The sequence below is a fragment of the Pituophis catenifer genome, unplaced genomic scaffold (assembly GCF_029215685.1).
Source record: "Pituophis catenifer annectens isolate HBS135680 unplaced genomic scaffold, rPitCat1.0.hap2 SCAF_1, whole genome shotgun sequence".
Taxonomy (NCBI): Eukaryota; Metazoa; Chordata; class Lepidosauria; order Squamata; family Colubridae; genus Pituophis; species Pituophis catenifer.
The window spans coordinates 86,158,640-86,230,728 of record NW_027256881.1 but is presented as its reverse complement, the minus strand read 5'-3'; positions in this window follow the sequence as shown (position 1 = coordinate 86,230,728).

Genomic DNA, 72,089 nt, shown 5'->3' with positions numbered 1-72,089 from the left:
CATTTCAAAGTATATTAGCAGTTTGTCAACATTTGGGTATTTGCATCATTGAATATGATAATTCCCTGTCATGGCAAGTAAAATAGATTCGGAACTTCAGAACAGAACAAGAAGAAAAAAAGTAGCCTACTTTGTGTATTGCAGAGCAAGAGTTTTGACTTTTAAGCAATGACATTTATAGCTGTGTCAAATATCAGTTTCCTTGTACTGTTTTGTAAAAGATACGGACAACTTTAATGCTGCAGTTCTATGCACATTTTCTTCATAGAAATGGCCCATAAGTGACTCACATACAAATATTGCCTATAAATTCCTTCATCCTTTAAACAATTTAGCACTGCAAGCTATTGTCTAGGTCAGGGCTGTCAAACAACTGGCCCACAGGCCGGATACATCACATGTTGACCACGCCCACGCCCAATTTAGCAAAGGAAAAAAAGTCCCAATACGCCACATGACACCACCGTGACAACGTGAGTTTCACATCCCTGGTCTAGGACATATCCTTTCTTTCTTGGGAGTAAGTCTCATAAATTCAGCAGAGCTTACTTTACAAATAGGATGGCATACTAACAGCATAAACAAATCTTGTGTGCTAGAATCTCAGCTAATTTAATATTTAAGACTAAACTTAGCATTAGTACCACTCATACATGAATAAGTGTATTGCACTATATGAGAGCTGAGGGATCATCTTTTAATTCCTATGTGTCATACTGTGATTATACGATAGCTAATCCTAAATGGAATTGAAAGACAAAAAGGACAAGTACAAAAAGTGGAAAGCGGGGCACATAACTAAGGCAGAATATCAGCAAATAGCCGGAGCCTGCAAAGATGAAGTGAGGAAAGCTAAGGATCACAATGAACAAAGGCTTGCGACAAAAGTAAAAAATAACAAAGAAAGCTTCTTCCAACATGTTAAAAACAAGAAAAAAGTCAAGGAAACAATTGGTCCATTGCTGGGAGAAAGTGGCAAGAAGGTGACAAGCAACAGGGAGAAGGCAGAACTACTTAACTCGTTTTTTGCAACTATTTTTACACAAAGGGAAAAAATAGTCCAACCTATCAAAAACAGCACCACAAAAAACAGATTAGGAACACAAGTTAAAACAGGGAAGAAAATGGTAAGTAAACACCTGTCTACCCTAGATGAGTTCAAATCACCAGGACCAAATGGGTTACACCCCAAGGTTTTGAAGGAACTGGCAGATGAGATCTTAGAACCACTGAACTATATCTTTTAAAGATCCTGGAGCACTGCGGGACTGGAAGTTCCAGTCCTCTGGAACTACCAGAGGACTGGAAAAGAGCTGTTCCCAACTTCAAAAAAGGAGGAAAAAAATCCAAGAAACTACAGACCTATCAGCCTGACCTCAATACAAGGGAAGATTCTGGAAAAGATAATCAAGGAACAAATCAGTGAACACCTAGAAGCAGACAAAGTAATAACCAAAAGCCAACATGGGTTTGTCAAAAACAGATCATCCCTGACTCATCTTGTTGCTTTCTTTGACAAAGTGACAAAATTAGTGGACCAGAGGAATGCTGTCGATATACTTGGACTTCAGTAAGGCATTTGAGAAAGTAGACCATAACCTACTACTAGATAAAATAGAACAATGTGGGTTAGACAGCATCACCACCAGATGGATTCGTAACTGGCTGACCAACCATACTCAACATGTAGTCCTCAATGAAACTGCATCTGCATGGAGGGAAGTATGCAGTGGGGTACCCCAAGGCTCTGTTTTAGGCCCAGTACTCTTCAACATCTTCATCAATGATTTGGATGAGGGGATAGATGAGGAACTCATCAAATTTGCAGATGACACCAGGAATAGCCAACACTCCAGAAGATAGCTAAAGATACAGAAGGCTCTTAACAGACTTGAACATTGGTGCTATCTAACATGAAATTCAATGATGAAAAAAGTAAGGTTCTACATTTTCCTGACAGTTAGAACAATTAATCAGTGGAACAACTTGCCTCCAGAAGTTGTAAATACTCCAATACTGGAAGTGTTTAAGAAGATATTGGATAACCATTTGTCTGAAGTCATGTAGGATATCGTGCCTAAGCAGGGGGTTGGACTAGAAGACCTCCAAGGTCCCTTCCAACTCTGTTATTCTGTTTTCTGGAGTTAGGATAAGTATATCACTAATACATAATGGAAAAGATAAATACTGGATAGGCTATACATTCTTCCACTTATAAGGTCGGAAACTGGTCATGTGAGAAGCACTGATGATCATTCAGAAGCTACCATTATATAAACATTAACTAAATGTCTCTAACTTTCAAGGCCAGGAAGAGTAAATGTCTATTGAGTGAAAAAGGAAAGGCCAACAATTTAAAACCTGGAATAGTCAAATATATCAGACTTGTTTTGCAATATATATTCATTACTCCATTTTCATATGCAGTGAAAAAAAACTTATTTAGTTATATCATGTTTGTGGTTTTCTACCATAATCAAATTCCTCTCAGTCTTCTCTTAGACCGGAAAGCAATTAGAACACAAAAGAAAAAGAACATTCATAATTTAGTGACTTTCCAACTGGATTACTGCAATCTTTCCTCTTTCAGTCTGCCTTTGAAGATCATCCAGAAGTTGAAAGTCAGAATGCAGTTACACAGATGTTTCTTAATATGCCCAGGTAACACAGCTATTCTACAAGGTGCAATGGCTCCATATAGGTTTCTAGGTGCAATTCAAGATGCACCTACCATCTTGCTATTACCTATAAAGCCTCCCATGGCACTGGGCTAGATTATGGATGCAGATAAGTATTTGGCCATCACATATGCTCCTTCAGGGAAGGCACACTCCAGGTTTCTTCTCTAAAACCTTGAAAAACCCAGAAGGCTTACATCCTTGGCTTACATTCACCCCTGCCCTTTGGAACAATCTCCACCCATCCCCCAATACATGGTTAGCTCCAATTCCGCAGTCCTTTGGATAAGTAGCAAAATAGATTTCCCAAATGTTGAGATGTACACTGCTCAAAAAAATAAAGGGAACACAAGCAGAAGACATCTGAGATCTGAATGAATGAAATAGCCTTATTAAATACTTTGTTCGTTACATACAGTAGTTTTGTGTTCCCTTTAGTTGTTTGAGCAGTGTATAAACTGTATGTAAAGAAGAAAGTATTTAACAAGGCTATTTCATTCATTCAGATCTCGGATGTCTTCTGCTTGTGTTCCCTTTATTTTCTTGAGCAGTATATTTTATTCTCAATGATGATTTAATTGTTTGAAATGGTGTTTAGTAGTTTATTTGCATTTTTGTTTGATTTTGTACACTTGCCCAGAAGCATATTGCTTAATTGGGTGGCCATATAAATGTTCTAAATAATTAATAAACAGATAAGGATCTAAGAATTCTGATTAATAGTATTTATTAAATAATTCTGATTATAACCTTTTAATAAATAATAATAAATAAATAAATATAACTTTTGCTTAAGTCTCTCTCTCTCTCTCTCTCTCTCTCTCTCTCTCTCTCTCTCTCTCTCTGTGTGTGTGTGTGTGTGTGTGTGTGTGTGTGTGTGTGTGTGTGTGTCTTCAAATCACTCTTGACTTTTGGTGCCCACAGTGCTTGTTGTTGTTGTTGTTGTTCAAGATTTTGTCTTTGCCTGCTTCATAGGATTGAGAGAGAGTGACTGGCCCAAAGTCACCCAGATGGCTTTGTTGTTAAAGTAGGACTAGAACTCACACCCTCCTAGTTTCTATCCTAATGCCTTAACCACTGCACCAAAATGCTATTTTGGTGAATGCTATTTTTTTAAAAAAAATTGATTTATATGCCGCCCTTCTCCGGAGACTCAGGGCAGCTTACAATGCGTTAAGCAATAGCCTTCATACTTTTGTATATTTATACAAAGTCAGCTTATTGCCCCCACAAACTGGGTCCTCAATTTACCTACCTTAGAAAGGATGGAAGGCTGAGTCAACCTTGAGCCTGGTGAGAGTCAAACTTATAGTAATTGCAGACAGCTGGTGTTAATCACAATGCTATCAGTCTGCTGAGCCACCAGGCTCTGTTAAATAAATGCTATTAAGAAAATAAATAATTTACTTCCAAAGAAAGCATCTATTTTACATCAGTTTCTTTCCATTTTTTTTTCTGGCTTACTAGGCAGGACGCTTGTCGATTATGAACCTAGAGCTGTCTGAATATTCTTAATTCTTTTTATTAATGTGCTAAGTAATTCAGCCTCTCGAGATCTATTGCTGTGCCAGGTGTAAAGTCTGAAATAATAACATCAGAGCTATAAGTGGCATGATTAGGCAAACTGTGGAGTCCTTACTGCAGGTGATACCTGAAAATCTACCTAAATCTACCAGGTAAAAATGAACCAAGCCAAATTCTGAACCACTAGCTGAATTCACCAGATTTACCCAGTATGGAAAGGGTTATCTTGTGTATGAAATATAGTTATATCATATAAACATTAAACATACATAACCTAATTATCCAAGCCAATCTAGCCTGCTCCTGAATTTTTAGTTCCTCTTCTCCTCCATTACAAAACAGAAGTGAAATGTGGAAGGATCAGTTAGAGGAAAAAGGAAGAATATTTGTCAAAGATCTACTCAGTCATTTTTCCCTGAATAATCCTTCTATTCTTTTCTTTTTCTTTTGAAAAAAAAAATATCCATTGCTAAATGGCTGGAGAGACATAGAACACATTGTCCAAAATAGTTACCAGATATCAGATTAGGAAAGCCTATGTTATGGCAACTGGCAAAGGGTGCAAATTGAATAATGCTTTGCATGCAAACTGCCCTTCCCTTCAAAACTTCTCTGATTGGCAATAATAATTTAACCTTGACAGTCTCTATTTAAGATGATTTCACATCATTCTGGCAGCCTCTGCAATTAAGGATTGTCATTCCTTTAAAGTTTTTCATTTTTCTTTTCATATAAATATAATAATATACTGGGCTGTAACTTACCATAAGCCTATTAATTTTCTTCAGTTGGAACATAGCAAGAATAATTGGTCCCTGTCCCTTTTTAACACCCCATGGCATATTTAGTTATGAATTCTCTCTCCCTGTGGCATTATTTTTTTTTCCTAGATTATTTCTCATGTGCCTTGTTTTCTAAATGTTTAATCATTCTTATTCTCTGAACTCTTCCCAATTTGCTTGCTATTTTTCAGATTTGTTGTCTAAACTAGAACACTATAAAACAGCCAAGTTTTAAAAAGCTCGTCGTATTAAGATAAATAGATTTGTTTAAGATTTATTGTGCTCAATGCAATATAATGAATTACAGCTTCTATATTTTCTTGCTCGGTTACATTACATCATTCATAGAATTTTCTCTCCTTTCTTGATTCAGTAGTATATTTTAAATATTTCCTTTTATATTCTCCTGTGTATTAATAATAGGATATAACAACGGCAACAACTAAATGTTTATTCTATCCTTTGTTCAGCTGAGTTTGCACAGCTAGATTTTTTTAAAATGTGAGTTCATCCATTTCTTTCTTGATATTTTAAAAAATTCTAACAGCAATTGGGGGAGTCCTAGTCATAATTTGTCCACTTGGTAGGATGAATCCATATTCCTATAGCCTATTCCCATATTATATCTAAAACTGTAAGTAAATGTATACCCAATATACAAACATCTCTTCACTATATTTTCATCCCCACTGTTTTTGTTCTAACTGAGAATTCTTGAACCTAAACACTTGCAATATGACATTGATGGCCTTATTGACCTATTAAAATTCTTGATCCAATGTGAATTTTTGGATCTTTTCCTACAGGGAAAGCCTTGGCAATTTTACCCTTTTGTATATTGCTATAGGTTACAGGTATGGAAAAGAGAATTACCGTAACAAGATGGAAAGAAACCAGCATTGCTGACGTTCAAGAATGAATTCAAGCAACATATTCTCTGTCAATTTTTGAAATGTTTTAATATTGTAAAAATAGAAATGGGGGCAGTCATGATTCTATATGCCTTAAATGTAATATGTTAAAGGATTGTGCTACTGCCATATTAATATTACATGGATCTTTTTGCATCTATTTATCTATCTATCTATCTATCTATCTATCTATCTATCTATCTATCTATCATCAATTATCTTCTTTCCTTCAAAGGAACTGTTTGTAATAAAAGAAAGAGCAAAATATTGGAAAATGAGAGAACTACATCCTCATTTCTTCTAGTACTCCATGGATATTTTTATTGTCTTGAGACTAAAGGCTAACACACAGTTCTGCATAAATAATAGGTTTATACTCTAATAACAGTTTCTAAAGGGAAAAATTAAAAATTTAATTGAGTATATCCGATAGACCTGTATGTAGGTTTGATTTGGAAATTCAATTAGAAGGTGATTTAATCTAATTTTGGATGCAATCAACTTTGTGAATTAGATTGTCAAATTAGAATTGAGTCACTGGATCAAATGAATTACTGAATAAAATCAGTTGCCTCTAAACCTATTTAGTAATTCAATGGCTTTTTGTATAAGAACAGAAAGCATTTTTCTGAAAATTAAGTTGATTGCTTGAATTTCAAAATCAAATCGAGATCTGATTCATTCTGAATACAGATCAGTATTATGGCATAATGGGGGATTCAAACCTTAGAATAATCTCATAACTATACCCCTAAAGTAAAGACACAGAGAAAGATAGTTATCTCATTTGATCAGAGTGAGTCTATCCAATTTGGAAAAGCAACTTGGAAAATAATACTTCTGTTCATTTATAAAATGCTATCAAAACACTGCATCAGTTCAGAGGCAATCAACTAGCAAAGGTGATTTCAACTAAATTGATCAATTTGAAAAATTGATTTGATTTAGCTAACTGAATTTTCTGACATCAGGCATATAAGCGATCAATCTCTTATTCTACAGCATACACAGGGGATTTGCTAGACAAAGTGAGAAAAAGTAGTTGCCCCTTGTGCCATATCTTTCAAAAATAACCATCTAAGAGTAAAAATATGTCTGTTAAATATGAAAAGATGTGATTTGTGTTTTCAGGGCAGGCATTGGAGCTTGCCCAGCTGAAGTGTCTGGTGTGAGTGACAGTTTCCTTGTGATGAATGAAGCAGAAGCCTTCACTTTATGAAAAGTTAGAAATTCAATTTCTCCACCACAGCAACAAATTAGAAAGCTTGAAATTGTTTACTTCCCAAGGATATATAGTTGAATATGAAGAAATATAAAATATAAAATACGAAGTGATATATATGGAATGCAGCAAAGTGTTTTAGGCTGAATCTGCCGACTTACCCAGCCACTTCAGTACCATTGTCACTATTACCTCAATATTATTATTATGGTTTGTCACATAATCAACCAGATGTTGGCTGTATTTGCATTTCTATCCACCTATTGCATCCGTCCAATATGCAGATGCTGATGTTTAATGGTGTTAGAGGTATCATCACAGAATGCAAGCTATTCCTAGTAAATTTTGCAATTGATTGATGCAGTGGTGAAATCCAAATATTTTTACTACCAGTTCTGTGGGCGTGGTTTAGTGGATGTGGTGTGGCTTGATGGGTATGGTGTGGCTTGGTGGGCATGGCAGGAGAAGGATATTGCAAAATCTCCATTCCCACCCCACTCCAGGGGAAGGATACTGCAAAATCCCCATTCCCTCCCCACTCCTGGGGGAAGAATATTGCAAAATCTCCAATCCCACCCCACTCTGGGCCAGCCAGAGGTGGTATTTGCCAGTTCTCCAAACTACTCAAAATTTCTGCTACCGGTTCTCCAGAACCTGTCAGAACCTGCTGGATTTCACCCCTGGATTGATGCCGAATTTGTCAATGCTGATGGTGTTCAAGTGATACTCTAGTTACTTTGGAATTGCACACAATGCATCTATTACTATTGGTACGACCTTTGCTATTATCGAATATATTATCAAGTATTAGTATGCCACAGTTGCCATGATTTCAGAAAAGGACCTTTTCCAACCTTCCTAATAGACTTGATTTAGAGAACCTTTGCATGTAAATCATCTCCTCTTACAGCCTTTCCTGATAAAACCTGGGAAAAAACCAACTTGGACTTTCAGTCCAAGAGAATTGGTCTTTTCCACATGTCACTTTAACCAAAAGAGCCATGGTCAAGGCACTGGGCTAGAAAACTATGGAAAACCATGAGTTCATGCCTTCGACACAAACCAACTGGATGACCTTAGGGCAGTCACTTTCTCTCTCAGCTCCAGGAAGAAGGCAAGGAGAAACCACTTCTGAAATCTTGCCAAGAAATCTTCCTAAAGTGAAACTTGCCAACAGTGAGAACAATCAACCAGTGGAACAACTTGCCGTCAGAAGTTGTGAGTTCTTCATCACTGGAGGTTTTTAAGAAGAGATTGGACAGTCACTCAACTGAAATGGTGTAGGGTCTCCTGTTTGAGCAGGGGGTTGGACTAGAAGATCTCCAAGGTACCTTCAAGCCAGTGGTGGAATTCAAATTTTTTTACTACCAGGTTCTGTGGGTGTGGCTTGGTGGGCATGGCAGGGAAAGGATACTGCAAAATCTCCATTCCCACCCAGCTCCAGGGGAAGGATACTGCAAAATCCCCATTCCCTCCCCACTCCTGGGGGAAGGATAATGCAAAATCTCCATTCCCACCCCACTTTGGGGCCAGCCAGAGGTGGTATTTGCCGGTTCTCCAAACTACTCAAAATTTCCGCTACTGGTTCTCCAGAACCTCTCAGAACCTGCTGAATTTCACCCTTGCTTCAAGCTCTATTCTAACTGAGCGCTGATTAAGCTGCAGGGACTAATCCATGTGACTCAGGCATCCACATGTATGCAAACCATTTAACCAGTACATTATCTTGGCTCTCTTTTTAAATTGAACTGTATGTCGTGAGAAGAAGCATTTTCTTTTCTCAAATTTCTTCAATTTCTTCCATTTAGAATTAGTGGATGATCCCAGCATCCTACACTGTGGTATATCTATCTGTTCCTTTTTTGACATCGTTTTTGTGATTCTCTGTTATTAATTCCCTTATTTGATCAAAAAGCCCCCAATGTTGTAGTCTTTTCTGGCTCCCTAATTATTTTGACCATTTTTTTGAACCATACAGAGAATCTTTCCCCACCCATGACGGACTTGAAATTCCCCACCCATGACGGACTTGAAATTTAATTCACCCTTAAAATATCAGAAGACACTAAGATGAAATTTGCTGTCCTCATTCTCAATCTATCCTAACTTTCTTTTGAGGGAATGGCTGAAAAGCCTTGCAGATTTTTTTAATATCTTGAAGCCTCCCTTGGATACTTTTGGAATAAATTGAGAAATACTATTTTCTCAGGGGTACATCTAAGGAAAAATTAGGTTTGTTTCACTCATGAGTTGGGAATGAGATGAAGGCAATATCAGGGGAACATGACAGAAAGATATTATGGTACCAGGGCATGTTTGTATTATAGGTAGGTTCAGTGGGAGTTGTTCTGGTGAGAATTTGTACAATGTATCTAAAACATAATAGCCCTCTAATATCCAAAGTCTGGTCAGATATATTTCTCTGTAAGGGACTCTTTTTCCCACTATTGGTTGCTAAGTTTAATTGCAAACCTTACCTAATGAATAAGTGAGCATTTCATTGTTATAGAGCATCTACATTCATGTAGCATTTAATTAGATTTATTTACAGCCCTAAGAGGTTTACAGAGTAATCATCATCATCATCATCATCATCATCATCATCATCATCATCATCATCTTTATTGTCAATGAAATTCACTTAACACCCAAAGACCAGGTCCAACATACATAATCCGCAAACACACTCCCACCCACCACAATTCCCCACTCCTAAACCACCCAAACATCCACACAACAGACCAAGGAAAACTGTAATCATATTGCCCCCAACAATTTGTGTCCTCATTTTACCAACCTCAGAAGGATGGAAGGCTGAGTCAACCTTGAGCCTGGTGAGATTCAAACTGTCAAATTGCAGACAGCCGGCAGTCAGCAGAAGTAGCCTGCGTACTGCATTCTAACCAATGCGCCACCATGGCTCTTACATTCAAGTTAGGGTGTACAAGTACTCAAGATAAATGTGCAGAAAATGTCTATATTAAAAAAAGGTTTTTTTTTCTTCATAGGAAACACACTGCCTTTTACATACCTACTGAACAATTATGAGATATGACCAGAATTAACTGAGCAGGGGGGGAGCAAAGAGAGGAATTGTAAAATAAAGCATTAAATATAAGTTGGTATTCATGTGAAGGCAAAAGGGCATGGAAGTGTTGTTGGTAATGAGAAATGTTTTAGGCAGGCTGACAAAATTTTACAAGTATAAGTACTGTAAATTTGAATGTCAGCACCTCTCCCTCTGTGAAATTCCTCCATGCTTGTTATCATAACAGAAATGCTTCGTGTTTCATTCTGACAAAAGGGAAATTGGTAGTTAATCTTTTGCAGAATCTATTTAATACTTTAAGTGCATTGCTGTAAAGCTTATTTTAACTGCCCCTGCCCCAAGTCACACAATTCCAGATTTACATCTTAATTACCAGCATGAGTTGTTCCAATGGAATTAATTCAGACTTTTAAAAAATGAAGAAATATCAGTAGGCAACAGAAGGACATCACATGGAAATGATGATGGTAGAAAATCAGTTGGAACTACTTTCAGTAGCATATTTAATGCAATTTATTGTGAATATCTTCCGATTGGGAATATGTAGATTGTGTCTCATAGCTAATAATAACTGTTCTAGGGCAGATCTGGTTACAGCACATGTATTCACGGGACAAAAAACATTCTTTGCTATGGAAGAAGCTTCATGCAGTAGATTCCATTTGATATAATGGGTGATGCAATAACACCATCATCTCTCATGTCCATAGTGACTTTATGGTTTATAGAAATTGTGGAAAAATTGAACTTCACTGTTACCTGGAAAATGATAGTAAATTATGACCTTAAAAACCCTAAGGCTTGGTGCTATATGGTAATTAAAAAGAAGCAGAACTAAAGAATAATGCTCATATTTTTCAGGATGGGTGGGTGGGAATATATGATGATAACCATTTGAAAGTGCTTTCAAAGCATTTTCATAATCCATTTTATAATGTGTAGGGGGAAATATTGTAAATTGAATGCCCATTTATTTGTGTTAATGTCAATAATGAGCAGATAATTATGTTGTCTTCCTTCCTGTGTGGAACATAATGATCCCATTCATAAACCAACCTAACCAAACTCACTTATGCTTAGCTTCAGCAAAATAGAGAGATCCTCATGTATCCTTAAGAGCTATTTTTACATGTCAAATTATTACTTGGTGCTTCATGGTGAGAGATATCAAAGTATCAATATATAAGTACTTATGCAGAATTAGGTAATGCTTTATTGAAGGTGTTGTAAATAATAATGAGGCCACTCATTTTGCTGAGTGTTTTGATCCACAATTTATTATCTCATTCATTGATTTCATGAGGGTTCATATGTTATTTTTTTGTTTGTAATGTTCCTTTGGTTTTCTACACTACTTTTATCATTTTTCTCACTATATCTATCTATTAGGGAACAGTTAAGTCATGCCTTTTCATCAAAAAAATCTGCATGGAAGCATCTCCAAAGGGATATATAGAATTCTCAAATGCCATATCAGGAAGAAAGGAAAAAAAATATGAATAACAATAATAAGCAAAGGGGAAAAATGAAATCATGAAGAAAAAAAGGTAATAAGCATATGAAGTCTTGGGATTTCAACAGATTTTAGAGACGCTTACAGTAAGAGATGCTTACAGATAAACAAAGATAGTCTTTCTGTTAATACAACAGTAAAAAGAAAATGTTACAAGTTAAGAATCGATATTAAGATGGCTGGGTGTCTTTTGGCATTTTTCTCTCTTAAAAAATAAGTGTCAGGGTTCCAACTAATAGATCCATTGCAAGCAAAAACTCAGAGGCAGGTGAATTCCTCAAAGAATAGTGTCAACGTCCCAGCACTGATATATATAAGGAGAAGAGAAGCTTGAACTTTTGCCTACTTAATCCCTTTGAAGATTCTGTCTCCTTGGAGGTGGGAGGAGGGAGACAATCCTGTGATCTGATGGAGAAGGGATGAGGAAAGTGGCTCGGAAGATAGCCAATGAGACGCAGAGAATTGGGGATCGGGAAGGGAGGGATTGGGGGGCAAAGGTCAGTACTGACCGCGAAAGAGCCAGGGACAGATCACTATGCTCAATAAAGAGAAAATTTCCTCAAAGATCGGCAGTTTGGAAATTCATTTATTTTGAGATAGCATCGAAACCTGACAAATAGCTTTATCGGAAATATCAAATTGGCACATATCTGATAAAAATCAACTCTTAGAGGCCCCTTGGTTTTTCACCTTATTAAAAGTAACAGTTTTCCTCTCAAACCCAAACAATCAGTCACATGGTCCAATCATGGCAGCATCCGCAGGTCTGGTGACATCACTATTCCTTCCTCCGGCCAGGTATAAGAACATCCTTGGTTCCTAGGGGAAAGTACACAACACCAGCTATCTCAAATCCCCCCTTCCTATCCCTCGCTCCAGCGTGGCAATATTGAAGCTCCAAGATGGCTTCAGCCAGGTCAGCTTCAGGGTTGACAATATGATATTTTTAAATTTAAAAATGTCTCTGGAGAGTTTCAAAGTTTAGGCAGGTATCATTTTGCATGCCTGCATGTAACTCTTTAAGTATTCTCAGGCATTCTGCCTTGAATTTTCCCACAAGTGAGAGTAGAAAACAGATTTATGCAGTATAGACAAACAGAATTATTCTATAGTTTATAGAATAAACTATAATCTATGAGATCTCACCAGGCAAACAACAGAAAAGAAATTGAATGATTGGTTTGAACATTATATGACTAAAGTTTTGCAGTGGCAAACAGCGATGATAGCAGAATAATAATTGAAGAAATGCCAAGTCCAAAATGCCTAAGTGTCATTGTAATATATTAACATGTGAGAGAAATTAATTTGAGCTATTACATTCTAGTAGAGCAAATTCCAAGGACGGTGAATCTTCAATTAATTTTCCTATCATGCCCCAGGGGATTCTCATGTCCAATTCAGAAGCATTTATTTAGAAGCACAGGAATGAAAGAGGACATTTTTCCATGTAATCCAAGATAAAACCGGTGATAAACTCAGACCAGAGATAAATATTTACATCTAGAGGTCACTCAAAATTCTGCAAGAATCAACAGATTTAAACAAATGCATTCTCAAAGTGACAAAGGAAATATGCTCATCTGTAGAACTTCAAATGTAAGTATTTAGTGTGTTACGTAGAATAAAAGTCTGATTTTAAATAATCTGGAATGAATAATATGATTTCATAGTATACTATACAATGGGGAATTGCAAAAGTCCAGAAAGCTCTGAGAAAATGTCAGGAAGTGATAGAAGAAAGGCAAGGAATTGAGATCAGGAATTGGAGTGTAAGATGGGGAGAAAGTTTTAAGTCAAAGAAGCCTTTTTACATCTATACTGCCACTTTGATGAAAAGTTCTGGTGTCCTTGAACACCAGAGAACTCTATAGTTGGGAATCACTGATCTTCAATTACCTGCTTGTTAGATGTCCATGGAAGCAGGAAATGGTGCCAGGAGATAGATGGAGTAATGTACAGACCATTAGTACATTTCAATTCTTCACCATTCTATCATTTAAATAAACATACTAGAAAAACTTTTTTATTATATATAGTCCCAGGAATGAAGACATTGTTTTTCTCATTGTTGGGAATGTAACTGTGCCCTGGCTGTGGGCCATTATGGAAAGAAGATGGTAGACTTTAATCTAATCTAGCGAAAGTTTTTAAAAAATCTTTTCAATGTACATCCTCAATAAGTATACGTTCATATACTCATATACTGTGAGTTATGTAACTCAAAAAGTCTAACAAAGAATTGAATAGATGTGAAAGGACACTGTTTTAATTAACTGAACATGTATTAATGATTTTATTCTGTTTATTGCCAAAGAGTTCCTTTTGGTAATTGGACAGCTATAAAAGCCTGTTTCATTTGTTTGTTTGTTTGTTTAATAAACTGCTTAGGGTCATTTATATGAGATGGGCAGCTATAGAAATCAAATAAGAAAATACAAGTGTCCATACAGACATACATATATCCTCCCTGATTTAGCTTTACTGAAACCAGAATGAATACATATTCAGAATCAATGCATATTTTCTCCAAATCTTTACAAATTGTCACTATTGATTGTTTAAGCAAAGCTTTCCTTGAGCTCTTGGGTAGTAGTTTTTCATCACACTGCAGAACTAAGCATAAGAGAAATAGAAGAAAAGTTCAAAAGTTATGGCTTACTTAGGAAATAGCTGTGTTGAAACTGCAAAACAGTAAATTTTCCATACAAGAAAGAGGAAATTGTATGTTCACTCGAAGCAGTGGAAACAACCTAACTCTTGGTATTCCCCCACAAAAATATCAAATTACAATCTCAAAATCCACTTGCTGAACAGTTACTTAGATTGGACTTGTTTTCTGTGGATATTCGTACCATAATATTTTTGCTCCTAAAGGTCATAGTTAAATCCCTGAGATTAAGAAGAATGGGAAAATAGATCCAAGGTTAATAGAGGCATTTTCTTTTCTTAGAGATTATGAGAAATAGATATAGTATTTTAAATATTTGCAAAAAATGTTCTTAATGGAAACAGCTCAGTTATATTATTTTAAAAATAATTAATAAACACTCCATTCCCAAAGGCTGTTTTGTTTTTGTTGTTGTTTTTTTCTTTTGATAGAAAAAAAAAACATGGTTTTATCCAGTGGTGAAATCCAATTTTTTTTACCACCGATTCTGTGAGCGTGGCTTGGTGGATGTTGCTTGGTGGTGTGGCAGGGGAAGGATACTGCAGAATCCCCATTCCCACCCCACTCTGGGGCCAGCCAGAGGTGGTATTTGCTGGTTCTCCAAACTACTCAAAATTTCCACTACCAGTTCTCCAGAACTTGCTGGATTTCACCCCGGTTTTATCTTGAAACAAGCTGATGAAAATGCACTTCATTTTCAAAATCTCTAGCAAATATAAGAAATCACTGATTTTGTCTCTGATAGAATTGGTTTACTTTTTTCTAAAACCATTTGGGTTAAAGTGGTGTGGCATTCCTAGAAATAGGCAGTTTACAAACATTGTAATCAGGATTGGCTTGGGTAAATAAAAACATATTATTAGAATTACAATAATGAATAATGTAGAACTATGTAATGAAAATTATATTAAAAATCAATCAATGAAATAACACACCTGTTGGCATGTTGGTTTGTTTATTTGTTTCATGTGTCTTTCTGTCACCTAAAGGAGTATATGCCTGTCCATGAATAAAGGAGAGGTTGACAGCATTGACAACAAAGTCAATTGATCCTCAACCGAAAAGTAACAAGGAGCAAAAGTGGATATCCATAGTCCATCACAGTCCCACAAATTGAATCAACAACTACATCTTGCATATATTAGGGGAACAATCTTGGATTCCAGGTTAGGACAGTAGAATGCAGTATGCCAGGCTACTTCTGCTGCCTTCTGGCTGCTAGCAATTGAGCAGTTTGATTCTCACTGGCTCAAGGTTGACTCAGCCTTCCATTCTTCCGATGTGGGTAAAATGAGGACCCAGATTGTTAGGGGCAATATGGTGACTCTGTAAACCACTTAGAAAAGGTTATAAAGCACTGTGAAATGGTATATAAGTCTAAGTGCTATTGCTATTTATTTCCATTGTAATTTGTAAAATTGAGGTCATTATATAGGAAGTTTTAAAAAATACATTTTGAAAAAGTTTATATCAATTGTTTTCAAAAGGTATTATTTATTATACCATCATCTATAATTATAATCCAACATTATCCTTTGTCTCACTCCCATCGTTTCTGGATCCAATCATACCACATGTTCCAACTACTATAAAAATCTGAGTCTACCCTTGATCAGTTTTGTAAGTCTATGGTATAATTATGTAATCAATAAGTATTGGAAGTGTAATTTTGTATATAAGAATCTGTAAATATTTTCTATTTTTACTTTCTGATTATTGGTGTATATATACATGGATATTTTGGTGATGTTACACTGTGACAGAAAATCTATTATACATTTGTCTTTGTTTTTTTGAACTATAATAAAAAAACTTTTTTTAAAAAAAGGTATTATTTAATGCTAGCAAAAATAATTCCAGTTCACGTATGAATTATTTGAATACACATGTTAATAGAGATTTTAATGAATCAATGCAACCAAAAGCATATCAATTCATATTCATAAATGAAAAACATCAAATCTCTAAGACGTTTTATCAGGTTCGCCTGATTCGCCAGTTGCGTCCCTTTCTGGATTGGGACTTGTTAAATACGGTCACTCATGCCCTCGTCACTTCCCGCCTGGACTACTGCAATGCTCTCTACATGGGGCTCCCCTCGAGGAGCACCCGGAGGCTCCAGCTGGTTCAGAATGCGGCCGTGCGGGTGGTTATGGGAGCGATGGGGTGCTCCCATGTGACCCCCCCTCCTGTGTGAGCTGCACTGGCTCCCAGTGGTCTTCCGGGTGCGCTTCAAGGTTTTGGTTACCACCTTTAGAGCGCTCCATGGCTTAGGACCGGGGTATCTACAAGACCGCCTTCTGCCACCAGTGGCCTCTCACCGACCAGTACGCTCCCATAGAGAGGGGCTCCTCAGGGTGCCGTCGGCCAAACAATGTTGACTGGCGGCCCCCAGGGGGAGAGCCTTCTGTGTGGGAGCACCCACCATCTGGAACGAGCTCCCCCCGGAGATACGGAGGATCCCGGATTTATGCACTTTCCGCCGTGTCATCAAAACATTTCTTTTCCAGCAGGCCGGCCTGGCCTAACCTCTCTTTTAAACTTTTTAAAAATTTTAAAAAATTTTAAATTTAAAATTTGTCTTATGAATTGGGGTGTTTTAAATTTCGTTTTTTGGGCCAATTATTTAATTGTATTTTAATGGTTTTTTAAGATTTGTATTATATGTATTTTAATTGGCTGTTCACCGCCCTGAGTCCTTCGGGAGTAGGGCGGTATACAAATTAATTAAATAAATAAATAAATAAATAAATAAATTAATAATAATAATAATAATAATAATAATAATAATAATAATAATAATAATACTGTATCAGGGGAGGGAACAAGGGAGGGGAGTAACAGAATGACTGGCACTCTTTAGAGCCAAGAGGGATTCAATAGATATATGAAGTAAAGCTGCAGGTGTTTTATAGCTTGTCTTTCAGGTTTATAAAAATGCAGGTGATAATAGCTGAATTAATTGAAAAGTTGCCAGATGTGATCATAAGGAGTTTGGTCTTTATTATGTTCAAGCTGTTTTATCAGATGTTGGGTAAAAGAGCTCATACAGACCACAGTGCATTAAGGTGACCAATAACCAAACTACCTGTAAATTACTATTATTTAGAATATGTACTCTCTAGCTATAAGATTACTGTATTGTTACTATAATAATTAAATACACATACCTATGCACATATTGAGGGAGAGAGAGAAGGTAGGCAGGGATGGAGTGGGGAGACTGCTTATATCTTAATAGTTTTCAGCAGTGACATAAGTGATGGGATGATTATTTCTCTGCCATACAACCTAAAACAGGGGTGGGCAATTGTGGCTCTTTTACAACCTGTGGACTTCAACTCCCAGAATTCCTGAGGCAGCCAAGCTGGCTCAGGAATTCTGGGAGTTGAAGTCCACAGGTCATAAAGGGGCCATATTTGTCCACCCTGACCTAAAATAATGTGAAAACTACAGAGCTATTAAGTAACTGTACTGTAGCATTCACAACCTTCCTTGTGCAAAATACCAGCTTCTATCATTTATACAAGTAATCCTAAACTTACAACAGTTTGTTTAGTGACTGTTCGAAGTTACAACAGCACTGAAAAAAGTGACTTATGGTCACACTTAATGACCATTACAGCATCCACATGGTCCACTTCATCAAAATTTAGATGCTTGGCAAATGACTCGTGTTTTGACGACTGCAATGTCCCGGGGTTATGTGATCACCATTTGCGACCTTCTGACAAGCAAAGTCAATGGGGAAGCCAGATTCACTTAACAACCATATTGCTAACTTAACAACTGTGGTGATTAATTTAACAACTGTGGCAAGTAAAATGGAGCAAAATTAACTTCACTGTCTCACTTTTAGGCGCAATTGGAGGCATAAATCAAGGATTACCTGCAGTTGGCCTGTCTTTTACTTCTAAGCTTCTCGATATTGTGTGGAAGGAAATCTGCCACAAATTCATTTTAGAACAAAAGAGTGATGCCCCCCACAAAAATCAGTACTATAATAGTCCATTGTTGACATCTCAAAAATGAGGAATAAAATGAAATATACATGCACAAAAAAAAAAAAAAAAAACAGGAGTCTGGTAGCAGTTTTTCTGACTAACAAATTGTATGAAAAGGCATACATTTTGGTGAGCTGCAGCCCACTTCATCGGATGCAGACAGACATAGTCCTTCTAAATTTTTGTCATCATAGATTGACAATGGCAGTCCTCCCACAATGTCTGCATGTACACAAGTGTATATTTTGAAAGCTGTAAACAAAAGAATGTCAGAGGAAGTGGAATAAAAACAGCATCAGGAAAAAAAATGAATGTGGTAACAAAGGTGTTTCTCTTTTTTCAAATTACAGAAAATGTTATGGAATAGAAATGTCTGAATGCATGTGATAGGTATTCATTTACTTTATTTATAACCCACCACAATCCTTGGCTGTTTACAGTAATAAAACATAAGAATAAACATTTATGGTAAAAAAAAATTAAATTACACAGGTACAAAGTCATAAAATCTCCAGCCATGATATATTCATTGTTCCTAGTGATCGTGCATCACTGTAGATTCTCCAGTGCTTTATTTTTAGTAGCTGCTGGAAAAGCAAAAATGAAGGGGCCAACCTCCTTCAAGTGAGATGGCCTATCGTCTAAAGGATAGCTGTTGCCAGTGAAAAGCAGAACCGAAAAGGTTCCATTGTGTGCATCTCATGGAAATGGAGGACTATCATTAGTTGCTATGGAACAAACAAGTCAGTACTGACCCAGACCAGAATTAGGCCACATCACATGGACGTCAACAAAGATTGTCAGTCAATCAGGAAGATTATTTATTAATTAATTTATTCATTCATTCATTCATTTGCTGCCTTTCTCATATCCAATGACTCTGGGCAGCTTACAACATAAAAGCATTAAAAAAACATTAAAATCATCAATTATAAAATAACACAGCAGATAAAAATCATTAACATAAGATGGCAAAAGAGGGAGCTGGATTCACCAGAAGTAAGGGTGGTAGGTTTAGGTTTTCATTAGTCAACCACTTCCAGTGTGAAGCTGCCCCATCAAGCCATTTGCCCCATCTTAAGGCTTTTATGAAAAATCAGGAGGGTAGGAGCCAATCTCACCTCAGGGGTTCACATGTTCCAAAGAACAGGAATCACAGTACAGGAGACTCTTTTGCTGGATCCCGCTAGCCAAACTTCCTTGGCTAACCAGATCTGCAGTATGCGGTGCATACACTTTTGCTGGTGCAGGTGGGGCAGACCAGTTCCATCACATAGCGTGGACCCATGCCATGCAGGGCTTTAAAGGTGAAGATCAACACCCTGAATTGTGCCCAGAAGCAAACTGGCAACCAGTGGAGCAGTGGTATAACATGGGCCATTCTAGGTGCTTCAAGAACAGCCCGTACAGCTGCATTCTGCTTGGATAAGCTGTGAAACATTTTGAACCAGCAAGAAAAGAAGTTCAGTTGCCATGATTCAGCCTCCAGATCACACGAACACAGTTTTCCCCTTTCGTCTTGTCCTCAGACCCCAAGTGACACAGGTTTAAGACAGTGGTGAGATGCTGCCAGTTTAATAACCAGTTCGGTGAGTGCACATTTTGTGTTCGCACTCATACTTTGCGCACGTGCTTGCCTAAGTACACATCCTTCTAGACTTGGGTTCTTTTATCAGTTCAAGAGAACTGCTTACTTTGGGTCACAGTAAGGCTTCTTTTCAAATGTTTTCCTTGCAGAAAACTCTGGTATACATTATTGGAGAGCTTGGAAACTAGAAAGGCTGTTCCTTAGTATCTTGTAAAAAGATATTTCACTATATGCAGTAATCAAACAAAGAACATCTTCCCAAATTATTCAAGCAGCCAAATCTTTTCTTCAAGACTCTATGGTTGTTTCAGAGGCTGCTCTGATAAACTTGTATGCACTTCCTTCGTGGAGAGAACAGGAGAGCTTCTAAGGTAAGAAGAAGTACTTCATATATGCTTTCTTGTGTTGCAAGAGTGCACAACACTGAAAATGGAGCATTTAGAAGGTCAGCTGCTTACCTTTCAAGTCCTTCCAAGTCAGCAACAGTAAGTAGAACAGGGAGCGGGGGTGGGGGATCAGCTGTGCCATGCGAGTGAGATGAGCTACAAAGCAGGAAATAAAGGACAGGATAGAACGGGGGTGAGTGGGCAGGGCCAACTTATTGTCGGCGCTACCAGTTCACCTGAACTGGTCCGAACCGGCTGACTACCACCTCTGGTTTAAGTCAGGCTTAGTTCATTGCTGTGAAAACTTTTTATTCCTCTTTCTTCTGACTCTATCTTGGCAGCAGCCTTAAGAGAAGCTGAATCTATTATGCTGTCACCCTTTTCCTCAGAAAGAAGTCAGGGTAGTAGCAGTGACTGAAAATGAAGTCAACAGACCCAGAAAACGTTTTGCACTTGGACCAGATGCAAATGCCAAGAACAGCTGGAGCACCCTTCAGTTCTTCAGTGGAGAAGAGCTTACAGATTTTTATCCACCTTATGTTCTGCCCTCAAGTGTTCAGCAGACAGGTGGTCACCACTAGAGAAGTTTTTCAATCTTACCAACGTTAAGATGTGTGGACTTCCAACTCCCCAAATTCCCCAGTCTACACGCTGTAAAATAGAGCCCTGAAATTAAAGTCAGCCTATAGAAATGATGACCTCCACAACTTGTTCACTGCAGCACAGGGCTCACCAGCCACATGAGCAGAGCAGGAGGCAAAAAAATACATATTGCAAAGGACACGTGAAACTGTATAGGCTGAAGGAAAAGCAATGACACGAACTGGATATAAATTTTGCTTCAAGGTGCCAGCTCCAATGCTTAGCTTTCCATAACTGATCCAGTAGGAATAAAAAAAGAAACAGAAGTTTAATTTGGCAGACATTTTAATAAAGCAGGTCATACAATATACATTTTGTGTCCTTTGAAAAAAGCTTCAGCTCAGGCAAAGGAATGAGGCAGCGTTTAGAGCTGAATTTAGAGGGGTTTTTTTTCAAATAAACTATAGAATTACTGCACATATGCATAAATATGGCAATACAGGTATTTAGATTAAAAAAAGAAGTAATTGTAAGTAGTACAATTATTAGAAGTAATAAGCCCTTCATTATTCAACCTAAGGTGGGTACTTAAACATTGTGAAGTCACTCATTTTTGGACTGTACAAATAATCCTCAGATACTTGTTTTTCTCCCCATCCCCTCCGCCCATAATTCCAATAGAAGAGGGGAGAAGGTAACCTATGCTTCCTTGAGGCTGCCTTGTTCACATTTCCATGTTTGGCTCACTACAAAAGGAAGATTCAATTGGATAGCCTGACTTGAAGGGGAGTATTTGCAAAGATCAGATTGGGAGGCACAAGCAGCCACTATAGCAGCGACATACAGTATATTTAGTGAAGTGGGGAGGAGCCATTTTGAAGGCCAGAGACCCAAAAGTTCCATCATATTCTCCCCTGCCATCCATTTTTTGCTCTAATAGCTCAAGGCTACTGTATGGATGTGCAAAAAATCTCCAGTCGCTAGATGGTAGAAAAGTAGTAGAATTTTCTGTATCTCTTTGTTGCTGTAGTGGTTACTGGGATTGTTGAAGCCCAGGAGGGCAGGAGATAAAAAGGACTGAGTTGGTGGCCACTTTTGTCACCATCTCCACCAGATGCTCCCTGAATCAGCTTACATCCTAAGAGCAGCACAATGAAGGGAAAGTAATCATTCTTGCAAGACCTGGTAGATTCCCTGACAATTGTTAAAGGCCCTTCTCTTTCTCTTTTCAGACTCCTCTTTTGGGTTTACAAAAGAATAAGTAGTGAAGAGAATGTAGGGTTGAAGTTTCTATACTGCAAAAATCTGATCATGACTTGATCATCAGATGGCAGCAAAAAGATCTCAGTTTTCATTATCAATTATCTGAGTTCATGCAACCCATATCTAGAAGTCTAAGAAAGTCTTTCTGAGAGATTCTGATGGGATTAAGGGCTGTTTGAAGCAGTGGCAGTAATGGAGAAGTAGTGGAACTTAAGTTTTGCCCCTGCCTATGATGATAGTGGGTGAAAAGTATGGAGAAAAAGCATAAGACAAGTATGGAGGATAAAGACAAAGCAAGCACATCCAGCTTTCTTCTCCTTGGGTAAACGTAATTCCCAATAGTCCTAATTTTTGATGATGATCTGGACTAAAACATAAGAGTATGATTCTGGCTACATTTAATTCAATAGTGATGTTTCTATTGGCTTTAACAGATCTGTACTTTAATTCACATCTCATATAGTTTTCTTACATTTCTGCTTTTCCATTTGTTAGTGCACACACAATTTCACAACAGCATGAAATTAGCCCAAAATGAATAAGTGTTTAAGGCTCAGGTTAAGAAAACATGAGCAAGCCTCTAATTGGGCATGTTTTAGATGTTATGCAAGCAGTAAGGAAACTAATGGAAATTATGCTGTTGAAGTATCCTTAGAAGTGCTATAATATATATATATAATATATATATATATATATAATATATGTACATGCTCCCCACATGGGTTTGTCTTATTTGCACGGATGTGGATGGGCAATATGTGCCAAGTCTTTTTAAGTTACGGGCCTGGTAGCTCAGCAGACTAATAGCCTGTTATTATCATTCAGCTGCCTGCAATTACTGCTAGTTCGAATCTCCCAGGCTCAAGGTTGACTCAGCCTTCCATCCTTTCTAAGGTAGGTAAATTGAGGACCCAGTTTGGGGGGGCAATAAGCTGACTTTGTATAAATATACAAAAGTATGAAGGCTATTGCTTAACGCATTGTAAGCCACCCTGAGTCTCCGGAGAAGGGCGGCATATAAATCAAATTTTAAAAAAAGAAAGAAAGTTGTGTGCTACTTGAATGCATGCAAACAGAGCAATTGAAATAAATTAAGTTTTCATTGCATGTTCACTACATACCGGTAACTTTTGTGCCTCATATACCTCATGTCTACATAACCGAACGTGTCAGAAATATTAAAGCTAGTTTTTTTTTTTTTCATTTGTGAAGCTTTCACAGGCAACTGTATAAAATCCTTTGCTAAAAGTAAATATACTTACATATGCTGAATTCCCTTTATCCACTAAGCCAAGAATGAGATTAGATTGTTTAAGAATACGTAATTGGAAAATCTGACTCTAGCTCCTGGCAATCAATCCAGTTTCATCTATGCAATTGATCTCCCATTTGTCATAATAATTCCCTGGGTGCAGTATACTTCACTAAATTGGTTCCTGGCTTAAAATGACACCCGTTAAAGAGGGCTTAGAATTAGAATTAATTTTCCAGCCAGATAACAAGGGGCACTCAGGGCCAAATTAGATGAGGCATGAATAAAGACCCTGTGATTCTTGACTTTAGTTTTAATCATTTCAATAGCAGCATCCACATAGAGAAGAAATAATATCCTCACAATACATCTTTAATAAAAACTGTTCCCTCTCATAGATGCTATTGTCCTGGGAGGAGAACCTATAGTGACTGCAAATCATCTGAAAAGTGTGTGTGTGTGTGTGTGTGTGTGTGTGTGTGTGTGTGTGTGTGTAAAACAAAAATGGAAGTTTTAATCAGTTTTTGCAATATCTTGTTTAATGTGATCATTTAGTAAAACTGGTACAATATTTTGCTATCATTTACCCAGTGATTTTTTTTCTATCACCTTTTTTTTATGTTACTCTGTCAATGATATTGCATATTTAATTCACAGTTTTAAAATGTTGTATGAAAAGACTGGTATACACGGTATTCATAAATCAATAGTGTATATACCTAAATTTTACTTTGCCCTGCTTAATTCTGATCTGCACCATGCTTTATGATAAACAGTTAAAGGATCTAAACATGTTTACTGCCTACAGAGAGATGACTGAAGAGTGATATTGTAGCAATCTTCAAATGTCTGAAAGGTTATCACACAGAAAATGGATTAGACAAATTGGACCAATGGATTAACATTACAAAGAAGCAGATTTAAGCTACATGTCAGAAGGAACTTCCTGACAACAAATTGCCACCCAGCGGAACAGTCAGACAGATGAAGTGATCAGCGATAATTCACTGGGGGAGTGGGGTTCGTTTCTTTTTCTTTAATACAATATTTATTAAAAGAAAATTTCACACGAGGTTAAAAAAATTACAGCAGCGTAAAAGGAAAAGAAGAGAAGGAAATGTGGAAGAATAAAAGTAAAAAGTGAAAGAGATCAAAAGAGAGAGAGAGAAATATCTTAAAAAATGACTTTTGATCTTTTATTTTTTGCAGCATTTTGTAGTAATTACCATCTCCACCCTCCCAAATTACTTTACATATCGTGGTTCCCCTTTTCCCCCATAAACAAACCTTTTTAATTAATAAATCCAGAAATCACCAGTTCGTTTTTATTCATTTTCAACAAAGAGTTCAAAAAGGATCTTTAATGTCTTTCTAAAGCAAATTGTTGTCCCCCCCATAATCAAACAAGTCAATCCATTGGAGGGTTTCAAACAAAGGCTGGCTCATCATCTATCAAAGATCTTCTCAGTGACCTCAAAGGTACTTAATGACTGCAACTTAATGACTCTATTATTTCATTTCCCTTTGGCTGTACATTTCTAGTTGACTGCGTCAGTTCTAGATGATATGAAATAACTAGGTGATTTCTGCCTAACCACATGACCAACACTAACTAAAGGATCCAGATTATTGTATCATTAGCAGCAAACCAAGATTTGTTATCATACCGTAGATCTTTGTCATGGCTTCATTATAATGCACTCCTTCCGTTCTTGAATGAGCAGAAAAGTACAGTATGTCAACATAAACTGTGCTGTCCTTTCCTTCAAGCTTTACGATGGTTCAGTAATAAGGCCAGCAAGTGATTCTGTCTTTACAGATCTAATTTAAATCTGTTTCAGGGAATCAACTGGTGGATTTCTTAGCTTCCTTCACCCTCCCACCCGGCATCATCTCTCAGTGGAAAAAACAACCACAACCACATTCCCTAATATGTAAGACAACTTTGGGGAAATTTGCCAGAAGCTGAAGGTTTATCTCTACCAACTTGCCCAAGTGAATCCAGCACTATCAATCTTTCAAAAGAGACAGAGAGATCTTCACCTATTTGTTCATTCTAGTTGACAAGTCAGTGTGATGAAGTAATATGCTGGATGGACCATATAAGCACATGAAAAGAACTTTCTTCCACTTCATTTTACATTCTCCTATAACCAGGGGTGAAATGCTCCCAGTTTGAATCGGATCGCCCAATCCAGTAGCGATGGTGGCGGGTGGTTCGGAGAACCAGTAGCAAAAATCCCTGCGCCCCCCCTCCATGCCCAGCTGAGCTGCGTGATCATCAGAGGCTGTTTTTTTTACTTTTAAAAGCATTTTTTCTACAACCTCTTCGGCCAAAAAAATGCTTTTAAAAGTTAAAAAAAAAGCCTCTGATGATTGCACGGCTCAGCTGGGATCGTCAGAGGCTTCTAAAAGCATTTTTTTCTGCAACATCTTTGGCCGAAGAGGTTGTAGAAAAAAAAATGCCTTTAAAAGCCTCTGGCAATCCCAGCTGAGTTGCCTGATCGTTAGAGGCTTCTAAAAGCATTTTTTTCTGCAACCTCTTAAGGTTGTAGAAAAAATGCTTTTAAAAGTAAAAAAAAAAAAAAGGTGGCCACGCCCACCCAGTCACATTACCCCATCACCACCAAGCCACACCCACAGAACCAGTAGTAACAAATTTTAGATTTCACCCCTGCCTATAACCCATCAAATTCTTTTGAAACGATAATGCTAGTTTTCCTAAGGATGGTGTCAGGGTTCCAAGTAACACCCCCAATGAAAGAAAACTCCGAGGCTTGAGTTTCCTCAAAGTCCACACCATCATTCCCCCATCACAATCAGCAGCACAAGTCACCACCAGGGGCCAAGCCAAAAGTCAACCCGACTTCAGCTGGGACAAGCTGATGGCAGCACTGAAGGCAGCGCTCCCAGCCAACCAGTGGTTCATAGATAATAGGGACATCTTGACCATAAGGGATGAACTGGCTTGGAAGGGTCCAAAAATATATGTTGCCACCCGTTTGAGGCTGGAAGTATTACAACACAGCCACGACTCCCGGTTGGCTGGCCATTTCGGATTCTTAAAAACCCTACATTTGGCCAGGAGGCAATTTTGGTGGCCAAAAATGAAAGCTGATGTAGAGGACTACGTAAAAAGCTGTGTCACTTGTGCAGCCAGGAAAATGAGGCCTGGAAAACGTCCTGGGCTCCTCCAGCAAGTGGCAAGCCCCAGCAGACCTTGGGAAGAAATTGTGATGGAGTAGTAAACATGGCAGGTCTGAAGGCCTAATACAAAAGATGGCTTCCAGGCCTGACAGATGATTAGTCCTGTGGGATACAGGATGGGTGCAGGTGGGAAGCAATCTGCCTGGGAGTTCTCTCCCACTCCACTCCATACTTCCAATACCCCATTGACCAGCCGGCTAGGATATATAGGTTTGCATTTATTTCTTCTTTTTTGTAAAATCTAAATCATGGGAATTTCTATTCTGGTCATGTCCAATAATACCCAGAAGGATCCCACCAAGTATGAATATTCTTGTTGGAATGTCCCAGCACAGATAAATGACAGTGCAAAGCTAAGAGCCTTGGTAGTACAGGGGTTTAAGGCACCCTGTTATTAAACTGGTTATTAAGACCAGCTGCCTGCAATTACTGCAGGGTTCGAATCTCGCCAAGGCTCAAGGTTGACTCAGCCTTCCATTCTTTCTAAGGTAGGTAAATTGAGGACCCAGTTGTGGGGGCAATAAGCTGACTTTGTATAAATATACAAAAGGATGAAGGCTATTGCTGAGCACATTGTAAGCCACCCTGAGTCTTCGGAGAAGGGTGGCATATAAATCAAATTAAAAAAAAAAAAGTGAGACCAATTCTGGTCAGGTTCAGGAAAAAAGCTGTAATACAGTAATAGCCCACAACATATCATTTTCCTTTTAAAAATTGACTGGAATTATTTCCCCCCAAAGGGGTAGGTCTAGTAGTATTTTGAAAGATATGTGTTTAAAAGCAGCTCTAGCTGTTTTCTACAAGACGGGTAGACCTATGTGTAATGTGAAATGCCTAAATAGCAATTTTGTGCCATATAGCAGGGGTGGGCAACTGTGGCCCTTTTATAACCTGTGGACTTCAACTCCCAGAATTCCAGAGCCAGCTTGGCTGTCTCAGGAATTCTGGAAGTTGAAATCCACAGGTTGTAAAAGGGCCACAGTTGCCCACCCCTGCCATATAGTATGACATTGCAAAGGATAAGGGAGATGAGCTTGACAGAAATATGCAAGAATCCATCACCTGTGGAAAGAGAGCTAAAACATTTTTAAGTCCTGGGAGTCGTGATAATATTCAGAAGAAGTGATCTCAGTCATCTGATTCACTGGGTTGTAAGAAGGAGGGGAGGGATAGTAAATCAGATTTGCAAGATTCTATATTGTAAGATATCTACATCAGCCTATACCAATAAAGTGCCATTCTAGTCTTCATATACCATTGGTTTTCTGATCTGGTCTACCTGGGGGGGGGGTGACCTACATGGGCAGATGTCTCAGGTCTGGTCTACTTGGGTGGGCTGACATACATGGACGTCATCTGCCCTAAGCACATGTCCCTTCCTCCCTGCAGTCTAACCCACTATAACCAACAGTACTCTCATTGCAGCCTTTAAAGTTTATCAGAATCATCACCAAGAAGTCTTGATTGTTTGTAGGGCAAGATTTGTGTCAGGAGAACAGGGAAAATTTCACTAAAGTGGAGCAAAACAACTAAGGATGAATTCGGGCTACTTTCCAAGTGGTTTGGGGATTAGAAGGAGGATCATGGGGACGTGTCCCTTAAAAATAATGCAGCATCTTTTTGCCATGATAAGCAGGATATGAGGAGGAACACAATATAAAGAATTGTTATAGAATGAGAGGCTGCCAAAGTACGAGGCAATTAAAGAATAAGATGTTGTGACTACTTCTCACCATGCCTCACTCATGAATTGAACCTATATGCTTAAAGAATTGGAAGAAAATAAACATTATTGAGTCATTACACTTGACTGTAGCTCTTTGGTACAAGATAAAATGAAAAATATTCATCATAATTGAATGTTCTAAACCTCTAAATATCACAACACTGTGAATAAAAGACATTGAAGAATGATCTGTATTAATTTTATAGTGTGGGTTGAGAAATAAACATATTAGCAAAGTTAATAAGAGTATATCTCATGAGCTTTGCAAATGGAACCATTTTACCATGAGTGCAAGAATAAAATGTTTAAAGTGATTTTTCAGGGCAGGCTATATGACAACTATGTTGTTTCTTTTTTGAGTGCATATATTCTTAAAGGAAATCTTAAGCATCTCACTTTTGTAACAAACGCTTTTGACATGCATTTTACAGAAGTGTCTGCATATCAGGGATACTTCTTAATGTCTAGAGCAGTCTTACCTAACTTCAAGACCTCCACAAGTGGTGAACTACAGATCCCATAATCCCACCTGCCCCTCCATTATACTGGAAATAGCATTCAGAGTGCATTCAGAAACTATGATTATCATATAACATTTCTTCTAAAAGGTTGATCACTTCCCTTTTCCCCCAATCATCTGTGAGTCACTGCTAATCTATTTTCCCTGTTTGAGTAAGCATGAAAGTAAGCATGAAAGTGGGACATGGTGGCTCAGTGGCTAAGATACTGAGCTTGTCGATCAAAAGGTCGGCAGTTCAGCGGCTCAAATACCTAGTGCCACGTAACGGGGTGAGCTCCCGTTACTTGTCCCAGCTTCTGCCAACCTAGCAGTTCGAAAGCACGTAAAAAATGCAAGTAGAAAAATAGGGACCACCTTTGGTGGGAGGGTAACAGCGTTCTGTGTGCCTTTGGCATTTAGTCATGCTGGCCACATGACCACAGAGACATCTTCGGTCAGTGCTGGCTCTTCAGCTTTGAAATGGAGATGAGCACTGCCTCCTAGAGTCAGGAAGAACTAGCACATATGTGCGAAGGGAATCTTTACCTTTATCTTTAAGTATGAAAGTGGCACTTTCAGGCTTCAAGTCAACCTACTAAACTGTTATTTTGTTTTACAAAATGGCTTAGCATGCTCTTAGATTGAAATAGCTTGTATTTTATTAATGACTTCCTATTTTATGGCCCAAATGGATAATTTTGGAGCATAGTTGTAGACAATAAACGAAGTCCCAATAAAATCACTGCATGACAAGAAGCTGTAGAGTGAAGAGTTATTGGCCTTGGAAGTGGTAATAGTCACCAGTAAATATTCCTATAACAGCACGGTTACTTGACTCCAAAAGACATTTCTTCTTCTCTTTGAAAGAATTGCTAAGCATTGCTAAGTAATAAGTGGGATGGCAGTCAAACGGTGCCTTGGTGACTTTCAGCTGCCTTGTGACATCTCAAATGCTACTGATAAAGTTGTTGCCTCTGCTGGTGAGAATTACAGGCCAACATCACTGGAAGACATCAAATTGTCCAAAATTGCCATATAAGAAGTGCTAGGCGCTATCATTACAAGGATCTCTCTCACCATAGTGAATCATTATTTTGGGTGTCTGTAGAATCAATGTTGGGCCAAAAAAAAAAAAAGATACAAATATGTTGCCTTCAGTTAAATGCAGACTTCAACATCCATCTTTTTTAATGAATCAGAGTAGTATAACAAAGGATGATATTGTCCATTTTACTAGCATATTAAATGTAAGCACTGGGCAACTGATCCATAATAAGGCAAAAATCTTGATGGTATTGATAAGCCAGAAATTTACTGTCTCTCTTGGAGGTGATAACAATAGGATTACAACTCTCACTGATTCTTGAATTAGCATGTCCAAATAAGTGAAAAATATCCAGGTATTAAGAATTTCCTAAAATCACTGGGCTTCCCAGGATGGGCATCTTTATCATCATCAGATCTCCACTTTGCATGTTTTATCAAAGTGTGCCATATTTATTTGCTAGGTTTATCACATATCAGACATTTTTTAAAAAAATCCATTACTTTTTTATCCACCTAATCAGCGTTTCCCAAGGATCTGGGATAGGGAGCTGGGTCTATGACAATTCGCCACAGTCAGCTCGCCATTACAAACCTGCCACAGCCAACTTGCTGCAGGACAACTCATTGCGGGACAAGAGTTATACCAATGTCAAAAAAATGGTGGAATAGAATCATTAAAGAAAAGATGCAAAAGGAGAGTGAAATGTGAATGGCGAAAATTAAAATATTATTTATTTATTTAAAATAATTAAATAGAATTGTTAAATTGTCCCGCAATGAGTTCTCTTGCAGTGAGTTGGCCATGTCTAGTTTGCCCACTGCAAGTTGGCCATAGGGAGTTGACCATGGAGAGTTGAGTTGACCACAGCAAGTTAGCTGTGGCAAGTTGCCCCATTCCCTAGGGACACATTGTCTGACAGTGTTAAAGGTATCTCGGGATGTAAGCTTTCAAAATAAGGCTGCCTTTGCAATTGATGATGATTTTATTAGTAGTAGTAGTCTCTGAAGACAAAAATTAAGCCATCTGAAGTCAGTAAGGGATTTAATCACTGATTTGTTTTTCAAATGGTTAACTGGATTTGAAATAAAGTCAAAGGAATATTTTACAAACACTTTTAGATTCATTTCCTTTTCTTTTCTTTTTGAAAGCAAATAATGTATTCATCTGAACAGCTGGATAACATCTATTCATCCTGTAAGCAAACCTCTGGCTTTCTTTTTTCTTTTAACCTTACAAGTAGTGCTAACTGGAAGGAGACTTCCAGTACTTGAAAGTGCAGCTCTAGCAAAATCCTCTTGCTGTTCAGAAAATTGTGCGCATTTTTCTCTATTTCTCAAACATAAAAAGTGTGTTCTTTTCCTTTATGTAAAGTGTGGGAGTTTCTTTAAAATCTCATTGCAATGGTAACAAAGAATGTGCCACGAACACAACGGGACAAAGTTCATTTCATGTATCTGCCAAAGTCTCAAAAATGCTAAAATAAAACTAATAAATTATTTGAAATTGAGATTCCATGCCTGGGATACATGTTAATCTAGTCTAATTGGGAGTAAGTGCAACACATATTACTATAAAAAATTCTCCTTTGCTTGACTTTTTTATTTTATTCTTCACCCTAACATCATACCAGCTTTTAATATTATGAACTATGGTACTCTTTTATTAGTATTTGGTGCAGGATTTAACCCATATTAAACCTAATGAAGAAACTGTTCCCTGATATTTGTTCTGTTCTAGAAAATGAATCCAGATTAATTCTAGATTATTCCCACACACACACACATTTCCTTGATTATCAAATCATCTGTGAGAAGTGAAGTACACTCTTCTTTAATACCTGTTCCTTAGGTGAGAAATTCATATTATGGTGTATTTAACCAAGAGCACAATCACATTTCATTAAGAAATGTAGAGCAGATAAATTGTCATCTTCTGTTTCTTTATGAAAACAGTTATAAAAGCATCCAAGTCGGAGGATAATATTAAAGCATCATTCTGAAGTAGATAGGAATCATTTTCACTATGACCACTATAAAAGTTACTAAGGAAGAAAACTACGGACTGTCAAGTGCCAGGGAAATCAATAGATCAATAGATTCAATAGGTTCGAATGAGTATAAAGATTTATTGCTAGCTTAAGCTCTCTACAAGAATCTGACCAACTAACGGTCAAAGGAAAGGAGCGGGAGATAAGAAAGGCATTCATGGTAGGCTGGACTTAGATCCCTTGCAGGCATACAGGGACTCATGACTTATGATGCATTTGACCGCTCCCTCAGGCTCAGTTTGATCATTTCCTACATGGACTTGTCTTAGAAATAATTATTTATTTATTTATTTATTTTTAATTAGATTTATATGCCGCCCTTCTCCGGAGACTCAGGGAGGCTTACAATGTGTTAAGGAATAGCCTTCATACTTTTGTATATTTTATACAAAGTCAGCTTATTGCCCCCCCAAACTGGGTCCTCAATTTACCTACCTTAGAAAGGATGGAAGGCTGAGTCAACCTTGAGCCTGGGGAGATTCGAACTTGCAATAATTGCAGACAGCTGAATGTTAATAACAGGCTTTTAGTCTGTTGAGCTATCCTTTTTGGGATAGAACTATAATCTTATATTCAAAAGATTCAGGACATTATGTCCATTGTGTGCCATGTACGCAGATGTTAATGTTTGGGTCACGGATAGCTACCTTAACATATATGTTGCAATATTTTCAGGATCAGACTCAATAAAGATAATAGAAGTTAGAGATTTAAATATATTTCTCTTTAATCATAATAGGCATTCTATATTCGCTGAATATTCAAGATAGAAGCAAGGAAAATGGGGAGGATGGCTCCTTATATATACAAGGGGTGGAGCCAGGAATGGGAGTGGTAAATTATGAATACATTAAAGTCCAAAGAATAAGTTAACCCCTGATGTTCCATATATACATTATTTACACATTAGAGAATAAGGCATTTACATTTGACAAATCCCCCTCTAAATGCCGGTTCGTTATACAACACCAGTTACATTCAGATTCAGGACAATATAATACATATAATTTAGAAGTTAAATATTTGTGTTGTTTAGAAGGTAAGGGTTTTGTTAATATATCAGCTAATTGTTCAGAAGTATCACAATGTATTGCTTTGATGAATCCGTCTTGAGATAGTTGTCTCACGTGCTTAAATTTTATATCAATATGCCTGGACCTTTGTCCAATTGCATCGGATCTAGATATTTCAATGGCCGCTTTATTGTCTTCATGCATAATAAATGGTAAAGTAGGTTTCTTCCAAACATCTGTGATCAAATCATTGAACCATACAAGGTTATTTGCAGCTTTAGACAAGCAAACATATTCCGCTTCTGTGGTAGAAGTGGCTACCAGTTCTTGTTTACCAGTATACCAGTAAACTGGACAATCGTTCAATAGAAAAACATAACCAGAGGTACTCTTTCTGCATGATGTATCACCAGCCCAATCTGCATCAGCATAACAAGTAATTTTTGGTTCTTTGTCATTATTTGGTTCCAATATTAAACAAAAATCTAATGTACTTTTCAGATACCTTAAAATTCTTTTGACAGCTTCCCAATGATACAAGGTTGGTTTGCTAACATATCTTGACAATAAATTGAGAGGTAATGCAATATCTGGCCTAGTCCAATTAGATATATAAAGGAGTGAACCTATAACTGATCTGTAAAATGTGTTGTCTTTAAACTCAGGGGAAGATTCATCAGTGTTTCTAAGAAAATCAGTTTGCATAGGTGTGTCACATGTTTTGGCATTATTTAAGTTACATTTGTTTAGGAGTTCAATAATTTTATCTTTCTGAGTAAGTTTGAATCCCCTTTTAGTTTTGTTAATTTGTACACCAAGGTATTTATTCACTCTACCTAGTGATTTCAATGAGAAATGTTCGTTTAACTTATTTACAAAGATTTCCCTGCTCTCTTTATGCTTTCCAATATATAAAATATCATCCACATAAATTAATACAAATTCAATATGATCATTACTCTTTTTTACAAAGAAACAGTTATCAGCAGTGGTGGCGTTGAAATCCATGGTCTTAAGTACTTTTACCAAACAATCGTACCATCTTTTGCCAGATTGCTTCAATCCGTACAGACTCTTATTTAATAACCAAATTTCGTTCTTATTAGTGTATTGACTGTGTGGTGCTCTTACATATATTTCCTTATCTAATTTTGCGTGTAAGTATGCAGTCTGTATGTCATATTGAAACACGTCCAGATTGAGTGCAGATGCTACTACAAGAGCTGTTTTGACACTCTCTGTTCTCACTGTTGGTGAATAAGTGTCAGTATAGTCTTCTGGATATTTTTGTGCATAACCTTGTGCAACTAGTCTGGCCTTGTATAAGGTATTACCTCCTTCCAAATTCTTAATTTTATAAATCCACCTGGTACCTATAATTGTTTTATCCTTAGGTGCGATCGCAGGTGTGAATACATTTAATCCTTGTAAACTTTCCATCTCTTTTTCCATAGCTAGTTCCCATTTTTCTCTTTCTTCACGGGGAAGTTTCAATACTTCCTCATATGTATTAGGTGTTATTTGTTCTCCATCCATATGCATTATGTAATCTTTGTATTTATTTGGTATTTGGTTTCTATTGTTTCTAATATTTCTTTCAGGTTTGCTATGGTTGTCATGCAAATATCTGGCTTCCTTTTTTGTTAATGTGTCTGTCTTTATTTTATGCTGACTATTTGTCCAAGTTTTGGTTTTGTTCTTACTTTTGTTAATATTTTGATTTTCTGTTGTTCCTTCCTCGCAAGATATATTATCTTTGCTTTTATTAGGAAATATTTCATTAAGGTGCAATTTAGACCAATTGGCCTGCTCATGGAACACAGCTGTTCTGGATACTATAAATTTGTTATTATTATCAATGAATCTGTACCCTTTTGTTCCAGTTTCGTATCCCATGAATCTTAATCTCCTGGATACGTTTTCTCCCTTTCTTCTCAACTGTTTAGGTATGTGTACGTCTGCAGTAACTCCAAATATGTGCATGTGTGCTAATTTGGGTTTTCTATTGTACATCACCTCATATGGTGTCTTATTCACAATACTGGACCATGTTCTATTTTGAGTGTAATTTGAATAATGTAAGGCTTCTGACCAAAATTGTTTGCCTAAACCAGCATCCTCTAATGTGCATCTAATCATGGTTTGTAGTGTGGAATTCTTTCTCTCTGCAATCCCATTTTGAAATGCAGAAAATGGATTGGACGTGAAATGTAGCATCCCTCTATCCTTTAACCATTGGGAGAATTCTTTAGACATGAATTCACATCCCCTATCTGTCATAATTTGTTTTATTCTGATATTATGCTGTGTTTCTATGCGTTTGTAGAATTCCTTAAATTTCTGAAAGGTTTCATCCTTGTGCTTTAATGTGTAAACAAAACCATAGCGACTGTAATCATCCACTATTGTTAGGAAGTAACGTTTTCTATAGGTAATTGATGGAGTTAATGGACCAACTAAGTCCATATGTACCAAATCAAAAATATTGTTAGTTGATCTGTTAGATTTTTTTGGTCTGGGACTGGTTTTTAGTTTGGTGGATTTACATACTGAGCATTCCAAATAATTTTCACAATTTTTTATTTTGACACCTTCTGCGTGTTCAGTCATTTTTTGTACTACGGGAAAGCTTGCATGTCCTAACTTCCTATGTAAGATGTGAGCACACTCATCATGAATTGGTTTACCTATTTTTGGTTTCTTCTCATTGTGTGTATTTTTGTTATCATGAGTTATTTTACATTCATCATTGTCACTGTTACTGACATTTTCATCATCTGCTTCAATACAATCTTCCATATTTGAATCAATGTTATGTAACCATCTTTCTTTGGTTATCAGATAGGGTAGACCCCCTTTTATCATCACAGTACCTACATTTGTTTTGTTCTTTTCTATAGTTGCTTTCCCCTTTGAGAAAACTATATTGATGTCAGATTCTCTGCTTAGTTTTATAGCACTCAGTATGTTGTGAGGTATTTCTGGGATTAATAATACCCCCTCTATTTTCCCTAAACCAGGCAAGGTCACATTTCCTCTGCCTAATACTTGAACCTTTTCTTGATTAGCTACCTTTATCACAAACTTATCTTCTGTAAATGAAGTTAATATACTTTTGTTGTTAGTGGTGTGATTTGTTGCACCAGAATCAATAAGCCAATTATTGTTCTCATCTTGTTGTGTTCTGGTGCTGTCTTGTTTATTTAGCCCATTTAGTGACCCAGATTTTCTCTCTTTTGAATTTTCTCTACCCCCTCTACTTTCTCTGTAATTTGGTGGACTTCTATATTTGTGTCTATCTGTGGAAGATTGTCTGTAATTGTATTTGCTCCTATATTCTGGCCTATGTCTCTCCCTTGGGACTTTGGGACAGTCTCTTCTACTGTGTTCCCTGGATCCACAATTGTGGCATCTAAAGGCCTCATTATATTTATCTTGAAAGACTACTTTCCTAAAAGATTTGTGTTCTGTTTGGTTACTGGAACGATTTTTTCTTGAATTGTCTTCTGCTATCAATTTGTTAGATAGACTTTCTATTGATAAATATCCCAAATTAATGGTATCTAAGTGTGACATAAAGCTATCCCATGATGGATCAAGTGAATTGATAATAACACTTTTCATTGTTTGATCTGAAATCACTTCCCCCCTCAATTGCAGCTCAGCTCTTATTTTGTTTAGATTTATCAAATGCTCACTTATAGAAACCCCTGGTTTCACTCTAGAAGAAAAGAAATCCTTAGACATTCTTGTGGTTGTGGCTACGCTATCGCTGTGAAATAGATTAAACATGCATTGAATTATTTCTGATACAGTTAGGTTTGGTTTGATGCTATGATACATTGCAGGAGACACGCTAGAAATTATTATGAAAAATGCTCTATGATGTAAACAATCTATTTTTAAAGTCCAAGGTCTTCTTGGAGGACTAGTTATAAAGAATAGTAAATTTTCTTTCATGAAAATAACCTGAAGCTGTTGGTACCACTCTTGTAAATTAATGCCATCAACTCTAAGTTTTGGGAAGTCACTGGGTAAGTTCCCCACATTATTTTGTCCATTACTTACAACCTGAGGCAGTCCGTGGTCTCTCAAGTGCAGGAAATTACAGAACGGCATTGGGATGCTTGTAACGAGTCTGCGCGGTTCTCTGGCCAGTTCAAGTCTTTCGGGGCCGTCTACGTAGTTTTGCACATGCGCGTTGCTCATTTCTTCTTTGGCGCCGTTGTGGAAGGTTCTCTCCATTTCAGCTCTCTCGATCCGCTCCTCTTCAGATGAGTCGGTCTCTGGCTCGGTTTTTGGGGCTTTGGTGATGGCGACGGTTCTTCTCTTTCTCTTGTGTGCGCTGGCACTCGATTCTGTCTGCGGTGTAGGACGGAATCGGCATGGCTCTCTGGGCTCGGGTGTCGTCGTTTTCGAAGTCAGGATGGGAGCGTGCAGGTCTTGAGTTGTCGGTTTGATTTCTTGCTTCTTCGTTGATGTCTTGGAGATTTTCAATCTTGGCCCAAAAGCAGCAAAAAGCGTTTTCATTGCTGACTTTACTTGAGACTTTGTTAAATCGTCTTCACTTTCTGATTTTGGTTCATCTGAAGAGTTTGAGACTTCTTTTTCACTTTCTTCGTCTGATAGCGTTTTTCGCGCCAGAAATTTTGAACTGAGCGTTTTGATTGGCTCTGCTTCACTCTCTTTTGAAGTTCGTTGAAACCAAGATGGCTGCCATTCAAAATTTCGCGCGAGGTCACATCTTTTCTTTTTTACAACTATTTTCTCAGTAGTCATTTCACTCACAGTTTTTTGATCTTTGGGTTTTTCTTTAATGACGTTTTTCTCTCTCGCTGCTCCGCTGTTCCTCAGCATCTCCTGGAGGTCCGCGATGAGGCTTTCATCATTCTTTTGGCTTTTTAGTATCTTTAATATCTCTGACCTGAGTTCGTTATTTTCTATCTCAATTTCTTCCTGGTCGTTGTTTTCACTCATCAGTTCTTCTTCTTCAGTGGTGTATTCTTCGGATTCTCTCGAAATCGCATTAGTGGATTCGTTGATCATCTCTTGATCAGTTTCTATTTCTTTGTTGTAGGCCCTGGTGTTGGGCCTATCTTTCTTGGACATTTTTAATTACTTATTGAGTCAATTAACCATCCTCTGCTACCAGATTGTTGCAATATTTTCAGGATCAGACTCAATAAAGATAATAGAAGTTAGAGATTTAAATATATTTCTCTTTAATCATAATAGGCATTCTATATTCGCTGAATATTCAAGATAGAAGCAAGGAAAATGGGGAGGATGGCTCCTTATATATACAAGGGGTGGAGCCAGGAATGGGAGTGGTAAATTATGAATACATTAAAGTCCAAAGAATAAGTTAACCCCTGATGTTCCATATATACATTATTTACACATTAGAGAATAAGGCATTTACATTTGACAATATAGCCAGTCAGAAATCTGGGTTCAGTATCCAGATCACCACTAGATAGCAGCAAAAAGGTTTCTATATCTCAATTCCTTTCTGTCTGGAGTTTTTTAACTTGTAATTCTAGTACAGGGCTTAGAGAGATGCCTGAATGGTAAGATTTTTTTTCAAACCTTGGCCCTAGTGGGGACAGAAGGAAAGATACTAGATTCCACTTCAAGGAGCAAAATGTTTTAAATTATCAAGCTCATATTTAGGAAAAGACTTTTGAAAGCATAAAATGTAAGAGTTCTATGTCACTGAATCTACCTTTTTCCTCCCATTCCACTATTTTGCTACAACAAATGTGTCTAAAATCATGCCTCACATTTCTATTTCCCTATAGAGGATATAGTTTGGAGTACATAGGAGTGCTTGATTGGTGCAAGTTTGATTTAGTATCACTTTATCACTTTATAAAACCTTGGTAAGGCCACACTTGGAATATTGCATTCAGTTTTGGTCGCCACAATGTAAAAAAGATGTTGAGACTCTAGAAAGAGTGCAGAGAAGAGCAACAAAGATGATTAGGGGACTGGAGGCTTAAACATATGAAGAACGGTTGCACAAACTGGGTATGTCTAGTTTGATGAAGAGAAGGACTAGGGGAGACACAATAGCAGTGTTCCAATATCTCAGGGGTTGCCACAAAGAAGAGGCAGTCAAACTATTCTTCAAAGCACCTGAGGGTAGAACAAGAAGCAATGGGTGGAAACTAATCAAGGAGAGAAGCAATTTAGAATTAAGGGAACATTTCCTGACAGTTAGAACAATTAATAAGTGGAACAATTTGCCATGTAGAAGTTGTGAATGCCCCAACACTGGAAATTTTTAAGAAGATGTTGGATAACCATTTGTCTGAAGTGGTGTAGGGTTTCCTGCCTAGGCAGAGAGTTGGACTAGAAGACTTCCAAGGTCCCTTCCAACTCTGTTACTCCTATTCTATTCTATTCTATTCTATTCTATTCTATTCTATTCTATTCTATTCTATTCTATTCTATTCTATTCTAGTAGGATAATAATATGACTCATTAAGGCAGCTGCATCTGTTTTTAGCATTATGCAACTACAATAGACCTGAAAATAATAATTAGGTGTTTTAACAAGCCAGAGATACAGTGGGTGATGCTTCCATAGCTCAGGATGTTCCAAAGCACTTTTTTCAAAACACTGCTCAGCCTACTAGATTTGATTGTGGGGGGAAATATAAAAATAAAGATGATATTCCTGATAATAATCACATGCCTTTTCAGGCATCTGTGTCTTGCAGTTCAAAAAAGAGTCATTGTTTGTTCTTCTGATATCCTTTTCAAGTTTCCTAAACATCACATTGTAATTCACCAAAGAACAAGCCAACAAATACAAGGCTACCTTGCTAAGTTATGCTTTGCAACTGTGATATTGTTCTGGTTTCTACAAAGAATCTGTCTTCCCTATAGTGAAGTGTCTCCATGAATATTATTTCCACTATCCAAGTTCATTCACCAAGTGACATCCTGCATCCCTGTACTCAGAGTACAATAGGTTGCAAGCCTCAGGACGTACATCTGTTTCCCCTGGCAACTGCTTAAGGCTGAATAAAATGTTTGGCAAGCACAGCTGACTGTAAGTAGCCTTACAGTTTGAATTATCCACTGTCAAATGACACTTCAAGTGTGAATAGAGAGGCAAATAGGAATCAATTAAAGTTTCACATTTCTCTACTGGTATACAATGGATTAGAAGTGCATCTCACTTTCGGATTGTGGGATGAAACAACATATTTTTTTCCAGTTCTCTTAAATGTACTCATTATCAAAGAAATGCTTTTTTTAATTTTGTAACTAAGCTACAATGTTACTGCATCAAGAGAAGTATTTGATACTACTGAATTTATAAGAAATAGACAACTATTTATCTATTTGTGGTTCCATTACTGATCCAATCTCTTGATGCATGTTTTTAATATGACTGTGTTTGACATGTTTACTTTTATACTTTTTTTTTTTTTTGCTTTGTGGTGAAATTCTTGTTAGATCGTGGCCACATAAACAAATAAATTTCACCAATTTTGAGGATTAGCCATGTGATTCATTACATACAAATGAAGCAGGACTATTTCACAATGTTAAATATCAGATTATATAAACTCTCTTAAGAATTTGCTAAAATAATTTATCAGTCTGCGCACATTTCTTACTTTAGCTTTGTCTTAAAAATTATATTCTCTCATAGCTCAGTTCCTGATTACTATATGGACAAATCCATATAGTTTTCTGGGCAACAATATGGTACTGATTGTTCATTGTTTTCTGAGATTTTTTCAATTTTCAAACATAGAATTTCTTCTTCCAAGATCTGAGAGCTTTCTCTTCCAAGAGCTTAGCTTTTTGGGAATCCACTAAGATTAGCTACCATATTTTTTGGTCTATAAGTTGCACTTTCGCTGCCGAAAAAAGTGGGTGGAAATATCTGTGTGTGTTATAGAGTGAATGTTGCTGAAGCCCCGCCCACCTGCCAGTCCCCACCCTTCGGCCTCTGCCTCCCAGCAATTTGCCTCCTTTCAACAAATAGCAAACAGCCTGGTCAGCTTCAGCACAGCCTGATTTAGCATGAGCAGCTGATTGGTGGTTGGATCGGCCTCCCGGAATACCACCTATCAGCTGTTCCAGGCTCTGGGAATCGCCGCCATCCATCGCCGCCACCACCTATCGCCGCCATGTGCCACATTTTTGGCCTCTGTGCATCCCATTTTTGGACCGTTCCAGGCAGTGAGGATCGCCACTGCTGCTGCCTATCGCTGCCAAACAGTGGCGGGGGCGATCGACAGTGATTGGCAGCAGCGATCTCTGCCGCCTTGTACAGGCTGAAATGGGACGCATGGAGGCTGAAAATGGGGCACATGGAGGGTGAAAACAGGGCGCACAGAGGCGGTGGCAGCAATGGGCAGCAATGACACCGATGGGTGGCAGCGATCCCCACAGCCTGGAACAGCTGATTGGCAGTATTCCAGGAAGCCGATCCAACTGCTGCTTGTGCTAAATCAGGCTGTGCTGAAGCTGACTAGGCTGTTTTCTGTTTGCTGCAAGGGGGCAAATTGCTGGGAGACAAGAGGCAGATTTTTTTTTTCTTGTTTTCTTCCCCAAAAGCTAGGTGCGTCTTATACGGTCCGGAATGTCTTATAGTGCAAAAAATTCGGTAATTTATTGCCACTTGCTAAGGCAACCTTGGAGAACTGTTCTATAACAATCTTTTAATGATCATATATTGTATACTGGAATGAGCAGCTATAACCAACTAATTTAATTTATTTAGTTTAATAAACTAAATAAAATTGTATGTATATTTATATACATATCTAATGTAAACATGTGCAACCAAAGAATGAGGCAAGATACATACCATTGTATTTAATATAACTGATTATGTAACAATCCTGACTCTGTACTTAATTGGTTATTAGTTAGAGGTAGTGTAATCTATAATATCCTCTTACCTCTTCATCAATGGACAAATAATTCCTCCAGTTCACCAATATTAAAAAGGACAACAAAAACAACACACCAAAAGTACTGAAGTGTCCACCGAATTCATATTTCAAAAAGTTTATTTCAGTGGGATATAAATTGGTGGCATTGACTGCTTACCTTGATTTAGCTAGATTTTGATCAGTCCATTTCCACTGTTTCTTCCATTGCTACAACTTCTATTCATATCCTCTCTGTTTAATAACATTCCAAAATCAAAATTTTCCATTACAGCAAGACTATTTGTACAATCGTTTTAGTAGCAATTAGCTAAATATGCACAGTGAAGTTGATATATCTGGAAATTGGTATTTCAGTTGAAATTTAGAAGAAAAATTGATTAGTGTTTATGAGCTTTGCAAACCAAATTCCTCTGGGTGTTTATGGGGGAAAAAAAATGAAAGCGGGAACTCTTTTTGCCATATGTTGAAAGATTTTGTTTGGTCCATTCCAACTCTGTTACTCTATTATTCTGTTATCTCTTCTTAAAAACCTCCAATGTTGGAGCAGCCATAACTTTTGGAGGCAAGTCGTTCCACTGATTAATTGTTCTCACTGACAGGAAATTTCTCCTTAATTCCAGGTTGCTTCTCTCCTTGGTTAGTTTCCATCCATTGCTTCTTGTGCTGCCTTCTGGGGCTTTGGAGAATAGGTTGACCCCCCCTCGTCTTTGTAGGAGCCCCTCAAATATTGGAAGACTGCTATCATGTCCAGTAGTGGATTGCTCCTGGTTCACGATACATTGGCAAGTTGGTGTCTTAAAGTGATGTCAGCTGATCACCTATTAGAAAAACATTTATTTATTTATTTATTTATTTATTTATTTATTTATTTATTTATTATTCCAACTTATATACCGCCCTTCTCCCGAAGGACTCGGGGTGGTGTACAGCCAAAAGTAAAAGCACACAAATATAAAATTTAAAAACAATTTAAAAGCATATTAAATAATTTGGCCCAGCTATTCAAATAAAACACCCGTTTTAAAAAAATTTAAAAAATTAAAAAAGTTTAAAAATTAGGCCAGCCCGGCTTGTTGGAATAAAAACATTTTGAGGGCATGGCGAAAGGTACGCAAGTCGGGAATCCTCTGTATCCCGGGGGGCAGTTCGTTCCAGAGGGCAGGTGCCCCCACAGAGAAGGCTCTCCCACTGGGGGTCGCCAGTTGACATTATTTGACTGACGGCACCCGGAGGAGTCCCTCTCTGGGCGTACTGGCCGGTGGGTGGCTATTGGTAGCAGCATGGATGGTGCTATATGATGCTATTGGTAGCACCATATATGGAAGTGGCTGCAACTCTATATATTCATGGAATCGGTGGGACTCCTTTTTAAGTATATTAACAAAAGATTGCATTGTAAATCAGATAATTCTAAGCAAAGATAGCTTGTCAAGGAGTTGAGTGTTGGTCCACCATATGGAAATATTACTGTTATTCACAAATGAAAAGCCGTGTTCTTCTGGCTTTTGCTTTTAAATGTATAATTTTCTGTTAGCAGTTCTCATGCCCGATGCAGGGATCTGTCATCAGTAATGAATAATGTGCTGGAGTGACACTTTTTGTTTAGAAAAATAATAAAAAGCCTCATTTGTCTACAGTTTGGAAGATAAGACATATGAATACAGTGATGCTGTCAGGGATAACAAGCACCATGCTCTGCCTCCTTGTGTAGGGGCATAATTATATGATCCAACTTTGCCTGATGGTTTTTTTTTTTTTTTTACTTTGCAGTTTTAAAATGGAAGGTCTTTCCTTTTTGTTTGTAATAATAGTTCATCTGTAGCAAATCATTTCTTTTATTAATACACAAATTTCATGCAGTTACTCTCTTGGTGCTTGCATCTTAAATAATTATCTATTATTCTGCCACCAAATTAAACTATTACTATGTCTGTGCATGGACTCTTCATGCACTGAGTAAGATTGATTGGCAGTAGCAAGAGAGTACACAAAATAAAGTGTTTATGTGGTGGACAATCAGTAGTCTTCAGTGCTATAAGCACAGATGAGAAAAAAAACATAGAAGAGAGATCAGTCAATGGCTATTGACCATGATAGTAGCCATGGTGGCACAGTGGTTAGAATGCAGTACTGCAGGCTAATTCTGCTTACTGCCAATTGTCCATCCTTCCCAGATCAGTAAAATGGGGACCCAGATCAGGGGTGAAATCCAGCAGCTTCTAACAGGTTCTGGAGAACTGGTAGCGGAAATTTTGAGTAGTTCAGAGAACCAGCAAACACCATCTCTGGCTGGCCCCAGAGCAGGGTGGGAATGGAGATTTTGCAATATCCTTCCCCTGCCATGCCCACCAAGCCACGCCCACAGAACCGGTAGGAAAAAATTTTGGATTTCACCCCTGACTCAGATTGTTGGGGGCAATATCTGACTCTGTACACTACTTAGAAAGGGCCGTAAAGCACTTTGAAATGTTATATGCTATTGCTATAGTAAAGAATTGAATTTATGAGTTCAGAATGATTTGCAAATATTAAATGAAACAAATGCTCGTATTTGGATGGCCTCTTCTCCACATTGTATATGGGCCATTATTAGTCCAATCCAACACTTTTTATGATCTTCTTTAATGTGCGTAAGAACATTGAAAATCAATTTGTCAGCTCTAAAAGTACAGAAGATGCTTTAAAGCATTTGAAAAGAAGTAAGGAACACTTTTTAAAAAGAGCATGCGGGAAATGGGAGGACTTGGGACAGACGATGCTGAAAGGTTTTCAATGAATATGCATTATTTATAGATATCCTGGGGAAAATGTAATATGGAAAAATCAATATGCGTTCATGAAACTCATATTCCCAATTCCAAGACAGTTGCAGTGAAATAAGGTGTCAGAAGAAAAATCAATCCAAATAAGCAAATACGATACATGCCAAACATGAAAGCCGTCTGCTCTAACTAGGAATTTCTTTTTAGCTATGGATGAAACAGTTGGTAACCCCTCTGTCTTTAGCAAAATCCATCCAAGAAGAAGAAAAAAATATTAGGGCACAACTTTATAGTACTCAATGTATTTTTTTTTCCTTACCGTGTGTCCCTGAAAATAAGACCCTGTCTTATATATTTTTGAACCCTGAAATAAGCGCTTGGCCTTATTGCCATGCACTCAAAAGCCCAATTGGGCTTATTATCAGGGGATGTCTTATTTTGGGGGAAAAAGGGTAATAGCAAACTGTAATGCAGGTAGTCCTCAAGTTATGACCACAATTGAGCCCAACATTTCTGTTGCTAAGTGAGACAGTTGTTAAGTGAGATCCACCCCATTTTACACCCTTTACAATCTTTTGCAACCTACAACCTGACAAACTTTACATGTCAGAAGGTCGCAAAATGTGATCACACAATCACATGACATTTACCATCATAAATGTGATGTCGAGCGTCAAGAAGCACTCGACATCATGTCCATGCACCGGCAGAACATGGATACCCGGCTGGAAGGGGGGGGGGTTGAGCCACATGGGTGATGGTGGTGGAATAGGCTTCCGAGTAGGCGTTTATGTGCACGGGTGCCTTATGGGGTCGCGTGGGGTTAGCTTACTACTCTGAGAACACTCTAGAAAAGTGACGGCATCCCAGTACGTCCGAAGGAAATGAGGAAGTACGAGACCTTCCAGCTGAATGTAATCTGGAAGGAACTATATAAGGACTCGCTTGCAAGGGCGTGACAGCTGCGTCTTTGTTTTGCTAGCTTTGCATTCCGGTTTCTGTAAGCGCTGATTGCCACGATTAAATGAAGATACACCAGCTTGGCTTTAAGCGTGTTCTTTGAGCGTGGACACGGTCCTAGGGGAGCCGAGAGGAAGACGCAGCTCTACCTTTTCACAAGCCGTTTTGGAGCCGCCCCCCCCCCGTGAAGGAAGGAACGGGATGGCAGAGGGCGTAGCGGCCGACGTGCTGCCGGAGGATACAGCGGAGACCGTGGGCGAAGCGGAGGAGGAGGTTGACGCCGGGATGGATGGGGCGGCCAGCCCGCCGGTGGTGCGGCCGAAACAGCATGAGCCCGGGGTCGACGGCGCCCCTAGTGAACGAAAGGAACGCGAACGCAACGCCCGGGAGACGCCCGGCCCAGAGACAGGTGGGATGCGTCTTCAAACCCCGCCCTATGCCGGTTCCCAGTTCCAGGATTGGAGGGAACGGCGATGGCTGGAAGACGAGGAAGGGGACTGGAGCCACTCCACTGGCCTGGGGCCTTCCACCCTAGAGATCCTACGCGACCGTTTTGGCGAGGCGAGCTTTCGCGACGCGCCCTCCTGGCAGCCATGGGCGCCCAGCATGGAGGGAGCCACCTCCTGGTCCGGAGGCGGTACGGCGGGTGGGAGTTCTGACAGCAAATTCCGCCTTGCCAGCCCGAAGCTGAAGTTGGAGGGGCGTGAACAACGCTGGGTGAGTGGAGAGCGGAGACAGGCTGTACATTCATATGGTGGGGGCGAGGGCAGCCACGCAACTCCCGGTGCCACTACACAGCCCGGGAGAGAGAGGAGAGTAGATCCCGTGAGAGACGCCCCTCGACAGCTACCCGGCACAGGAGATAGGCCACCACAACAGCGTTACAGAGACCCGCTACCGGCATGGGGCCACGGTCCCTGGGCACCCCCCCTCCAGCAACATCCCTGGGGATTACCGCCTGTGCAGGCTGCATTTGATGGAACTGCAGGAAAGGTGGCACTGTTCCTGAGTCAGGTAATAAGCCATATGGAGCTTTATGGCAGATTATATCCTTCGCAGTGGTCCATGGTCGTGGCGGTCACAGCAGTGCTCACGGGGGAGGCAGCTGAATGGGTCGCCGATTTACATAGTGAACATGCCCGCGAGTTAACAGATCTGGGCCTGTTCCTTGAAGCATTACGCAATAGGTTCGAGGATGAAACTCGGACCCAGGTCATCGAAGGTGAATTGGTCAACCTACGACAGCGTGGTCGCCCTGCCAAGGATTATGTCAAGGAGTTCCGTAATCTGGCAGGAAAACTCCATTCGTGGCCAGAGCGATTACTTATCCACCAATTCCAGGCAGGGCTAGATAGAGAAATAAAACAGGCCTGTGTATACCGGGGTCTAGGCCCACGATTGTCCGAATGGTACAAGGCAGCAGTGAGCCTAGACGTTGGTTTACGAGAATTCAGGCCTCGGAACACACCACCGTTCCAGTCCCGTCGTGGTCCAGGTGGCAGATCCAGTGACCGTGGGGCGTTTAGAGGAACCCCGGCATTCGGGCCGACCGCTACCGAGGTGAACAGACGCCCGTTCCGGTGCTTTCGATGCAACCAAGAGGGTCATAGAGCTGCGGACTGCCCCGTCGCAGCCCCGCTACTGTCAACTTCCCGGCCATCCATTCCGACTACCACGCCACGTGACCGACCCCTACGAACACCAGAACGCTCTAGGGCGGCCACGCAGATGCCCTCGTGTATAAGCCAGCTAGAGGAATGTTTTTAGCGGATGCGTTGTCACGGATGCCGCAATATCACAGTAAACGAGATGAGGGTTTACAAGCAGTAATCTCACCCCTAAAAGCGTATGTATTGACAGCCCTGCAGACCGAGGATTGGCTCACGCTTTTACGGAAAGCCATTCGGACGGACGCATGGGCACAAAACAATGCAGCATCCCTAACCCACCATGATGGCCTAGCGTGGTGGGGAGATAAACTCTATATTCCAGCAACATTGAGACAACGAGTGTTACTCCAGTGCCATGATAGGAAAACCGCCGGACACTTCGGGTTCCTTAAAACCCTACATCTGACGCGCAGACAATTCTGGTGGCCTAAAATGAGGAAAGACATTGACCAATACGTCCGGGGATGCCACACATGCGCGGTATCCAAGCCACAACCAGGGAAGCCACTGGGCTTATTACAAACCGTAGCCGAACCAAACAGACCATGGGAGGAAATAGCCATGGATTTCATTGTAGACCTTCCCAGTAGCAGAGGTTATACCGTTATTTGGACAGTAGTCGATCTTTTCTCAAAGCAAGCCCACTTTATTCCATGTAAAGGCTTACCCTCTGCCCGACGCCTGGTACGTTTATTCCTACAACATATTTACCATTTGCATGGAGTGCCTAAGAGGATAATATCAGACAGAGGGGTACAATTCACCGCCCGATTCTGGAGAGGGTTTCTCCGTGATATAGGGTCAACCCAGGGCCTTAGTTCAGCCTATCACCCTAGTACGAACGGTGTTTCTGAACGCACGAATGCCATGATAGAACGATACTTACGCTCCTACGTTACCTACCAACAAAACGATTGGGTTGATTACCTTCTATTTGCTGAAACGGCATACAATAACGCAGTACATCGGAGTACCGGATTTACTCCGTTCCGGGTAGTCATGGGGAGGGACTTCCCTGCTATCCCGGAGTTAGACCTTTCCCTCCAAAAACCTATGACTCCCAACGACTGGGCTACTAACGTGAATGCTGTGTGGCCTCACGTAAAAACCGCTTTGACACGGGCAGCCGATGAATACAAGCTCCAGGCAGACAAAAGGAGGGCTACATGTCCATCTTTTCAGATCGGAGACCTGGTTTATTTGTCAACAAAATACTTAAAGCTACGATTACCAAGTAAAAAACTAGGACCCAAATATATAGGCCCATTTCCTATCATTAGAGTAATTAACCCCGTAACATTCATGCTAAAACTACCCCCCTTATTGGGAAAGACCCATCCGGTTTTCCACTCTAGCTTGTTAAAACCGGCCACTACACCCACTACAACACCAAAACCACCTCCTGGCCCGGTAACCGGTGCCCACTATGAAATACAAGACATCATCGATTCCAAACTACGTAGAGGCCAGTTATACTATTTAGTCCGCTGGACAGGGTATCCTGATAGTGAAGCATCCTGGGTACCTGTAAAAGACATAAACGCCCCCAGATTACTGAGAAAGTTCCACAAAGCAAACCCCCAGAAACCACATCCCTTACCTGACCATTAATATCATCTCTTTTTGTCTCCTCCTCTTAGACGGACGCCTGGTAGGGGGAGCCGCCTGTCGAGCGTCAAGAAGCACTCGACATCATGTCCATGCACCGGCAGAACATGGATACCCGGCTGGAAGGGGGGGGTTGAGCCACATGGGTGATGGTGGTGGAATAGGCTTCCGAGTAGGCGTTTATGTGCACGGGTGCCTTATGGGGTCGCGTGGGGTTAGCTTACTACTCTGAGAACACTCTAGAAAAGTGACGGCATCCCAGTACGTCCGAAGGAAATGAGGAAGTACGAGACCTTCCAGCTGAATGTAATCTGGAAGGAACTATATAAGGACTCGCTTGCAAGGGCGTGACAGCTGCGTCTTTGTTTTGCTAGCTTTGCATTCCGGTTTCTGTAAGCGCTGATTGCCACGATTAAATGAAGATACACCAGCTTGGCTTTAAGCGTGTTCTTTGAGCGTGGACACGGTCCTAGGGGAGCCGAGATGTGAGTCAATTGCCAGGTATCTGAATTTTGATCGTCTGCCCACTGCGAAGAGTTCGATTCTCACCAGCTCAAGGTTGATTCAGCCTTCCATCCTTCTGAGTCAGTAAAATGAGGACCCAGATTTGGGGGTGGGGCAATTTGTAAATTGCTTAGAGAGGGCTGTAAAGCACTGTGAAGTGGTATATAAGTCTAAGTACTATTGCTATTAGTTTAACAGAATAACAGAGTTAGAAGGGACCTTGGAGGTCTTCCATTTAAATCTCTTGCTCAAGCAGGAAACCCTATACCATTTCAGACAAATGGTTGCCCAGTATCTTCTTAAAAACCTCCAGTGTTGAAGCTTGTTTTATTCTATTCTTGTGTCATTTTAAGCAGGGGGAAAAAATCCAAGCAAATTACTGTGAGATATCGGAGAAACTATTGATAGAGGTAATCAGCAGATCTATAGTCTGGTACTAAGTATCATTTGTTAATGGCCTATTTCATTGTTTGATAGGCTGTTGCACTATGCAGAAATGCTATTATAATACAAATTCAACTGCTTTGGATTAAATGGCTTTCATTATTACACGAGTAATGGTGGCCTGACTCCACTAGCTTTCTCTTCAAAGTTTATGTTCTATGGCCTTCTTTTATGAATCACAGCTTATTCCCTGGACTTAGCAATTTTACTAATATGTAATCACCGATGGTACATGTTATATTCAGTAATTACATAATTGTAGTGCAAATTCTGCCAAAAAATAGCTTGTCTACACTCTGTTCTTACATTGCATGTGTAACATACATATCAGGGGTGAGTTCTACTTACCTTTACTACCAGTTTGCAACAGGGCCGTGTGCAAGCGCAGAAGCTTCTGCGCATGCACAGAAGCATTTTCATGACATCAGGGTCAGTGGGCGGAGCCTCCCGCCGGTTTTACTACCGGTTCTATACAACCGGTGCGAACCGGGGCAACCCACCACTGATACATATGTCAAAATATTTGAATAAGCTAAACTATACAAGTATTTTTTCTTAGTGTTGTAAGATAACATCATTACTAGGACCAGACTACACAACCTGCAAGCTACCTCCCAGACAATAGCAGTAGTAACATTACATTACAATAGAAGAAAGTGTAGAAGCTACATCCAGCACTTTTCTTCTTCTTTTTTCTTCTGCTTGCATTAACTGAACCAATGAGATACAGCCTGTGGAAATTCACAGCCAATGAGACTATTTCATGAATCTATTTCATGGATCATTAGCATCATTATCTCTTATCCCCAAAGGTAGTATCTGATTGGTTCAACTCACTGCCTGCCTGTGCTAATGCTTACTTGACTGGTGTACTGTTTCCTTTAGATTATGTTTGCCATAGGTTGACTGGCTGCTTAACTGACTGATGAAAGCAAATAGAAGTAAAGGAGGAGAAGAAGAGCTCATCATTGGCAAGATAAAAAGAGCAGAAATGGAGGAGTAAGCAGGATCATATTGGCTAGGAAGACAAGTTGATCAAATGCAATCAAAATGGCAGCAGGACTGGTAGGATAACATTTGAAATGGCAAATTCTACCAGGAAGGATTAAAGAGCTTTTGTGATCCTGAACCACCATGGCACCTTCATAGAAGAAAAATATGTTGGACTGTTCTCTAAGGACTTTCTTATGAGTTCATGAGCAGGTGATCCTTCTTCAACATCCTGTGCCAATCTAAATGCTGTGTTGAACAATCAACACAGCATTTAGATTGGCACAGGATTTTCCTAATACTAAAAATAATGCTATTCTTAGCCATCCTATTCTATCTAAACCACACAGCTAGCCCCATTCTCCCTTACCTTACCAACTGTCCCTCAGGCTGACAGGAACCATCATTTAGTTTGGTTCATTTTCATCTGTGAAGTAAAAATTTGGCAGGTAATGTGTCCAGGGTAGTTGAACCTCATGGTGTTGGTGTGGTCATGATAACGATGATATTTGAAAGAAAAGCACTTCAAATTTTCACTGAACGTAAACTTTGTTTTTTAAGAAATATTATTTTTAAAAAAGAATGGTCAAACAAAAATGGACTTTTCAGGTGTTTTCTGCTGGATTTTGTCCAAGGAACTGTCCTACCTCAATAACTCATATTTAAAAGAATGCACAATTTTCTTTCCTTTCCTTTCCTTTTCTATTCTAATGATACTGTCCTAATAAAAAATTTCTTGCTGATGCAGTGGATTTCTTGCAGGGTCAGTATGTTAACTTTACAATAATCATTCCTGCTTCACATTATCTCCTCTTTCATTTGTCCCTTACAACACTCATATCTATTTAAAGAAACAAGAGGCAGAGTTTCATGTAGAAGCCCTACCAGTTATTATTTGCTGATTTCCACAATGTATGCAAAAAAAAAAAAAAAAATCAAGGTAGCATTCATTAAATTCCAATTAGGATTCTTCATTTTATGCATTTTGATGATAAGTGCAATACTGAGCAGAGCATAACTATGGCAATGATCAAACTATGTACATATCTCTTTATAGCCATAAAGAAGCCTTTATTGTATAAAGATACTGCCCTGAAAATACAAAACGAGCTGCTATTTTTTTACTTGATCATAGCCAGTAGGCAAGACTTAATAGATAAAGTGAAAGTCACTGGAACTTTGAAGAAAAGTGATTGCAATATTAAAGGAAACTAAAGCTAAGTCTAATAAAGCAAATGTTTTGGCCTTCAAGGCATTAATAAATTCCAAATATTGATGATTCCAAAGCAAGAGAAAGTAATAGGGAAAAGAATTCAAGATGAGCGGAAGTTCCAGAAAAATATATATATTACAGGCACCATATAGACAGTTCTAAATGAATAAAAATACAGAAGGTAGCAGAAGAGACCAACATGGTCTCAAAAAAGCTCAATAAAGATCTAAAAATCAAAAAAGGACACATATGAGGGATAAAAGACAACAAATGAATACAGAAAGCCTATATTTGTAGAAACGGTGTCATGAAAGCTAAAGTTCAAAATGAGTTTAGTGGAAGATGCAAAGAGTAACAAAAGAGATTTCTTTAGATACGTTTAAAATTAAAAGAGAAGTAAAGAAACAATATACTAACTGCTCTGTGAAAATGGCAAAAAAAGGTTAAGGTAACAAAGTAACAGCAGCACTATTAAAATCCTATTTTAGCTGAGTCTTCTCCTGACAAGAGAATGTTGTATTTTATCAGCCCACTGGGAACAGGTGGAAGAAACAGGATTTCAGCACAACCTTGATAGAAACATGAAGAATACCTACTGATCTTAAATGAATTCAATTTTGTAGCACCAGACAGATTGAATTCCATTGTTGAGAAGAAATGTGCTCTCGACCAATATCCATTATCTTTGAGAAATGTTGAGAATAGATGCTAGGCAACTGAAAGATGGCAAATATTGTCCCTATTTTATTGGCTTTCATCACTACAGCTAGGCATGTGTTCATGCTAGGAACATGCATGCTTCCTCTGATTTAGAAGTTATGTAATGCTAAACATCTTCAAAGCATTGGCACCTAGCCCAAAGCATCCTATGTTCACATAATTTAGACTGAGGCTTGATATAGTTGTAAAATTGTTCATAATAAAACATGGCTAAGTCACCGTGAGGCTCAGAATGTATGGCAGAGCTTATAAAATCATTATGTTGATAATGATTTGATAGTTTTTAGGTTTTTACCTTGGTGGCTGATTATGTATTATGTGTTTATTATGTTTATGATGTTTCTAACTGATATTAGATACAGAGTTATTTGCCAGATACTTTAACTAGCAAGACAAAAAAAAAACAAACAAACAACAAATTGTGAGATCGCTTGTCCCATAAAGTTAGAATCCCCCAAAGAAGAAATTCAAAAATAACCTCAAGCATCTTGACCATTTATCCCATTCAGTGGTGATTCTTGCTTTTTTCTATTTGTTTCTATGTCTATTTCTATCTCTTTACAATCAGCTTATGAGACGCACAGACAACTTAGAATGTGGCTTGGACTAATGGTGGATGTCATAAGAAATAATGCTGGAGGCAGAATGTAGGCTGCCTGCCATCTCTGCTCTAAAGTTAAAATGGCAAATCAAGCAGTCAAGTGTATGAATTATTTCCTTCTGCAAAGAATGAGTATTTATGTGATTCCCTATGATCTATAGCCATGATGGCGAACCTATGGCACACGTGCCAGAGGTGGCACACAGCGCCCTCTCTGTGGGCATGCGAGCTGTTGCCCCAGCTCAGCTCCACCGCACATGCACACGTGCGACCCACCGGCCAGCTGATCTTCAGGTCTCTGCTGTGCATGCACAGAGCTCATGTGGGGGCCAGGGCCATGCGGGGGCACATATGCATGCAAAGGGGTAGGGCGTATGCATGGGGGGCAGGATGCATGCATGGGGGCTGTGCTCGCATTGCATTTTGGGGGTTCAGGCACGGGCACATGTGCTTTGGGCACTTGGTCTGGAAAAGGTTAGTCATCAGTGATTTATACTATATCTGCACTACCAGAAGAGGCTGCTGTCCCACCTTCACTTGGTATAATGTCACTCATTCAGCATCAGTGTTGTGATTAATAGCCGTTCTCTGACAGCAAAATGCTCTGAGGAATGTGAGAGAATTTTGCTTGATCTTCCAGCGACATTTATATTTCCTGGACAAAGAGGCTGATCACCTTTTGAATGTCCATGTCTCTACATTTCACTACTGAGAGGATATTTTTATGGAGGATTGCAGTGGCTTCAATTTCTTCTTCTATGCTGGCTTCTCTGGTGATTCGCATATCATTGGGGACTAAGGGAAGATCAAACACTTGCAATTGATGGTCTTCACTTTTGAACTCTATCCCTTTTGTACACTGCTGCCCCTTTTCCTTTTCTGCCTCCTGGTGCTATGGATGCACTACAGACCAACAAAGCTGGCCTACCAAACAGCGCTTGCTTCATGAACGTGTCAAACCTAGTCCTTGCTCTCCTGCTTATAACAAGACAGGCTCCCAGTAATTTATTATTTTCAAATGAATGGGATAGAGTTTGCCATCTTGAGAGGACTAATTGATATATGATCCATATCACAAAATTAGGTTGGCATGTTTGTTGAACTTGTAAAGAAACCTGCCTAAACACATAACTCTCAACTCTCTTTACTGTACATGCCCCTGTTTTTATATGGTTATAATTGGGAAAGAAACACTATATTAGTGGGACTTAAATGTGAGCTTTTTCTCCCCAAATCAGAGTCAGATTACTTCCTATATCAACCCCTTTCCCCAATGCTAGCCTGATCATTACCTGATATACATCAACATGAGTACATAGCCACAGCACTCTGGCCTGTGCATTGGCTATTTATTCACTTCTGTACAGTTTAAAATGCCAGTTCTGAGCATTAAAGCCATATATGGCTTGGAACAAAGGTATCTCCAACACTGTCTCCTCCACTTAGTTCCAGCTTGTCCACTGCAAAGTTCTCAGGAGAATCTGTAGCAACCTCCCGTTTCTGGAAGGTAAAGAGAAATGGAGGCCATTAATGTCATTTCTCTGCTGTGGTATTGTTGATAGATTCTTCCATATGGAATTCAAGTGATTATTTCCCTGCCCCAAATATTTCTATATTTAAGCATTGCAAATTGTTTATCTGACATAAATATTGATATAACAGAATCAGATAGTTAAAAATTCCAGTGAGAGAATAATTAAAAATGTGAATGATTTCAAGATTGATATAAAAGAGGGATTATTAGTTACTAGTTACTGTGCCATTTATTTTTTTCATTGTTATTGCACATTGGTGTGGTTTTATCTCTTAATTGTGAGCCGTTCTGAATTTTGTACAAGATGGGCAGCTATATAAATGTTTTAAATAAATAAATATTAGGATTGCTAAATTATTAAGAGACTTCTTTATGGAAAGAGCAAACACCCAATTTTCTATATGTACTGTAAATTGGTGTTCTGTTATGATGATGGCAGTTTTAATTTCCCTTACGTTCTGCTTTATCACACATTGTGGCTTCTATATCTCTATAGAATCCTAATGAAAAAGTCCAAAGAATCATTATAGACACATTTTTAGGTGACTTGTTTATATCATCGTAAGGGTTTAATTCATCTTTTACTTGTAATTCCTCAGTATATTCAGTGTTAATTAGCAAGGCTAATTTAGAAAATGTTGGGACAGTAGCACAATTTTGAAAAACGTGTATGTTGAGATAATCCCACTTTAAAAATAGCAGCAGGAGTGTATTCTTAACTTTATATTATGATTGGTCACATAGGAAGAAGTTTAGGCTAGATTTGGCACTTTTATCCACCTATCAAGTCTTTTCTAAGGATCTGGGACAAGCAAATGTTGTTTGATGTTATTGAAAGTATTGTCATAGGATGTAAGCCATTCTAAGTAAACCTACCTTCTGCAATTGACTAATGGTGATTTTGTCAATGCCGATGATGTTCTAGCAATGTTCCAGTTGTTTTCAGATTGCATCCAAGGTGCTTACTATTGATGGTACTATCTTTGCTTTCTTTTACACAGTTGTTTTACTTCTATTTTCAAGTCTTTGCATTTTGTGATTTCTCCAGTTCTTTCTCTTCAAATCTGCTGCCTCTATGTACTGCAACATCCGATATCTGACATTTTTGTCTTTCTTATTGACAGCCGTTATGTTTGGGGTATTATGTGGCATATACTTGTCTATCTCAAATTCTAAAAGCACTTTAGCATCATTATTTTCTATTACTTTGACTATTTTGTAGTCCCACCAATTCTTGCTTGCAGGCAAATGGTATTTCTTGCAGATATTGAATATGCCTTTGTTGCTACTTTCTAATGGCATTGTTTGTAGTCAATCTGTGTGATTTCTTACAGCAGCTAATTAGGTCATCCACTGTTACTCCACTATTACTCCAGTTATTAGGTGGTCCACTGTTACTCCGGCTTCTTTGCACAGGTGGCATTTCCTATCTCTTGTTAAAGCTTATATTCAAGGGTTTTTTCATGGAAACTTATTCCTGTATATCTCTGCAGCCATTATACAGGCCTTGTGGAATATACTGAAATGGTTAATGTTTCACTATTTTAATTTTCTATTAGAATAGAACAGAATAATATATTATTTTGCAATTTCTTTCTCATTTCTTTTTGGTTGCATTTTTAAAGAAGCAAATGAAAATATTAACATAATAATAGTGCAAGCAAAAAAATTGCAAACATCAAATTCATTTTTCATTGTTTTATAAATATTGTCAAACCACATAGGATAAATTAGCAATTAATAAGATGAAAAGCCACTTATAATAAAAGAGTTAATCTTATAGTTTGCATTCATTTCAAAGGGCTGATAAATGGAGGAAAAATGAATACAAAGTCTTTGTCTTAGAGCTGGTTACCCTCCCACCGGGCTAGGATTACAACTGTGGTATTAAATAGGACTTGTAGTTTAAAATGCAAAGGAAATATGTATGTCTTGATATGACAGGTCTCTCAATAACAGTTATCCTGAAGTCCTTCATCCTCTAGCAGGAAGAAGGGACATCAAGTAGAAATGAAAAAAGCAGTTTAATAATGAGACTGATTGACAAAGGTGATTATAGAACAGCTGTTCTGTGTGAGCAAAGAGATGGCAAAGCTATTTTATACCTTAACAGAGGAAGAATTTGGTATATATTCAAAATATTCAAAGGTAAGACGATAAATGTTAGTTTATTTATCTGACAGATTAAGATACCTATGCTGTCCATCACTATATCACCTGCTGTAAAGTTACTAACTGTTGTGGCCCACCAGCGGCCTGCGCGGATCGTGGCTGATCCCGATGATGAGGAGGCTGGTGTGAGGCCGGCGCTCACGTTGGACAGTGAGGAGGCTGAAGAGGATGTGGTGCCAGAGGCCTGGGCCTTGAGAACCTCCAGTGGCTCCTTCAAGCGGAGAGAGCGAAATGGAGGAGTCTCTCCTCAATGCTTGAGCACGCAGGGCTGCCAGAAGGCAGGAGTGGCTACTCAGGAGGAGGAGGTCTCCTCGAGAGTAAGGTTTCCCCCTTAGCCTATTTAAGTCGCACGCAGTTAGTAATTTCTTGCTGGAAACAACATATAATTATTACAGAGCATTTTGGAGAGTGAGTGTCTTATCGAATCTTGTTTTCTGGGCTGGTTGCCAACCTTTGCCGGACTTCGTTTATTCTTGATATGTTATAACTTTGATAAGGACCGTTGGTGTGTGTCACAATCCTTGGGAATCCAGAGCTGGGGCGGAACACTAACAGAGAAAATGTAGAGTAAGGTTTTTGGAGGAAAGTTCTTTACCTATAAAGACCAGAATTGTGCAGGCAGTGGTTTTCCCTGTGCCACTGTTTGGAAGTGAAATCTGAACTTTTATACAAAGACTTCTCTGGAAAAGGCTCTAATGATGGGAAAGATAGGGGGGGGGAGAGAGAAGGCAAGCAACAAGATGTGAGGAAGTTCTCTTCTCATTGCTCTTAAATCTCATTGCTCTTATCCCATATATGAGGGAGGCAGAAGTGGTAATAATGTTGCAGCCACCACCAAATACGAGCAAATACCTAATTATTTCTCTCTCCTTCCTCTCATCTCCCCTCCTGACCTGTCCCCAACCACATACACAAACATACATACATACATATATATATATGTGTGTGTGTGTGTGTATAGTTAATATTTCGGGTTTCTTCCCGTGTAATTGTGGATATATCCCTAAAAGGGTAGAAGCGACGTTTCGGCAGAATCCCATCTGCCATCATCAGGCTTATGTCAGCAGTCATTTTGCACTAACTTTGCACTAACAGTTAGTGCAAAATGACTGCTGACATAAGCCTGATGATGGCAGATGGGATTCTGCCGAAACGTCGCTTCTACCCTTTTAGGGATATATCCACAATTACACGGGAAGAAACCCGAAATATTAACTATACACACATACATACCCGTGAAAACTTACATAAACAAATATATATATATATATATATATATATATATATATATATATATATATATATGTATGTATGTATGTATGTATGTATGTATGTATGTATGTATGTATATGCAATGTAGTAGTTACAAAAGAATAGATGACAGAGTTTAAAAGGGATGGACTTTTAAGAAGTTAAAAGGCTGTTGTGGGTATCATGAACAATACGATTTCTGGAAAGTTAAATAGAGAGTAATGTATATAATTGTTATAGAACAAGGTGGAGTTGGGGAAGAAATTTGTAATATATATGTCTATGTGAAAAAGGCTGTGTAGGAGAGAAAAGAGAAATTCAGCCCAGCAAAAATGGGCTAGAGCATAGATAAACCCTCATAGACAAAGAATGAGTGGAATGATAGAGAAAGAGGGTAAACAAGAGTGTCTATGGAGATTCTCAGTCATGGTTGTCTCAAAGGTGCTTTTTTTTCTCTAAGAAGCAATTGGACTTTCTGGTTTTTCTTTGAAGATGTTTCTCTTCTCATCCAAGAAGCTTCTTCAGCTCTGACTGGATGGTCCTTCCATTCCCCACCATCCACTCAGAGCTGAAGAAGCTTCTTGGATGAGAAGCGAAACATCTTTAAAGAAAAACCAGAAAGTCCAGTTGCCTCTTAGAGAGAGAGAAAAAAAAAAGTAGGGTAAACAGAGGTAATCCTCCTCTTCGTATTATACCTTATGCCAACCTCTGCGCATGCTCCAACATGGCGATGCCGGCCTGAGTCGCTGTCAGGACGGGCAGCATTTTGGGGGTTTCGGGGTCTCCTGGGGCTGTCAGTACCATCGGCAGCCCCACCCCCGCCCGGGAGAGTTTCCCCTCAACCCGTTGAGGGCTTTTTCGCCCTCCGGAATGCTTGGGTGAGGGGAAGGCAAAGAAGAACGCCGCGGGAGGCTGCAGGACGCCGCGAGGCGCGCCGCGAGGCGCCCCGTGAGGAGGATTAGGGAAATTGGCTGCAGCGATGCCGGCTTCTTCCCCGCTCGCTGGTCGGCGGCTGTCAGAACAGCGGCGACGACGTGGCAGGACCAATGGTGCCGATGGTGGACTGAGGGCGTTCTGGCACTGGCGGTGGAGTTGCAGAGTTGCAGCGGCAATGGCAGCCGCTGCGCAGCGATTGGGAGGGGATGTTTAGCTGGATAAAATGGTTGCGAAAAAGGGTGAGGTGGAGGTTGTTGGACATTCGATGCTGGCGGAGAGGCGAAGCGGAGGCATGATATGGCTCAAATGACGAGGGGATGGAAAGATCTGGGGTTGGAGAGTCCGGTGGATGGCTCTGGGATGGGGCCTCCATGGGCGGCCTCTCCTCCCCCTCCTCCCCCCCCTTTCTGGCCCTGTTATCGGCCTGGGAGTCAGCCTTCCTCCCCCCCCTTCACCCTCTCCTCTCCCTTGTGTATACATCTATCCTCCTACGGAATTACTGGGCAACTACTGGGCAGCTTTATTTGTACCCCGCTTCAAATCAAATCATATTAATTACTTCCATCAAAACTCCCGGCAGATGGGGACTTGGACAGTATTTTGTGGACCCTGAGGGAAGTTGGCTGTTTGAACCATCTTTTATCAGAAGGGATGATACCATCAAATTCCTTGCCTTTGGACATCTGGCCAACCACTGTGAGAGGGTGGTTGGGAAAAACTTTTCTCCCGCTGACTGTATAAACCAACTCCCTCCGCTGCTGTGAGAGAGCAGGGGATTCCGGGTTGCTGCTTATAAAAAGACCTTCTGTCCTAGGACTCTGTGGACACTACCAAACTGCCTTCCTATTCTGATTTTACTTGATGTACTCGGCGGCGGAGCTATGTGCACTGCGAGACTCCCCCCTCTCGCAGGTTTGGCCCTCCACTCTATCGAGGGCCTACCTTAATGACGGGCTTTGGAACCCCGAGAGGTGGCATGGTGCGAGAAGGGGGTTGAGGGGTTTTTTAGCTAAATTTTTAACCAAAATTTTAAGGGGACCCGGGAGGAAGGGAGGGGGTTGTAAAAGTGGACCCGGGGGGGTTCAGATAGCAACTGAGCGGGGTGATGGGTCGATTGGCTGCAACAGAGGGGTTGTGAAAGGAAATTTAACCGGGGAGCAGGGGGACGATAGGAAGGGCTGTGTAATTGAAACAATGAGTGGGAGGGGCAGGTATGACAGGCGCAGGGGGCCATATCATGTGCTGGGGGTGCGCACACGCTGTTTACAAGTAATTACGCACCCCGGCCCCCAATGCGCGACTCGTGTCCTGGGTTGTGCAGAGTCTCAGGCCCAGGGTCCGCGGCTGATGTTGTGTAATGCCAGGTCGGTTGTTAATAAAGCCCCCCTCATTTGTGATCTTATTTTAGAGGGGGGTGCGGACCTGGCAGGTATTACGGAGACCTGGTTGGACCACGAGGGGGGGGTCCCCCTCGTTGAAATGTGCCCACCAGGTTTCTGTGCATTTCATCAGCCAAGGGCCCAGGGGAGGGGTGGGGGAGTGGCGGTGGTTATTAGGGAGAGTCTTTGTCCGAGGGAGACCATTGTTCCTCAGATAGCCGGATGTGAGTCCCTCTTTGTGAAGTGGGGCCGTGGGGTGCAGATGGGTTTGCTGACTGCGTACCTGGCTCCCTGCCACGTGGCAGCGACCCTGCCCGAGCTACTCGACGTCATTGCCGGGGTGGCGGTTGACACCCCCAGACTTATTGTCATGGGGGATTTCAACCTTCCGTCTGCGGGTGAGGCATCAGAGGCGGCTCGGGAGTTCATGGCTTCCATGACGGCCATGGACCTGACCCAGTTAGTTCAAGGCCCGACTCACATAGGGGGACACACTCTGGACCTGATTTTTGGCTCTGGTCAGTGGTTGAATGATCTTGGTAGAGGGGACCTAGACATCAAACCCTTGTCATGGACAGATCATTCGCTCCTTCACTTGGACTTTCCTACCGCTTTCCCCCGCCGCAGGGAGACGGAACCGACCAAATGGTTCCGTCCCAGGCGCCTGATGGACCCCGAAAGGTTCCTGACGGAGCTTGGGCCGTTTCCTGAGACTCTGGCACACGACTCGACTGAAGAGCTGGTGGCCGCCTGGGAGAGTGCGGCCACCGGAGCTTTGGACCGCGTCGTGCCTTTGCGGCCTCTGACCCGATGCCGATCTCAATTGGCTCCTTGGTTCTCTGAGGAGCTGAGAGAGATGAAGCGTCGGAAAAGACGCCTAGAGAGCATTTGGAGGACTAGTCAATCTGATTCCGACCGGACACAGGTGAGGTCTTATATCAAGACCTACCTAGTGGCGATAAAAGCGGCGAAATCTAATCATTTTTCCGCTCTTATCGCATCTGCAGAGAACCGCCCAGCCGCCCTGTTTAGGGTGACCCACTCCCTTCTTCGGGGGGGAGTGCGGGAAGATCCCTTACAAGGCCGCGCTGAGGATTTTGTGCAATTCCTGCATGATAAAGTCGCTCGGATTCGGGATGGCTTGGACTCCAATTGGATGAGTCCAGGGGAGGAGACAGGGGCAGGCCTTGAGAATATTATCTGGGAGGAGTTTGATCCTGTGACTCCCGAGGATGTGGACAGGGTTCTGGGTAGGATTAGTGCCGCCACATGTTTATTGGACCCGTGTCCCTCCTGGTTGGTACTGGCCTCCCGGGAGGTTACACGAGGCTGGCTCCAGGGGATTATAACTGCTTCTCTGAGTGAGGGTGCCTTTCCCGCCGCCTTGAAAGAGGCGGTGGTGAGGCCCCTCCTCAAGAAGCCTTCCCTGGACCCGGCTGAATTAGCTAACTACCGTCCGGTCTCCAACCTTTGTTTTGTGGCGAAGGTTGTTGAGAGTGTGGTGGCACGACAACTGCCCAGGCACCTGGATGAAGCTATCTATCTAGACCCGTGCCAGTCGGGCTTCAGGCAGGGGCACAGCACAGAAACGGCATTGGTCGCGTTGGTGGATGATCTCTGGAGGGCTCGGGACAGGGGTTGCTCCTCTGTCCTAGTCCTATTAGATCTCTCAGCGGCTTTTGATACCATCGACCATGGTATCATGCTGCGGCGGTTAAGAGGGTTAGGAATAGGGGGCACCGTTCTGCGGTGGTTCTCCTCCTTCCTCTCCGACCGCTCGCAGTTCGTGTTGGCAGGGGGGCAGAGGTCGACCTCGAGGCATCTCGTATGGGGAGTGCCACAAGGGTCGGTCCTCTCGCCCCTTCTGTTCAACATTTATGTGAAGCCACTGGGTGAGATCATCCGTGGTTTTGGGGTGAAGTGTCATCTGTACGCTGATGATACTCAGCTGTACATCTCCACCCCAGACCACCCCAACGATGCCCTTGATGTGATGTCTCGCTGCCTGGAGGCCGTGCGGGTCTGGATGGGGAGGAACAGGCTCAGACTCAACCCGTCCAAGACCGAGTGGCTGTGGCTGCCGGCGTCCCGATATAGTCAGCAGGTGCCATCGCTGACTATTGGGGGTGAATCTTTGCCCCCCACAGAGAGGGCTCGCAATCTGGGTGTCCTCCTGGATGCACGGCTGTCTTTAGAAGAGCATATGACGGCCGTGGCCAGGGGGGCCTTTTATCAGGTTCACCTGATCCGCCAGTTGCGGCCCTTTCTGAACCGGGACGCCTTGCGCACGGTCACTCATGCCCTTGTCACCTCCCGGCTGGACTATTGTAATGCTCTCTACATGGGGCTCCCCTTGAAGAGCACTCGGAGGCTCCAACTGGTCCAGAATGCGGCCGCGCGGGTGGTTATGGGCGCAACTCGTTGTGCCCGCGTGACACCCCTCCTGCGTGAGCTGCACTGGCTCCCAGTGGTCTTCCGGGTGCGATTCAAGGTGTTGGTTACCACCTTTAAAGCGCTCCATGGCATAGGACCCGGGTACCTTCGAGACCGTCTTCTGCCACCAATAGCCTCCCACCGACCAGTCCGCTCCCACAGAGAGGGTCTCCTCAGGGTGCCATCAGCCAAGTTATGTCGGCTGGCGACGCCCAGGGGGAGGGCCTTTTCTGTGGGAGCCCCAGCCCTGTGGAATGAACTGCCCCCGGAAATACGCAAGATCTCCGACCTCCGAGTGTTTCGTTGCGCACTGAAGACCCTGTTATTCCGCCAGGCAGGGCTATCAACTTAATAATTTTAATTGGGGTATTTTAAATGTTTGGGGTTTTAAATCGGCCAAATCTATGTAATTATTTTAATTTTTAATTATTGTTGTGTGTTGTGTTTTTAAATTGGCTGTACACCGCCCTGAGTCCTTCGGGAGAAGGGCGGTATAGAAATAAAATTATTTATTTATTTATTTATTTATTTATTTACCTTATTGCTTCATATGTTAGTAGTGCAGCTGAAGAATCAGTGACCTCAGATCTGGAGCTCCAACAAAAACAAAATATAGAAGACCCTAATTAACCCATTCACTTTTACAGACAACCATGAACTTCTCCTAGAGCAGTTCAGACAATATACACAAACAGGGAAAAGAGTAAACAATAGCAAGATTCTTAGAAAGTCCTTCAGTTTAATCCAGCAGATTAGAGCATAAAGTACTATTTCACGCAGCACATTAGCTATAAAACCTTAATATGCTTCAAAGGTATTGATAAGTCAGAGCAAACCTGCGCTACCTTTTGCAGTGGTCTTTAGGGCCACCTTGGGATGGAGAACAAAGTGTCTATTGACACATTCAACAAGTACAGCTCCGAAACACTTGATAATAATACTCCTGATGAAATTTTATTTATTTATTTATTTATTTATTTATTTATTTATTTATTTATTTATTTATTTATTGGTTCGATTTATATGCCGCCCTTCTCTGGAGACTCAGGGTGGCTTACAATGCGTTAAGCAATAGCCTTCATACTTTTGTATATACCTGCTCAGTAGGGCTTTTGGCGCCCCTAAGCGGTGTTCTTTTTTATACAAAGTAAGCTTATTGCCCCCACAATCTGGGTCCTCACTTTACCTACCTCAAAAGGATGGAAGGCTGAGTCAACCTTGAGCCTGGTGAGATTCGAACTTACAGTAATTGCAGACAGCTGGTGCTAGTTAACAGCACTTTAGTCTGCTGTGCCACCAAGGCTCTTGTCTAATATATCTAATGCATCTGTACAAAATGTTGGCATCCAGAAAAAAGTTCACCTAAGAAAGAAACTGGGCAAGGAGAAATTCAGCAGTATTTGAATTTAATTCCACAGTCCATCCACAATATCACAAATGTCCATAAATATGATGCTCTGAAGATAATTCTGAATTACTCTGAGCCACATTAAAATGTTTTTCCCAGAGCAACAAGACTTCCATGAAACTGAAAAGCAAATTTAGTTAGAAATAGCTGAATTAATATGAATCTTTAATGACTCATGAGACTATGTGCAATAAATGAAATCATATCGTATATGTGTTACACATTTGTACTTGACCCCTGAAAAGTGCTTCAGTAGTGCTAATAATTGTGTAAATAAAACAAATCATTTTATTATAAATAACTGAAACAACTTCTAATTGGCTCAGTCGAATTCCAAAGAGGTAGTTTTAATTATCACTAGCTTTTCCTGGGAGAATAGTTTAAAAACCTACAAAGTTGGGTTTTGTTTTTGTTTTGTTTTTTGTTTGGGATGTAAATAGTAGACTATTAAAATGCAAGGTACATGGTAATAAACACAACATTTGCATTTATTGCACTGGAAATCCTATATAGCCATATTACAAATAGACAGTCTTCTTATGATAGTTAATTGATGGTGTGTTAATAAATGATTATTAGCGAGAGCCAGCATGGTGTAATGGCTCAAGCTGAATTAGCAACAGGAAGATCCTGCTTTGAGTGACTTTGGACCAGGGACTTTGGACCACTCTCTATCCAGTATCCTTTACAGGCTTGTTATTATAAAGGAGAAAAACAGATCTTGATATGTTGATATCAAGATATAAGCACATATTCAATATTGAATTATTCTATTTATAGATGAAATTCTGTTTTTTTTTTTTGAAGTGTCAGTACTGTGTTCTTTTTTCATATTTGCTTTGCATATTTGAAAAATACTTGCTGTATATTCTTCAGAACCAGTCAGCATTTTATATCCCAGATTTACAAGATCTGAAATCCAAGAGCATTCAGTATTTGATCATTTGGATTGCTGACGTGCTGAAATCATTACTAGTTGATATGGGTAGGAACTTGGAAGAAAAGAAAAATGAATATCCAAATAACTTTATCTACTCATCCAGCCAATTGAAATAGCTAAATTCAAATTACAACCCCAAAATAAGGTTGCTAAATCCAAATGCTGGATTTGGTAGTATGCTAAGAGTTAACAATGTTTTACTTCCCAAATGAAATGTCAAAGTTTTGTGCAGCCTTCAAAGCTTTGAGTGTCAACTCCCAACGTGAAAATTCTTGTTTATTATCATGCAAGAATTAATTAATTAATTGCATGGGCAGGGAGCCTTCTCTATCGTTGCACTTGCCTCTGGAAAATTATCACTCAGGAAGCATAACCCCTAATCCTGCCATCTTTCACAAGACGTTTGAATACTTTCTAATATCTATTGTTGTGTCTGGTTCCTCAAAGGACTTACACAACCTGGACCCAATGACTGAAAGAAAGTCAGTTTTCAAGGTTTTAATAGCTAACATATAATTGACTGTACAGTATCAGAGACTAAATTGATTTTGAATTTAATATCAGCAGCTAGGCTGTTGGTAGCGCAATATTGGAAGGAGGACTCTTTGCCTATTATTGAAGAGTGGATACTGAAAGTAACGAACCTAGCAGAAATGGCGAAAATCTCAGCGTACTTGAAGGACTATACACAAGAAAGATATGTATCGGAATGGAGAAGATGGATTGATTATATTCAAAATAAGTATCAGACAAGAAAATATCAAATAGCTTATGAATGAATGTTAAGTATTAGAAGTATTATGTTATCTATAGTAGAGTTAAGGTTAAGGTGACCAGACGTCCCGCTTTTGGTGGGACAGTCCCGATTTTTAGCAATTTGTCCTGCGTCCCGCGGCGTTTTAAAAAAGTCCCGATTTTTCATTCTGCCTCCTGAGTCCTCTTGAGTCCTCTTGATGGCAAGAGGAAAAAAAACTGTTTAAACTCTTGCCGCGGGACTTCAAAGGGCCGACCTACAGCTGATCAGTGTTAAAAGAAAACAAATGAGTAGACCCATGCCCGCAAAAATAGAAAAAACAGCCCCTTACAGCTTCCGTATAGGTTAATTAGCACGTTGATTAGCTCGGCTTCCCCACTCTCAGCTGATTTGCTCTCAGCTGTTTTGCGCAGGGCTCTTCTACTTGCTAAATTGCTCGAGCAGATTTTTTTTTCTCCTTGTGCAAACCAAGCTCAAAACAAAATTGAAAGTGAAACAGGCTGTTGGCTTGTTTGGTGCAACGTTGGAAAATTAGGCAGCAGATTTCTTTTCTTTTTCCTCACCAAAAAAGGTAGGTACAAACAATGGGAAATTTAGGGCAAAAGAGGAGAGTTCAAGATTTTAAAACACAAAAGAAAAAAAGCTCTATTTAACTAGGGAATTGTAATAATTGAGATACTATTAATTATATATTGTGTTGAAAGCAGAAATGGTTAAGTTGTGGTTTGGAGGAATATATGGGGGAAATTATTTGGTTTATTATTATTGCTAAATATAATTAATTGATTTGTAAGAAATTGGATTGCATGGAAATAATTGGAATATTCATGTTCATATTGATTAATATACAAAAAAGATAATTATATAACTAATTGATTTATATTAAAATGTTGAATTTGTATTAAACAACTGTATTACATAATTACATAATTAACCAATGTGAGGATGGATATAAAAATAGATGACAATGGGAAGGGGTATAATATAGAATAGAAGGGAAAAATTGAATTTGATTAAGATTAGAGATGAGGATGAAGGCTAATATTGTTTTTTTTAAAAAAATAGATGAGGAATAAATATGGCAAAAAGGAAATATAGAAATTGTAAATTTAATTGAAATGACTAAACACTGTTTAAATTTGTGAACCAGCCAAATATTCTGTTCAAAGAAAATACATTGTATGTTTGTATGTGTGTTTCTAATTATTGCTATTTATTCATATTTGTTCTCTTTTATTCTTTAAAGTTTAACAATTCATTCTTTATCTTAATATCTTTATATTTGTTTGGGGTTGGCTTTCTTCCCTTTCATCTTTTTTATTGTACAGCAATCTTTCTCCTCAAACCTACCACCTCTCTCTTTTCTTTTCTTTTCTTTTCTTTTCTTTTCTTTTCTTTTCTTTTCTTTTCTTTTCTTTTCTTTTCTTTTCTTTCCTTCTTACTTTCTCTTCCTCCCCTTCTTCTTCTCCTCCCTACTTCCTCTTCCTTTCTCCTTCTCCTCCTCTCTTCCTCCCTCTCTTACCCTCACTCCTACTCTAATTTCCCTTCCCTTCCTTCATCCCTCTCTATTGCTGTATCCTTTTATGCATATGGATTACTCAGAGGGCTGAAAAAGTTATTTTTGACTGGTCCCCGCACTTTTGACCAGTCCTCAAACTTACGATTGTCCTCACATTTTACGTTTTTTGCCCTATCTTGTCACCATGGTGAAGAGAAGCAGTTGTGAAATGAGTGACATGGTTGTTGAGAATGCTGCACGGGCATAAATGTGAGGATGGTCATAAGTGTGAGGACCAGTCAAAAGTGCGAGGACCTGTCAGAAATGACTTTTTTCAGCCCTCTGGTTAGTCCTTTTGTGCATATGGACTACTCAGAGGGCTGAAAAAGTTATTTTTGACTGGTCCTCGCACTTTTGAGCAGTCCTCGAACTTACGACTGTCCTCACATTTTACGTTTTTTGCCCTATCTTGTCACCATGGTGAAGAGAAGCAGTTGTGAAATGAGTGACATGGTTGTTAAGAATGCTGCACGGGCATAAATATGAGGATGGTCATAAGTGTGAGGACCAGTCAAAAGTGTGAGGACCTGTCAGAAATGACTTTTTTCAGCCCTCTGGTTAGTCCTTTTGTGCATATGGACTACTCAGAGGGCTGAAAAAGTTATTTTTGACTGGTCCTCGCACTTTTGACCAGTCCTCGAACTTACGACTGTCCTCACATTTTACGTTTTTTGCCCTATCTTGTCACCATGGTGAAGAGAAGCAGTTGTGAAATGAGTGACATGGTTGTTGAGAATGCTGCACGGGCATAAATGTGAGAATGGTCATAAGTGCGAGGACCAGTCAAAAGTGCGAGGACCTGTCAAAAATGACTTTTTTCAGCCCTCTGAGTAGTCCCTATACACATAGCCATGGCCACCCGGTCACATGACCAGCTAGCCATGCCCACCAAGCCACACCCACAAAATAAGCCACGCCCACAATGGTGTCCCTCTTTACCAATGTTAAAATCTGGTCACCTTAATTTAATACAATGTTATGAAGCTTATTTATTCCTCATATTATCCCTTATTGTCAGTGAACAGCAGAAGAAACAAATTTCTTTACAAAAGAAATGGTGTACCTAATTTTTATTCAATCTACAATTTATATATTGTTCTACAACATCTTAGTCTTTATTATTGATTCTCATTTCTCCTATAGACCATTGCTCATTTGTAAGTATCATTATCTGATACTTACAGAATAATTTATAAAGCCTTGAAGAGCATTTACTTTCTGCAGAGAGGCTAATAACATCATTAAGATGGTAGAACGTCTCAGAATGTAATAAATGCAAGTTCACAATGCAAGCCTTAATGCCTATTAGAATGAAAGCCAAACAGATTTCTATAACAATTTGATTTTTCCCCAAGTATAAAGCACAACCAATGCTTAATTAGCATTCCCAATTGCAGCTATGGTAAATCAATTAGATAATTAAGCTCAGAGCTATCTCAAATATCATCCACTTCTATATTAATACTAAAAATCTTTTTGTTGATGGTAGAAGGCAGAAATAAATGGTTAACCAACTAATATATAACAAAAGAAAGGAAAAGAACAATGCAAAAATAAATGAACAATAATTAAGTATCCTCAGGTAGTAGCATTATTATTTATGGATTTCTCTAGGATGGAGTTGTCTTTGCCCAATTATAAAGTTCTGCTTCCTGTAAATAAATATAACTGTAAATATTTTTTTAATCTTTACTTCGGAAATTAGCCTATTTATTTTAATATGTTTGAGCAACAACACCAATCATATCTTCACCAATTCCAGCTTCCCTACATTTACATTCAATGAAAAATGGGAACCGTTCTTTGTTTAGTATGGCTGATGTCACTGAGAATGGGTAGATTCGCTGTTTTAAATTCTTTCAATAGTTCATTTGGTAGAAAGGCTGAAAGATACAGGGAGGTATAACGTATGAACTAAATTTCCTTTCCTTACCTTTTAACTTCCACCTGCCTGATTGCTTTTACTTACTAGTGCTTACTTTTTCTCTGCACTTGATGAAACATTGCAAACTATGAAAAGTAATAGAACTATGGCATCCAGGAGCCAGATATTACCCAAAATATACAGAAAAAGTAGGTTTCTGACAGACATGTGGCCTGCTCAACTTCATGATAAGGTCTCTATTATTTTGATACCATGACATTATCCCTTTTCTTTTTTTCTGCCATCTGAGCAGATTTGTTTTAGAATCAGCTGTTTAGTTTATTTTTTGCTTTTGAATTAATATAGTTCTAACTTGTATTAATTGTATTAATCTGGAACTTGTGAGTAGGACATTTTCCCATTTGCAGAAATTCTGGCCTCTAGCTGGCTTTCTGGCTACCAGGCTACAGCACACTGAATGATAGAATAAACTTTTTGTAAGGGACTCTCTGTGTATGGGGAATTCATAGAGCTCCATGGTTCACCAAGTAGCTCAAATAGATGAAGCAACATAAAAGATGCTAGAGCACCACTGGACAAAGACAAAGTGAGGAGCCAATCATAAGAGCCTATATTAGGCTCTAACTTTTAGTGATAAGATAAGCAAAACATAATTACTTATCTGTCTTTATTGCATTTGCATCTGCATCTGCAGATAGCTGACTGTTTGAAAGAACCAGCCTCTTCTGGATTAGAAGGAACCAGGATAACCCTTGCAGAGTTGCTGTGAGGAATATTCTCAGCATCTGTCAGATAAAAATGCCAGACTTCACTCAAATTTGGACTCTGGCTGGGCAGATGACTTAAAGGTGATGGAGATACATCTGAATCTTGTTATCTGGGAGAAATTCAAGCCAGTTACTCTTGAAGAAATGGACAGAGTACTTGGAGCTATGAGTTCAGCCATCTGTGTTCTGGATCCATGTCTCTCCTCTCCCAGAGACCTCCTGGGAGATGATCTCTGAATAGCTCACAAATGTTCTTCAATTAATTAATTAATGTCTGTCATAAAATGTTGTGCTCAAAATATTAATATTGTAAGTGCATTCTCAGCAAGTTCAGAATAGAGAGGAATGGTGACTTCTCTTAGTAATGATGGAGTCCGCTTGTTGATGCAACGTTGGTTGCATTCATTCATTCATTCATTCATTCATTCATTCATTCATTCATTCATTCGTTCATTCATTCATTCATAATTCATACATACAAGTTGTGAATGTGCCAACACTGGAAGTTTTTAAGAAGAGATTGGACAACTATTTGTCTGACATGATATAGTTTCCTGCATGAGCAAGGGGTTGGACGGGTCCCTTCCAATTCTTTTGTTCTGTTCTGTTGTGTTCTGTTCCATTTATTTCCATTCCATTCTATTCAGTACATACATACACATACATATAATATTTTCTATTCTATTCTATTCTATTCTATTCTATTCTATTCCATTCCATCCCATCCCATCCCATCCCATCCCATCCCATCCCATCCCATCCCATCCCATCCTATCCTATCCTATCCTATCCTATCCTATCCTATCCTATCCTATACTCATTTTTAGGATCTTATATTTCTCCCTATTAAACTTCAACATTGTTTCAGGTTGATAAAGTCCTTACAGGACAGTTTGCTATCCTCCACATTTTTGTTTTATCTGGACATTTGATAATATCATATTTTAATATCATATTTTTCTTGTTTAAGTTTTTTATTAATATGTTGAATAGAGCCTATGCTATTCTTTTTTTTTCTTTTTTGTAAACAAGTTTTATTAGAATTTTTCTTTCATCATACATATTTTATGAACAGGGTGTTGACCAGGTCACATCTTATATATATTAATCTTTACAATCTATTCCAATCTTCCCATTTTTTCCATATTCATCTCTTTTATATAGTTCTTTATCACAAATTAATCATTTTTCACCATATCTTGTAATTTCAGCTTCTGCTATATTATTCTTTTTGTTTCCCCAAGTCCATTTTACATGTCTCCAATTTCAGCCATAATATTCTTTTTCCATACTTCTTTATCTTATCTTAATTTCTTCATGATACATAATACATAAACAGTATCACTATCCGCCCTTAATTCCTAATCTCTTACAATAACATCAGTTAATTATCTTATTTCTCTATTATAGAATATATTTCTCAAAATCCCCATCCCACTTTTTAACATTTCAATTTTGTCTCTTAATTTAACTTGTTTTCAAAATTAAACCAAATTACCCTTTCACATTTCATCTGTTTTATTATAAGCAATATACATCATCATATTCAAATCTTACATTAAAACTCTTTAACTTAGTTGGCCATCCACAATTAATAATATTAATACAGTTCCCTTAAATCTACTAGTATGTACCTAATTTCTCTTCCTCCTTTCCACTAATCTTCCCTTCTTTAAACATTTTCTCTTGGTCTCCCCAAAATTCCACTTCT